This window comes from Ceratotherium simum, chromosome 11 (genome assembly GCF_057802395.1).
Source record: "Ceratotherium simum simum isolate JZ-2026a chromosome 11, ASM5780239v1, whole genome shotgun sequence".
NCBI lineage: Eukaryota > Metazoa > Chordata > Mammalia > Perissodactyla > Rhinocerotidae > Ceratotherium > Ceratotherium simum.
This window is the reverse complement of record NC_141910.1, coordinates 38,004,502-38,075,387: the sequence shown is the minus strand read 5'-3', so window position 1 is coordinate 38,075,387 and position 70,886 is coordinate 38,004,502. Positions and strand designations below refer to the sequence as shown.

The following is a 70,886-nucleotide window of genomic DNA, read 5'->3' as shown; positions in this document are numbered from 1 at the left end:
CAGAATGAGACTGGATTCAGCCGTCAGCTGTCAGTCACTTCTCTCAACCTCTGTTTTCTCATCAGTAAAATGGCGATAATCATAGTACCCACGTCACAGGGTTTTACAAGGATTAAATGAAGCCATATGTACAGAGCTCTAGCCCAGTGCCTTGTATGTAAAAAAAAATTCCATTTGTGTTGGCTACTGTTATCAATAATAAAAATTGAAATTTACAAATGGATACATTTGATAGATGTATACATTAGATACATTTGATAGTATTTGATAGATGTTTGTATTGATGGTGACAACAATGGTGGACCACAGAATTCTTCCCTTCTGTGGGAAAGAGTCTTCCCAAAACCTGGGGGGAAGGAGCTCCTGCTACACTTAAGACCGTATCTATTTTCGGATCACTAAGTATCTAACAGAAAGATTGGAGCTGTGAGATACGGAGAGGTTTCATAAGAAATTAAATAGATTAACTCTGAGAAGATAAGGTGTAACTTAAGGGAGAAGTAGGATTTGCTTTATAAAAATTCCTTTTATGCCCAGCTCCAGGAGCATGTCAGGGAGTTTGTTGAGAGGGACCGTAGGAACACAGGATATCCCACTGTCTGTGCTCTCTCTGAAGGCAATTTTCTCCTGTAAATAATAGTTTGGCAGCAAAAAGCCATACTAATGGGTCCCTTAGGTGGCTTTGATAAATCCTCCCTTCGTTGTGAGGTTGGTGCCCTTCCTGTGTGGAGGGGCTGCCTCCAACCATAGCCCCAAGTGAGAAATGGTCCAAACAGCTGAGTATCTGATTGGGCTCTTTCCTCTGAAGACAGGTCCTCCATACCCCACTCTCCCTGCCTCACATCAGCCCCAGGGAAGATGCCGGGAGGACCCTCCCAATTCCTCCAGAACTCACCGCATGATTCCCTGGGGTGGTACCCTCTTAGTACCCACAGCATGGTGTGTGGCCAGGGCCCAGGGGCCAGTGGAGGTGGGGGGACAGATTTTCTTTTTGGTGCCAGCCAACAAAATGGACTTTAAAGTGGCTGGCAGCCCCTGGGAGAAGGAGGTAGTTATGTTACATGGTTATATATGTTACATGGTTATGTTAGTTAATGGCAGGTAGCCATGTTTGTGTACTTCCTGATCAAGTCTTGCTCACCCCATATAGTCATTGGATCCGGACACCCCACACTGTATAGGGCAGGTGTCACCGGCCCCAGTTCACATATGAGGAGATTAGGGTTATGTGACAGAAGGTGACACAAACTAGTTCAGGATGTGCCATCTCTTGGCCTCCTGCCCACAGGTTTTTTTCACCTCATGGGACCCAGATGCAAAACTAGCTCCTTTCCCATTAAAGGGACCTCTGGCAAGTCTGGGCTGGGATTGTGAAAGGAATTCACATATAGTTCCCACCAGCAGGAAGTTTACAATCCACCAGGTAAAACAGAACACACATATACTAAAGGATAACGGACCGTTATTACACAGCAAATAATAGTAGGGCCTCAGACGAATAGTGTGTGTGACTGGGGACACAGCGGGAGCAGAGCAGGGCCACCGTCTGCCCTCGGGAGCCGAAGTTCTCAATTACATGAAGAAGGCACGTGCTGAAAGCAGGTCAGACCGTGGGCATGACTGGAGTACAGAGGGGGCTTGCACCGGGCGGGGAGGGGGCAGGCTTCAGGAAGCAGAGCAGTTTGAACTGGGCTTTGAAGAACAGCGAGCGGAGTGGAGAGAAGCTTCCAGCAGTAGGTCAGCCTTCTGGGACTGGAAGGTTCTTGTGAGAAAGAAGTGGATGACGTGTGAGGAAAGGTCACCAAGACCAGATGTAGAGGGCCTGGGGGGCAGGTGTGATGTTTGACTGCCGTCCTGCGGGCAGTGAGTGGTCTCTGAAATGTCTGAGCAGGGGCGTGGTGTAGGCGCGGTACTCGGAAGGCGATGGAGGGGGGGACTCAGAGGCGGGGGTTGATGAGTCTAGGAAAAGGAGAGGAGGGATGGAGAGGTGAGTTTACCCTTGATGACGACTAGGAGGGCTCTGCTGTCAGTCGGACCCGGATGGCAACCCAGGGGGTGATCCTTGGCAAGTGTCTGCCTCTCTGGACCTCAGTGACAGTTCTCTAAAATGTAGACAAAAACGTAAATACTAGAGGAGCCTGCCTCCTGCTGGGAAGTTTACCTGGATAAAAAGTGCTTAGGGCGGTGCCTGGCGTATAGGAGGTATTACAATGACAGCGACAACTGCTATTATTATTTTTATTAGTGTAGGGCAAAGGTGAGGGAGGAGTTCATGACAGGAGACTACTATCTATGAACCTGAGAGTAGGAGAGGTGTGGACCAAGATTGACGACAGCCTTAGTAGCCCCGTGGGGAGGCGGAGTAGGGTCAGATGTCCACAGGCTGGAGCCCTCGGGGGCTGCCTCTGCAGAGCAGAAGCCCCACCCCGCCTGCTCAAACCCGCCTTTCTTCTCTCCTGTGTCCCACCTGCCTCCAGCTTCTAGAAATCAGATTTCATTTCCAGAAGGAATGAGCCTGCTGCTTTTTGGGGGGATCTAATTGTACACGGAAAGACTTCACCCTTTCCTTTCTGTCTCTCCATACCAGGCTGGGGGGCAGACAGTGAGGGAGGGCGTCGATGGAACCTGGAAACTCAGCCCTCGACCGGCAGCGTGGCGCTCAGAGGCAGCCGGAGTGCCAGGCCCAGGGCTTTCCCTGTGAGAGTCAGTTTCAAATATGAGGTTGATTTTATTTTCCCCCGTTGCAATTAACTGAGAAAAATATTTCAAAGCTGTATAATTAAAGGCCGGCGTTTTATTAGGGTTTAAAATAGTCGCTATGAAATTTGCTCCTGCCACCAGTAATTACGACGTACATCTTAATATCCCCCTGCTTGCCAGCCCCGAGATAACAGCGCTGTGTGCGCTGCATTTGGCTCTGCAGAGAAGGTAAAATCCTTATCTTATCTCCATCTGCACACAACAACCAGCCTCTCTTCCAATTCAACCCTAATCTTCTTAGTAAATAATACTGATATTTTTCACCATAACAAAATGGAGCTGGTGCCAGATTCTCACTGATAACACTTCTCGTTTACACACCATTCTCTGTCAAAATCGGCCCGATTTTTCTTAATCTCTTCAACTTATCAAAAAAATACTTTTTACATTCGGCCATAGTAAGTTCTTTTCTACCAAATAATAATATTATAAATAAATCCCTTTGCCTACAGCTGACTCATTGAAAAGATACTCGGTCTCCTCATTCTCTTCATGAATGGGAAATTGTTCTGCTCTTCAATTTTCCTCCGAGTTTGGGGTCCACACCGCGTGAATTGTTCCCAGGCAGGCCCTGAGCCATCTTTGTATGTCACAGGGGGTCAGCTTGGTCCAAGACGTGCAAGCTTGCTCTTTATTTTCATTGTCCTGGCCGTGGTGGGCTTCCCCACCCCCACCTCCATCCACCTCCAGCTCAGGGGCCCTGGAAAATGCAGAGACTTCAGGCACATCCTGGCAGGCTCTCCTCCAGCCCACAGACCGCCCCACACTGAATGGCACAGGCCTTGCGCAGAGCCCCATCTTGGCAGAAACTGGGGCCCAACTGCCTGCTCCTGGCGCCTTTCAATGTGAGTCTCAGACTTGTCACACAACCAAGGGAGGCAAAACAGAGAAGTGTTCATCCCACAGTAGGTACTTATTGAGCACTTACTGTTTGCCCACTTCAGGCTTAGCCTACTAGGGATCCCAGAGTCTCGGCCCACCAGGAGCACATAGCGTATGCAGTAGGCTCTCTCGAGGCATGAAGAAAACTTTCAATATAGGAAGACTAGGGTTTAAGAAATTTAAGATGTTATGGGAAAAATAGGGTCGGGCAAGGAGGTTGAGAATGAACCCTTGGAAGCTTTTTAAATATTTGTGTGATCACTAAGATAAAGCAGAAAGAAGAAGATAGTAACAAAGACACTATCAGTAACATTTTACACAGATCAAGTTAATAATAATCGGCACTGTCCTGGGAGATTCCAATTTCCATTTCCAATTTCCTTGTTCACTAGAAACTCTACGATTTCCCTCTCCTGCAGTTTCCATAATATGCTTGTAAATTTGCTTTGCTTTGTTTCAGATACTGCACACCCAAGAGGGGTTTTATTTTCTCTGTCTGTCCTCCCTCCAAATGTCCGGTGCTTTCCCAGTCTACGACTCCCCATCATAGGCAGCCGCCTCTTCTCTCCGGGGCCTTGACTCCTGTATGGGAGTTCTCTTCCCTCCCCCAAGACCCTGATGAATCCAGATGTTTGGGACAGCAAAGGCTGGGTGTGCCCCGTGTTTAGGCATTTCTCAATCCCATGTGGCCCCTAAATACCCAGAACTGTGGGATATGGGCTCTGTCCATGGTACACATCCTGCCAAAGCGCGTGGCACCAGGTCCTCTGTCCCCTGTGTCTGACGCCCTCAAGCCAAGAGAGTGTGGTTCCATAGCTCTGTTTACTCCCCTTATCTTCCTTTATCTTTCCCAAGGTAACATTGAAAACCTTCACGTTTTTTTCTCATCCGTCTGCCTCACATGCCCCTTTTATTCTTGATACCCCATTGCTTCATCATCTAGGAGGCAGGAGAGTATGGTTATTAAGAATCAGAATCAGACCGACCTGGATTTCAGTCCTAGCTCTGCCACTTGCCTGCTGTGTGACTTTGGGCAAGTTACTTAATCTCTCTGGGCTTCAGGTTCCTTACCTGTAAAATGGACATAATAATAAACCTATCTCATAGGACCAATGTATTTTAAAATATGATTTAATAATCTATATATGTACCTGGATCATAGTAAAGGCTCAATATAGGATAGCTATGGTTAATAATAATATTAATTGGAGCTCAAAGAAGAGAGATATCAGTGTGAACATCCTTGGCTGAGAATCTATCCAGAGTCATAGAACATTGTGAGAGCCGATCACAGAAGGCCAGGCAAGTTCTTTAAAGAGGCCTCTTGGTATTTTAGTTTGGAAACATCTTCAGAAGCTCAGTGTTTGCTGGACCCACTGACCTCTTGGGAACAGCGTGAACGGCACAGACAGTTTGATAAACAACTTTGTGCCCTGGTTAATAATAAATAATAAAGACTAAAAAATGTGCAAAATTCGTTTTTTAGAGTAAAATTCTTCCTGATCATGCCAAGAGGTCAATTTAACCCAAATGTTGTCTACAGAGCTCTCCAAGATTTCAGGGCTGCTGGGCCTAGCAAGTAATTTTTGTGCAAAACCACTGAATGGAGAAGGATCTTGGTACCAGACCTGCCCGCTTCTCCATCTTTGAGGGACGCTCATCCTTCAGTGCAGCCACCCTGTTGGTTCACTTCTGTAGCCCTCTCCAGCTGCTCCTCTGAGATTCCTTCCTCATCCGGGTTGTACCCACGTGGTTTAAGCGGGAGATAATCCAGTGTGTCGGTCCCTCACTAACAGTTGTGTTTGGATGTGTGATAAGTGCTTACTATGCTCCAGGTTCTAGGTTCTATGCTGGTCTCTTTACCTGCCCTCTCATTTAATCTTCCAATGACCTTCCTGTTTGACAGGTTTCTTCTCAGCCCCCTACCACCACCAAGTGTGTCCCCTCCAAGTTGATTCAACCCTCTTCTGGTTCCCTAGACATTTTTCTCCATCATTGAAGGCCCTGCCATGTCTGGACTGGAGAAAAGACTTTGAGACCTCCCACCCCCACAGCCTCTCCTTCCCTGACCTCTCATTGCCGCAACATTGTTATTTCATCGGAAGGTGTGTGTTGTGCTTTTTTCCAGCAAGATGCTGAGGCCCGTTGGGGCATAGATCACACCACATAATCATAGACCCCTAGGGCTAGAAGTCGTGTTAGACATCATTATATCCAGCTCCTCATTTTGCAGGTGAGGAAACAGAAGTCTGGAGAGGTGGAATATGTTTTCTTTCATATTCCCCATGGCTTCCTGCATTGGGTGTGTACACAGTAAATGCTCAATAAATGCCAAGGCCATCTGTTTGGATCCAGTGTTTACTATGAAATCTGTCGTACAGCCTTTGTCTACACCTATTTTAATTGACTATGTTCACAATATACACAACCACAGGTATCCCACTGTAAGAAAACCTAATATGCCAACTTCCTGAACCAGATAAACTAACATGAATTATTCATTCTAAAAAGCAGGGTTCTTTTAAATAGCTACTATATTTATGAGAAGATTGGGTTTTAACACTGAATTTAAACTGAACTTTTCAGCCACATGTCAAATTGCAGAGAAGGTCGCGTTGTGCGTCACTTGCCTTACAGACAAAATGGATCTCTGAACAAGCCGATGGTCCAACAGATTTGTCCCTGAATCTGAACCTTAGCAGCAAGATCGAGGCTCAGGCCAAGGATGCTGCCCACTGCCTTCCTTGGCTAGCCATTGGTAATCCCGGTCTCTCCCCTTGGCATGTCCTCTTCCCTCCATATCCCACCCCCCTCTCTCCCATCTCCCTCTCCCTCTCCATGTGAATATGTATGGAGGGGGAAATAGCCAAGTGACAGTGTTAAAAATAGATTTTCTATTATTTGGGAGGTTCTTTAATGTTCATATAAAAAAGGCCCTGGCCCATTTAAGAAGTCAGGAGGTAAACACTGGGAGCTCTTGCAAGCTTGGGTAGAGCAATTCTGAGACGATTAATTGGAAATAAACTGCTGACACAGGGACAGTAAGTGCCTCTATGAATTCCCTGCCCTTCTCAATTATCCACCCTGGAAAAAAGCCTATTCTATTGGGCCCAAGTTACTAGAAATAGACCCCACTGCTGACCTGATTGCTGGAGCCCTTGGGGAAAGCACCAGGCCTGAGGAATAAATCATCCTCCAGAGGCCTCCTGACCCTTACCAGGGACTGCAAATGACCTGGCACCCTCTAGGATCTGAACTGGAGAAGTCTGCCTCTTCTAGGCAGGCTTCATTGCTCAGTGCCATTGCCCTCTGCTCACCTTCTCCCTCTGTGAACTTTCAACATCTCTAATTTAGTCCATGCTGGAATGTTTTGCACTCACTCCCATGCTGTTCCATGATTATTCCCTACTGTTTCATGTGGCTATATGTTATTTACTCAACTAGATCATAAGCTTAGTAATAATAATAATAGCAAACATTTATTCAGTGACTCTTATGGGCCAGACACTGTGCTTAGCACTTGGTATATATAATCTCATTTAATCCTCAAACAATCCCAAAGGTAAATATTATGTTCCCCTTTTACAGACGAGGAAACTGAGGCTTAAAGAAGGTAAATCACCGATGACTACACTATACTTTCGTCCCACTGCCTCTGCAGGAGCTGGGTGCCAGCTCTTCCCTTGCCTCCCACCCAGGGCCCTGCACATCCCACTTACTTGGCAAATGCTGTAACCAGGAGCCGCACAGTGTCTCCATCATCCAGGGGGCTGGGAGCCCAGGTTCACGGGTGTTGAGATGTGTCTTCTCATGGACGTGTTGTGGGAGATGGACCCTCTGCATCTCTCTGCCCTGCTCCTCCTCATGCTTTGGTTCTCTGCAGGTTCCAGGACAGAGAGGATGATAGGGCCATGGGGCGGGGGCCCAGACATGCCTGGAAAGCAGAGTCTGCTTACCTTGAAGAAGCACTTTCCAAAATGAGAGGCTGAAGAAGGGCTGGGGTTGTTGATGCATCCTCTGCGGCAGCCCCAGCCTGGGGATGCTGATCAGGGTGCTGGGGACGCTCTCAAAGTCGAGGGCAGAATCTCCTGAGCGCTGGCTTTCCCTGCCAAGTACGGACCCGCCCTGAGTGTGGCAGCCTTAACTGGGCCCTCATTTATGATTGTAATGAGGATCCCTTTTCTAATGTGCTTTTTCTAGCCCTCATTTGGCTGAACTGTTATTTTTCTCACTTGACTTTTTTTGCCTATGAAATGTTTTGGATAAATATGCAGCTGAAATGGCTTGTTACTGACTGTGTACATTTTTAGTTGAATGAAAAGTAAAGAAATACAGCATTTCGCATATAAAATATTCTGTTAATGTTATATAATTTGGCTGCGGAGTATCATTTTGCTTTTATGAAAGGGTTTAGAGAAACCCTCAGGAATAGCAGATGGCTAACGTGCATAATTATCGGTTACTAAATATCACTTATATCATACTGATCTATTCATACAAGTCCAACCACATTAAATGTATATTTTTTTAAAAAGACAATATGTAATATGAGGGCTTGAAACAACGGCAGGACTTAAGTAAAATGGAGAAACCCGTCTAAGGTGTAAGCGAGTCTAAGGGCCCTGTTTGGGCTGCCGCAGCCCCCCTCCGCATCACAAGTTGCCCTCTGCTCTGGGTTTTCGTGGGGAGGGAGGCTCTGCCGACAAACAGCTGGTCAGGGCAGGACTACGAGGAGGATGTCGTGTAGAGGTCAGCACTGGAGCAGATGTTTTGAATTCTCTGCTCGGAAGCTGGTGTTTAGGACCAGCCGTGACTACCATTCTCGGCATAATTTCTATTTGGCTGTGAGTCAGTGAGGACTCAGACCCCAGGACGGAACCTGAGTTGGTCCAACAATGAAGCACCCAACAGGCTGTGAATCACATGTGAGTCCTCTGCTTGATGCAAGGTCCACAGGCAATTTTCATTCCCCAAACAGCTCCCTTTGAAGCTCACAGACCTTCCAGGTCGCCTGCCCTTCCCTGTCACTCTGTTCCCAGGGAATGAAGACCCCGTCCAGGTAGCTCAAGTAACTACCATGTTGGGAAAACCAATCTGCTGTATACAGTAAGTGCCTAATCAGTGGTGGCTGCCTCACTGGCACAGAGAACGTGCTTCAAAGCTACATCAAAGTGGTTTTGGGTTGCCTGCTGGTTTAGGATTAGCAAAATCTAGGGTGGCAAATAGGTTTCAATTCTGGGACCAATTCTGATCAATCAGGAGGGACTTCTTGGAACACTTTTTTGAGGAATCTGAAGTTGAGTCCCCATCTGAGAAGAGGGGTGCTGTCATCATTTAGTAATATCTGTCAAAGACATGGGCATGAGGGGAGAGCAACATTTTGTTGCATATTTGATAATTCAGCTTATTATAGATGAAATGTTTGTGTCTCCCCAAAATTCATATGTTGAAACTTAACCCTCAATGTGATGGTATTTGGAGGTGAGGCCTTTGGGAGGTGATTAAGTCATGAGAGTAGAGCCCTCAAGAATGGGATTAGTGCTCTTATAAAAGGGGCCCCAGAGAGTTCCCTCTCCCCTTCTGCCATGTGACGACACAGGGAGAGATGACCATCTGTGAACCAAGAACTGCGTCCTCACCAGACACTGGATGTGCCCGCACCTTATCTTGAACTTCCCAGCCTCAAAACTGTGAGAAATAAACTTCTGTTGTTTTTCAACCACCTAGTCTGCGGTACTTTCTTATGGCTTATGGCGGCCCAAACACAGCTCTCCTTATCCTTAGATCTCACCTCATTGTCACCTCCTCAAGAAAGCCTGCCCTGACTTTTCAGCCACATAGCATAGGGCTTGAACATACAGGCTCTGGGGCCCACTTCAGGGTTTGAATTCTGACCGCACTAGTTTCCAGCTTTGTGATCTTGAGCAAATCATTTAACTTCTTTATGCTGCAGTTTCCCCATCTGTAAAATGGGATCAATAATAGCACCCACCTCAGAGCATCATTGTGAATTTTAAATAAGTCGAGACACTGATCTCACCTATAAGTGTCAGACACAGAGTTAAGTCCTCCTTAAGATTTGGCTAGCTATTATTATTTCCAGGCTATCTCAGGTGCCAGTATTACTTAATCGTCCTAATCCAGTTGTGTATTATATGTGAAGTGTGGATATTCGGTTAATGTCTGCTTCTCCTCACATTGTATGCCCAGTAAGTAGTAATGAACGAACTACTGGGCTGGTAGGCTCATCCTGTGTGGGAAAAAGACCTGATGGTTCTGGGGGAACTGGAGCTCTCATCCAGAGGATATGATTTTCTGCTCCAACTTATGGTTGTGCCAACGTTGCTGCAAGAGAAACAGAGAGATGGTGGGGGAAAGGCATGGGAGAAGGAAGAAGGAGGAGGAGGAACAATGTGGAGAAGGGAGAGAAAAAACTAGAGACAGAGAGGAGGGAAAGGGGGAAACTAGAGGGAGCCCATCTTTTAAAATGTGGGAAATAGGGAGAATGAGAAAATCAACTAAGCAAGTGAGGAGAGGAGGGGGAAAGCAGTGGAAGCAAAGCCCAAGCTGAAGGCAGGTGAGCATGTCGAGGGCCCGGGGTTCCAGTCTGGGGGACAGGCAACCAGAAGCCTCAGGCTGTCTGAGAATCCCCTCGGCCTCGGGACGGGGTCTCTGTGGGGACCTGCTTGGAGGCTCAGAGCGTGGTCTCTGGACTTGGCTGCCTGAGTTTGAATCCTGACCCCCCCATACTGCCTGAGTAACCTTGGGCAAGCCACTTCTCTGAGCCCTGGTTTCCACATCTGTAAAACTGGGATAAAAAGTACCCATTTCACAAAATCATCGTATTACAGAGACAACCCATGTAAAATTTTAAAGTTGTTGGCACACAGTAAGCTCTCAATGAATAAGCACAATAGTCATTATTATTAGAGAATGCCGGGTGGATTCCAGGGTCTCTAATCCACCCTCCCGACTCTGTGGTTTATCACTTGCTCGAAACTCACAAGTATTAAGCCTGTAGCACCAGGGGTTAACTCACTTCAGCACCTTTTACTAAGGGTCCCTCTGTTTCAAGCTTTGTGCTGGGCCCTGGGGACGCAGAAAAGGCTTCAGAGGCCTTGATAGGTACCGATGCCCATTCTTAGTACAACCTCCCTGGTGACGTGGGGCCTTCTAGCTCCTAGAGCAAGTCTCTGTCTCCAAAGTGGGAGATGAGGGTCAGAGGCTGTGAACTGACTGTCAGACAGAGGGGGGCAAGGAGAAGGTGGAAATGGGCTCACAATTAGAAAGCCCAGATTCCAGCCCAGCTCCTCTGCAGTACTGCTGTGGGACCCTGAGAGAATCTGCTAACCTCTCTGAGCCCATGTTTTGCACTTTTTTAAGTAGGTGAAATAATGCCAACTGTAACCTATTTCTTAGGATCACAAGAAAGGTTTTGAAAATAGTAGGGTCCACTCAAATGCCCAAGGTTTTTATTTTATTTTTTCAGCTCTATTGCGGTATAATAGACAAATAAAATTGTAAGATATTTAAAGTGTACGATGTGATAATTTGATATACATATACGTTGTGAAAGGACTCCCCCCATCGAGTTAATTAACACATCCGTCACGTCACATATTTACCTTTTATTTTTTGGTGAGAACATTCAAGTTCTATTCCCTTAGCAAATTTCAATTATATAATACAGTGTTATCAATTATAGTCACCAGGTTTTTATCACTCTGATAATTATTTGAGTGCAAAAAGATGATAAAATTTCAAGCCAGGATAGAAAATCCTTCTGGAGGGCTTTTTTTTTTAAGAAATTTAAAAAAGGCTCTAACTAGTACTAGAAAAACAATGACAAGGGGGCTCAGGTGGGTGGAGGGAATAAACTCTCAGGGGAGACGTGCTCAGGGCCAAAGGGTGGCCGGATGGCCTCTAAACGGTGCGACTGGAGTGAACCTTGCCCCTCTCTGAACTTCCTTCTTTAGGGGCTGGACAGGAAGACAAGATCCTGAAATACCGTAAGAATGGTGTTTCTCATTCCTCGCCAGTCCAAACAAGGAAGCCGGGAAATCTTGCAAGGGCACGTTTTAGTTCAAAGGCCTCAAGTCCAAAGAGCAGAGTAAGTTCAGCTGGAGTCAAGAACCAAGGCCTTGAACGCTCAAATGGTCTGGCTCTGGGCCTCTCCGTCTCCCCAGACACCTTAGCTTCTGAGAAGGCTTTGACTGGATCTCCCCTATTAAATCTGGACCACGAATATTTTGGTTGACTTAGGGTCAATCATATCAGAAAGTGGTGGTTGGCTGGCAAATGATTTGTTTCAATATAAAGTTATTTGAATAATTGAAAAAGACTCTTCATTTGTTTGTTCATTCAACATCTATTAATGAATGACACATACTATAGAATTCTAGAGGCTAATCACTGAATGGGAATTAATGGGAATGTTGAGCTCCCCTCAGTGTCTATGCTCATGCGGCCACAGTGGAATCTTTTTCGAAATATGAAACCACAAATGTAGAGGAACTCTTTGGCTACTTTAAATTTATTCCATTTCCAAATCACTTTTCAGAAAGGCAATAATATTTATAATTCAGCACCATAAGAGATACCCTCATGTACCCTCCCAGTCAATACTATCTCCCCACCACCAATAGGTAACTTCTATCACCAAAGATTCGTTTTGCCTGTTCTTGACTTTGATATAAATGGAATCATACATATAGTATGATCTTGTGTATCTGGCTTCTTTCACTCAACAATATGTTGTTTGGTTTATCAGCAGTCTGTTCTTTTTCATTGCTATGTATTATTCCATTGTGTAAATATGCCACAATTTATTTACCCATTCAACTGCTGATGGACATCTGGGTTGTTTCCAATTTGCAACTATTATGAATGAATTTGCTATGAATATTCTCTTAAATGTCTTTTTGATAACATAAATACTCATTTCTGTTACGTATATACTCGCTTATCTTAATTTTACCAAGTTGAAATGGGTCTTTGTGGGCACTGGATTCAAGCAATATCAATATTCCTAAGTGAAAGCAAATATCTTTGGATTCCGCTAGTTCCCGTTAAGTGGCAAAGCCGCCGTCTACTCAAAGACTTTCCATGTTGTCTTCTACTCTCTTCTACATACCTGAAACCACAACCCACTTTTTTTTGGAGGTAATTGTGCCCAGCATACACTCCGGAAAAGCGTACACTGCATCACGCAGTCACATGCAGAATTCTGAGTCTATGTGCTGCATTAGACTCAGAGCAATATAAAATCAGAGTATATGTCGTTTTTTACATCAAGATGCAACCGGCCTAGGGCCGGCCCCGTGGCTTAGCAGTTGGGTTTGCACGCTCCGCTGCTGGTGGCCCTGGTTCGGATCCCGGCCACGCACCGACACATTGCTTCTCCGGCCATGCTGAGGCCGTGTCCCGCGTGCAGCGACTAGAAGGATGTGCAACTATGACGTACAACTATCTACTGGGGCTTTGGGGGAAAAAAAAAAAAAGAGTAGAATAAAATTATCCTTTGCAAAAAAAGAAAAAAAATGCAACCAGCCTAGTATGGGGCCAGTTCAGAATGGGACCCCCAAAACTCAGAGCGGATAAAAAGAGGTCAAATCCGAACAAACTGTTACTAAGTTGATGCGTGAAAAGCCAGGGGGCAAAGGTGAAAGCTAGGGAAACTTTCTACCCCCCTGAAGCAAACCTCTTGTTTCTACCTGCAATTCTGTCCCTATCTTTTATGTTTTATCATTATTAGTTGAACTTATTGTGGCCACTGTCCTAAACAGTTGCCCAAGGGCAGAGGGCTCACAGACAGCTTAATGCACCTGTGTTAGCTTCTCTGAAGTACCCACCATAGGTTGATGTAAAAAATATTTAATTGTTAACGATGGACATGTCATTGTGCTCCTCTCCTCCACTAGTGATATGAGGGAATCTGGACCACGGTTTGAGAGACGAGTAATAGTGGTCGTAGAAGCAACTATCATTTACTGAGCGCTGGTCATTGTGCTAAGCACCTCACACTGCTTATCTCCATTCTGTTAGCCCCATTTTACAGAAGTGGGAACTAAGGCTCAGAAAGGCTGAGGTGCTTGCCTAGGATGGAACGGTTAGTAATTTGCAGCGCCAGGATTCAAAACCAGAGTGCCTGGCTGCAAAACCCAAGCTCTCTCCTCTACCTTATTTGCATTTGTACTTGCATTTATACATTACTTTCCAATTTGCCAGGTGCTTCTTCATACATTTAAGTCATTTAATTTTCATTTCAAGCAGAGCTGTGTGTCACCATTTCGGCTTACCAGTGTCACACAGCTGGTAAGTGGCAGAATCAAGATTTGAACCCAGGTTGCTTGACACCAAGTCCAGTCTCTTTCCACTACCCCACAGCTACCTTCCAGTGGAAGACTTCTCCCCAAGTCCCTAGAACAAGTCTTGTTCAACACCCTGCATTTGATGGCAATTCAAGTTACCTAGAGAGTAAAAAGAGACATTTCTTGCTTTGAGTATAGTGCTTTTAGAAAACTCTGGGCTTTCAGCTGTGTTGAGGGTTGGCGGGTGGTTGTCCCCACTTGGGCCAAGGAGTATAGAGTAGTGACATAACCACAAGGACCAGGCCTGGGAGTAAATGAGGTGATCAACAGAACAGATTTCCCTTCCTCAAGAGAGGTGAGAAACTGGTAAGAAAAAGCCCAGGGTACATGTCTTGCTCCCCACCTACCCCAATCAAAAACTGTTCCTCTGGCGTTCTGTTCTGTTCTCGTTCTTGGAAAGATATTATGTGTTGTTCATCGAAAGGTGCACGCTCTTTGAAAAGTACAATGCTCCATATAAATGCAGGGTGGTGGTGTCGTTATTGTCGTCATGATTATTTCTGCAGGGGAAGAAGAGGAGGGGCCGAGGGGCGGAGGTTCCTTCCCCAGCCCCGTCCCTCCTGCCGCGTCTGCTAACTGATCGGTAGGATGCCTCTGCGAGGTGTCGATAGAAGAGTCAGACCAAAGCATTGTCTGAGGACATCACGAAGAACGCAGGCAGAATGATTCAAAAAGAAATCAATGGTCCTAAAAATAGCAAAGAGACGTTCCCAGAATAAAGTCTTAATGGGAAAAAGGGGGTTGGATGATGTGTTGTATTGTAAAAAGTCAAGTGTTTTTAAAATGTCTATATGGAAAGATGAGTGATCAGCTTATAAAAGGGAGACAAAAGGCCTGGTGACATTCAGGCTGGGAGGCCGCTGTCTCCAGCCCCTGGCAGGGCCCACTGGGAAAGGACTCACCTTTCTCCTGTTAGCTGCAACTTCTTCCTAGTACCTTGGAGGAAAGAGCTGTTGATGAGAAAGGTGACAATCTTCTGATCATAAAAATCACCCAGGAAAGAAGGACCATGCAGTCATGATAACATTCATTTGCACACATACATGTGCACACACGTTTGTGCATGCACACCTGCTCTAGTTTTGGTTGTTGGGTTCCCTTGTGTTGTATTACATTGTGCTGTATTGCATGGTGTGGTTTTGGCTGGATTTGATTAAATTGTGCCGAACTCATAATGTTCTCAGTCTGGGTGTAAAGTAGGTAGATATTCCCAGTTTCAACCAAAGGAGAGGGGTGAGTCTTCAGATAAAAATCGTGAAAGTCAAAGAATTGCCAGCTTGCAAGGGCTCTTCAGAACTCTCTGGCCTTGCTCTCTTGAATAATGACACAGAACCTCAGAAAATGCTGATAGTGGTCCCCAGGAAGAGTGGGGCCCTTAGATTCTGCTGTGCACCCTGCCCCATCATCGCCACCTGCATGGTCTCTGTTGGTTCATGGCAGGATCTGGGTTCAAGTTTAGCTAGGAAAGGCACATTTTTATTGCTGATCATGACCATAAATGATTTTTCCAGCTCTTACTCCTGAAGATAATATTCTTGTTGCCAAGTTTGCTAAAATAATAGACCTTAACTGGCATTAGAAACCTAATGACCAAACAGGATTGGAGTTTTTTATTGGCAAGATGCAGGGTATATGGCTGCTCATGTGGAGAGGCTTTTTAAGGTACAACATGAAAAAAAAAGTCAAACCCATGAAAAAACAGAGAGTAAAATAGTGGTCACCAGGGGATGGGGGGAGGTGAAGGGATAAGATTGATGGTGTTTAAGGGTACAAACTTGTAATAAGTAGTAAATAAGCCATAGACATCTAATATACAGTATAATGAATACAGTCAATAATACTGTACTATAATGGTGTAATGTGATAAATATTACTTCAATGGCAGTCATGTTACAATACATAAACGTATCAAATTATGTATACATAAATTTACAAATTGTAAGATGTCAAATTTATCAAATAAAAAAATTAATTAAGATGCAACATGGAAAATCTCAATCAATTAGGAAGATTTTGGCTTCAAGTAACAGAAGATCTAACAGTAGTTTAGTGATAAGGATGTTTATTGTTTATGTAAAAGAAGTCCAGAGGTTGGTGGTCCAAGAGTTGGTTTAACAATTCAGTACTATCATCAGGGGAACAGACTTTTTGCATTCTTTGTTCCACTATCTTGAGCTTCTTGGCTTTTGTCCTCAAGTTTATTGCCTCATGCTTGCAAGATGGCTGCCACTGCTCCTTAACACAAGAACATGCAAGGAAAGGAGGAGAAGGGGCAAAAGGGTTTCTTCCTTGTGCTGCACTTTTGTCATTAAGGAAAATTTTTCCCTGAAACCTCAGCGGACTTCCCACCAAATCTCAGAGAGACAGGATAGGATAAAAGGTCTTGGGTTCTGGGCTCACACAGGCTCTTCCCTTTACCACCTGTGTGAACCTGGGAAAGTTCTCTGTGTCTTTGTTTCAACACTCATAAAATCATCATAGTAGTAGTGCCTATCTCATAAGGTTTTTACGAGGATTGAATGAATCACTATGTACAAAGTTTATAGAACAGCGAGTAGTACATAGCAAGTATTCAATACACATTAGCTATTATTAGTAACCTTATCATCATCCTTATCATCATTTCCTTGCCAGATCTGGGTCATATGCACTAGAGTGTCTCAACTCAGAGGCTATGAAGGTAGAGTCATCAGCAAGGATTTGAGTCTTTAAGAGACTTATTAACAACCATATAGCACAGGCAAAAAACACCTTAAGCATTTGATACCTTAGTCCAGGAATTTGCTGCTAAATAATGTTCCTAGGTAGCAGCTCACTGGGGACAAGGCAGGAGGGAAAGACATGAGAGAGAAGCCTCTGGGAGGTGTAGGGATCTGAGGACAGGTGAACTGCAGTCAAACCTGGCCAACTTTACAATTTTGACCAGAGTGAAGGAAGCATTCAGAGGACCCACTCTCACCTGACTATGTGACTATCCTCGTCAGAATTACATGTCAGTATAATTCTAACCTTGACATTGATCCAGAAGATCATAGGAGGCAAGGGAGGCCCAAAGACAAGATTTCCTGGATCCTCATCGGCATAAATCTAACTGTGCCAACCAAATCGAGTTCCTTAAAAGCAAAGACCATTGATTTCCCATTCTTCTACCACCCCCTCAGCACCTTAAATAGCACTAGGAACAGAAATAATAGGTTTTCAATATTGACCTGTTGCTCAATGTCCATATTCTTCCAAATAACAGCAGATGTCATGGATTTCTAAGAGGGGTGCCTGATGCATTAGAGGCGGCCAGACAACAATATCTACCAGTTTGGTGCCCATCTTGACCCCTTGGGAGTCCAGAGGGAAGAGATGGTCAAGAAACACCAATATGCCAGACATTGTTCCAGGTCATCTGCTGGCATTGTATGTTCATTCCTCATGATGATCCTGTGAGCCGGGTGTCCTGATCCCCCTTTGTAGAAAAGGAAACTGAGGCTCAGGAAACTAGTTATTTGACCAGGGTTTCAGAGCTGCTAAGTGGCACAGCCAAGATTTAACCTTGGTCTACTTCACTTCAAACACAGACCTTCTCCACGCTGTTTCCTGCAGGTGCTCCTGGGTGGAAATGGAAGGAATCTCAAGTTTGACGTTGGGGTGCTGCACACAAGTAGAAGCCTCTTTTCCTGTGTCCTGAAGCCACGTGTGTTTCAGCCTGGCAGATGGTGGCTAGACGACATGCTGTTCAGGAGCCCCGTGAGCTCTACTTTTGACTCTGCCCCCAGAACTAGCCTCACCCATAAGCATAGGATGGGCGGTCCTGCCCCTGGTGCCCATGTGCACGTCTCCAGTTGTTCAGACCTCAGGGTCAACATGTGGTTAGTGTGCAGGTTGGCTCCCAGGCCTGCAAGATGAAAGCCAGCCATTGTCCCTGAAAGTGAACACTGGGTTGCATTTCCAGCCCCACGCCACCCTCGCCAGTGGGTAGCAGATAAATTGACTGGGTGAAATTGACTCCATCTGAAGCACAAGGAGTTCAGAGAAGAGCAGGCTTGAACCGAGCCCGGATGACTAGTTTGGAGGTGATTCAATCAGAGAGAAACTCAGGACATTTGAGTGGTGATTTTGGGAAGCTACCCTCCCTTTTCCCTGGAGTGAATGAAGAGTATATTGCCTTCATTGCTTCTGCAACCATTTTGTGGTCATGAGGGAAGCCAGCATATGAACCATGCCAACACACAGAGGAGGATAAAGCCAAGAGAAATAGAGTTGATGCCCCAATCAAACTGCATCTGAAGCCCACCCTCTCTGGGCTTTATCTGAAACAATAAATCCAAGTCAATTTGTAGCTAGTTTGATTAGCTTATCTTTTCCATTTGCAACCAAAAGCATCCTAACTGACCTACCCCTGCTATTCTATGCACTCACCTCTTGGTTTCTTCTGAAGGATGAGTTATTTCTAGTTGCCAAAACCAGAGGAAGAAGCATAGCTATTATATGGGAAAGTGGGAAAAGAGGGTGGGCCCTACTCCGAGGGGCGGGAGTGTCTGTTGCTGTGAACTGAAAAGCACGCAGTGTGGGTGAAAGGAGGCGGGATGGAGCCTGTCACCTGGGACAGTCCCAGAGGCCAGGTGTAGGGAACCCAGGCAAGGTGTCTGCGAAGAGGTGCTAATCTTTAGGGTAGGGTGACGTTTCCTTAAGACACTAGGAGGAAGGTGAACAAGAAAGCTATTTTGGCAGTTTTAATTCCTTACTCTTTCTGTGTTTATTCCCCTTTTGTCCTCTTTTCAGATTTACTGAAGTCTCTGGAATGCTCCCGGTGTCTCAGCTATGCTAAGGGATAGAGCATGAAGACATACGGTGAATTGCACTCAGCACCCATTCCTGTTTCTTTCCTCACAAACTGGGGAGGCTGGAAAATAAAAAACTATAGATTTCTTTGCAGTTGGGGTTCTAAGTGTCAATTACATTCCTCCAGTTATATGCGCTCTCATGAGATTTGGAAGATGAAGTGGGGAGGGGGGCATCTTCCTTCCTTTGCCTGTTGCTTCTGGCAAATACAATCAGAGAAACGTCAGGCTTTTCTGCAGCAGATCCCCAGCATCCAGTCGTGGAGCTGAGAAGCAGGTGCGTTAGAGGGTGCTCCCTGATTCCTGGCTTGCCCTCGATGATGTGTTTTGGACTGATTCCAGTACTGCCCTCCTGATTCTGCACCTCCTTGGTGGTGGCAGAAGCAGCAGCTCCCGGGAGGGTCAGTTCTATGGTGGTGTCTGGGAGTCGTTCCTGGAGCCAGGCTAGAACCAGCTCCTGCCGCTCTTCTAATGGTGTCGTAAGCACCCTCTGTTAAAGACCTTTCTGCTTGAAATCTATAAAGTGGCTCATGTCTCCTGCAACTTAACTCAGTCTGATAGAGGAGACAAAGCTGGACATACCGTTCCCGCTGAGCACAGAGCATGAAAGGGCAGAAGCATTCCTTGGAGCCTCCATGGAATCAGTGGGACAGAGTTACTGTTGCAAGGTCAGCTGGCAGATTCTCCCTCCTGGACTAAATCATTGAAGGTCTGGACTTTATTCACTAAGCAAAACCACTACATCCTCTTACGGAGAATATTGGCATTACGTTGTTCACTTAATTGTTTGTGTGGCACTTCCTCCATGTCCTCAATAGGTCATCATATCCTGCAGCTCTGACAGGAGTAAGAAGTGATCCTGATGTTATAATCCTCATTTTCCCAATTAGGACACCAGTGTTCAGAGAGTATGATCCAAGGGACCCTGACAAATATCTCACCAGGGTTCCAAAATGTCAGATCTTTCAGTACCTGCAAATCCACCCTTAGAGACTCGTTCTTCTTGGATTAAGCACCGAACTCTACAGGTTCTCCTTTTAAAATCAAATTATCTAGGATCGAGGGCCATACACCGAGTTCTTAATATGCCGCCATGAATGAGTTCCTGATCTTGATGCGGCATCGCAGAAGCCCTCGATGCCTACAGGGTGGAGAGTGGGGGATGAGTTTCAGAAGGCACTGGGTGGGAGAAGAACCAACCAATGTCAATGTTATTTTTCTTGGACATCAGAACGTTTCTAATGGCCACCTCTGCCATCACACATCTTTTCAGGATGGGAGAAGGTCACAGATCTGCTGTAGGGCTAGCCATTGCAGCTGGAGGGGAGAAGGGTGGATTTGAGAGCGTGAAACTGGCGCAGGAGCCAGCCTCCTTCCTTTGCCAGGAAGCTTGGCAGGATCGGGCTCCTAGGAAACCCTGTGTGGTCCGGGCCCTGCCAGGGACCCTGACGCTGGAGTGGCAAAATTACCAGACTAGGTAAAGAGGCGACAGCTAGGGATTTTGTCAGCAGTTTACTGGATGATTTCCCCATGCTCAGACAAGGGTATCAATAGGAGCAGGCTTGCACGTCTCCAGCAGGCCTCACCCTTCCTGTGAACTGCAAACGAGTGGTGTTTGCTGTCGGCACCGATGTCCTGTCCCCTATCTGAGTGGCTGACAAAGAGAACTCACAGGAGACAGCCCAGAGCCAACCAGGAGACGCTAACCCAGGAAGATGGAACTGCGGAACGCATCACCAGGTTCAAGCCAGCCGAAGCTTCATTTCCCCCCTTTATTAATGTTTTCCAAAGGAGGCGCCGGACTCAGGGGTGGCTCACAAAAGAATCTGATAGGAAGATGTGACACCTCATCTTAAATTCCTTCACCGTATTTCTGAAGTTGACGGGAGCGTCGGGAAGTGAGGCTGATAAAGTCCGCTGTCTCCTCCAAGCGGACTAATCAGACGTGAAGTCTTGGCAAGAGATAACCAGGTTAGAGGAGAGCCAAAATGACATCACATCAACTCCGTTGCAGATCCTGTACACACCAGTGCCTATCACTGCTCCAGGTGGCTGGCATCCTCCACACACAAGAGGTATTTTCAGATCAGGACGTCTGTCCCCCCTTTACCCTGTAGCTGTCACTCTGGGGGTATTCTGGGAACACATTTGTCACTATGTGTAAAGCCACACACCTTAAGGGGCGGCCACTCTGGACGTGAAGCTGGCTTTGTCCTGCCCTCCTCCCCTGACCCAGCATTTGTAACAGAAAAGACCTTACCTTGGGCATTCGGGACCAAGACCAGGGGTGTGCCTTCCTGAACCCACCCCCAGGGAATCAGATAGGGCTTTCCATCAGAAGAGTTGTTCCCATCAGTAATGAATTCCAAATAATTTATTCACTTCTGGGGTAAGTGGCTGGCATACAATCCTTACCACTGGTTTGTGGAGATAATTGATTTCATGTAGTTTAAAGATGGGGAGAAGAAACAACTCAGGCTGGCTTGGAGGCAATTGTGAACACTGTATCAGTTTAATTATAACTCCATCTTTAGCTGACACAGATTCTTTCCTCTTCAAATTAAAATATCCAAGCAACTTGAAATGTAACAGTGATGAATTCTTCCTCTTCTGCTCCCTACCTTGCATCCTGGCTCAGGGCACCGTTACAAGCACACTTCGAGCTTTTTTCAATAGATAGTTAACGCGACATGCAAGAGTCGCCTGCGTGACACAGATAACTCAGGGGAACAGCACAAAGTAAATGAGATGCATTAGTGCCTGGATGGGAACTGAAGATAGAAGTTCTCAGAACTTCCTGTTTAATTTATAGAAACAGATTTCCCGCTTGTGCTTAGGATTTCAAAATAGTAATCATATTCTGAAGAGGAGATGTTCCCACTCCAGGTACTAATATCAATATGTAAAAGAAAATCATTAACTAGCGGTACCTCTCAGCAGCACCTATTATATGTCAACAAGCTAACCGAGGTGATAAAACAAACTGTTAGTGGAAATTTAATTACTAGCCATTGAGATTTGGGCCAGGACTGGGGATTCTAGACTTGTTACTCTGGCACACGAGGCTGCTGGAAGCAACCATCCGCCTGGAACGAACATTTTTAATAGGTGTTTTCCTTCCCTCTAGAAAATCAGAACACCAAAGGCCAGTGGGAAACTTTTCAAATTCAGTTTCCCAGGGACAGCAAGGGTGAGGCAGAGCGGAGGGCTGAGCAAAAGGAAGACGAAAGTCTGTTTCCGAACACGTCTGGTCAACTTCAGGGATGAATGGGCCCGCAAGGTCATTTTGTAAGTGATTTCTGCACATTTAATTATGTCAGATTCCTGGCCAATGGCCACTTTTCAAGCTGGCATGATTTGTCATTTACAATATGATATAGAACAGGGTCCTGCCCTCTGTAAAGCTAGCTAAGCTTGTTTCCCTTCTCCAGACACCCCTTCGGTGCCCGTGCAAAAGCCCCACCCCAATGAACCCCTTAGCAGGGCTTTCTCTGCGGTAACTTCCAGCTCCCCTTCTGCCCATACCCACCACCTTCAGTCACCCCTGTGTGAGCCCTGGCACAGTGTCTAGCAAATCAAAAGTGTCCAATAAAAGGTTTAGTGGATGATGGATGCCAGTAGGACTCAGATGTCACCTGGGAGCCACCTTGCTCCAAGGTCTAGGTAAAAAAGGCATCAAACCACACCAACTCCACCAGGTCCCAAGCCCTCTCACAGAATGTGTGCGAATTCTTGGAAGGCTTATCATCTCAAGAGACTTGCCGATATCCCATACTATTTCAACCCTGGAATGAAACCCAGCCATCTTTTCAGTTTTCCAAAGAAAAGAGTTACTCATGTCAATTATTTTTGAATGGGTGAACTTTCATGAAATTAGGTGGTCATGAAATTAGACCTTGGGGGTATGGGAGGCACCAGCCCTCTACCAACTTGCTTCCTCACTCCCCTGGCTACTTCCTCCGCCCCCGCACCCCCAACCCTGAATGCCAGGGGAAGCGAAAAATTTCCCTCCTTCCATTATGCAGAAGAACTGAGCCAACCTGGGTTGGGGCAGGAGACAGTAGGGTGACCAATCTTCCTGGTTTGGCTGGGACTGAGAGGTTTCCTGGGAGGCGGGAGTTTTGGTGCTAAACCTAGGACAACAGACTGGATGGTTGGTCACCTTAGTGGAAATGACTGTCCCAGCACAGACAGTGCAAGCTCTCGAGGAAGTGACACTTTCTCCTCTTTGCTATATTAGTGTCCTCCTTGCTTGCTCACCTGGGATGGCCCCTCATAGATCATTGTTCTCAACCTTAGTTGCACTTTAGAATCATCTGTGGAGATTTAAAACTTCTCAGTGTCCAGGCCATGTCCCAGAATAACTGAATCAGGACCTCTGGGGTTAGGACCTAGGCAGCAGTGCTTTTAAACTTCTCCAGATGACTTCAATGTGTAACCAAGACTAAGAACCAGTGCATAGGAGAAGGATCTCTTAAGATTGGGCTCCCTTTGGCTATGTCTATTCAGCAGCCTGAACTATCTTGGAAGCCTCAAAAGGACTCCATGTTTTGGTAAAATGAATGATATCCAAATGTGTTGTGTTTCTATCTGAATCTACTGACTGCAATTTTTTCTGCCTCATTAAAACAGCTAAACTGGTTTTATCACTCCCTTTCTCCTCCCCCCCTTAAAGAAAGTCTTAAGCTTGCAACCTTCTTGGCAGGTGGCTGGAACTGATTGGCATCTTATGCAATCCAGATGTAAATGACGTGAAACTCCAAGGCGCTGCCACCTGGGACCTTTGTAAAGGGAGATGATGGATGCACTAAAAATAAGTCTTTAGCTACCTAGGTGACCTTGACAAGCCCAGGTAACTCTCTGGCCTGGTTATCCAGCTGCAAACCAAGGCTAAATAATCTTATCAGTCCCTTCCTGCACAGAATTTCTAAGTTCTGGGTCTGTATGTTTTCTTCAGGAAATTCCACTTAGATCTTAAGATTCAAGATCCCTGGCTAGGACTTTTTAAGCAGAGAGAAATCTCTACTTTTGTGGCCATCTCTGAAAACTTGATTGATGCTTCTGCTGCTGCTGTGGATATAGGTATCAAGAGAAGTTTCCAATCGAGTCAGGTGAGTCTGGGTAGAGACTGCAAATCTCTCAAACTCTCTGTGCCTCTGTTTCTTCACCTGATACAGTAGGATGCTAATAATGACCCTGCCCACATGGAGGTAGGGGGTGGGAAGACGGTTGTGATGGGGATAAAGCTGTCTTGCACATGTTAATTCCACAAATATTTATTGCACCCTTAGTATGTGGACAAACACGAGTAAGAAATGGTCCTTGCCTTCAAGGGGCTTACAGTCTAGTAGATGTCCAGTAAGAGCTATCAAAGGGCTCTGTCCAGTGTAGCATACTATACAGGGTTAAAAGATAGTGGTGTCATGGAAAGGATTCCTTAGGAAGCTGATGTTCTCATGTGGCAACTAGTGCAATTGAATTTAATCCAACTGAGCGGAATAGAGTAGCTCACCATTTAGCTGTCTTGGTAACATCATTTAAAGCAAGAAATATTTAATATCCACTAAGTGTCTAAAGAATTTGCAACTCTGTGCTGGTGTGGTTGGATAACATGTGTCAAACACTTCACACCTCTTCACTCTGGTCTCCAGTTGAAAGTGTCTATAACAGTGACTGACGCGAGTGTGTCCATTTCATAGATGGGCGATCTGTGACCAGGAGTAAAGAAAAGGTGGTAGCCTGAGAAGAGAGCTCCAGAGGGAAGTTCTAACTTGCCAGACCAGCATCCTTGTGCTTCACAAGAGAACTTCCTCTTCCTCAGCCTCCTTTTTCTATCCTGAGAGAGCACAAGGCCCATAGTACTATTGATTCACTATTAATGTGCCTTTGCTCTTCCTTCTTCCTTCACTATTCTGCCTCTTCTTGACAGTCAAGCAGCTTCTTGATATTCAGGTCTCAGCTCAGAGGTCACCTGCTCAGAGAGCTCTTTCCAGGCTCAGTTAGCCTCCCTGGTTCCTCGCTATTGAATCATTTTCTTTTATTGTCTTCGTAGCACATACTACTGTCTGAAATTGTCTTGTTCATTTATTTGTGTATCGTCTTCTTCTCCTATTAAATGGAACATCCATGAGTATAGGACGTTGTCTCATTCACTGCTGTGTCCATTATGCCAAGAACAGTGGCTGGCACATAGTAGGTACTCAATAAAAACGTGTCAAATTAATTAATATGTTTGCATTCTCTCTGAGATCCTGACAAGGGGAAGGCCGGCACAAAGAGAATGGACTGTGTGCCCCAGCTCTTACAGCAAGGCAGGTCAGCTGCCGTCTCTGTGCTTCAGCTTTCCTGCCTATAAAATCGGACAGCTACACTCACCAGAGGATCTGAGAATAGAGGTGCTGTGGACCAAGCGAGAAAATGGTGGTGAAAACGTTTTGACGCGTGAAAATGCGAGTTAAGTGGGAGATGTTATTATCTTCCTCCATCTGCTTTACTTTAATCTTTTTTCCTCAGTAAGCGGACCTATTGATTGCAGCTTGCTGGAGGAAGCTCTCACTGTCTAATTACTGCCCCAGCTCAGCCTGTCACTATGTCCTCCGCAGTCAGCACGTCCTGACACTGACCCCTGATACCACAGCCCTTTGCAGATCAGGCGGTTCTGGCGCTCGGGGCCCAGCACAGAAGAGTAGGTCTCCTCTGCTGGGGTGTGGGAGGGCTGCTCTCCTCTCCCGGGAGCTGAAGCCCCCGGGAGGTAGGCAGCCCAGCTGGGGGAGGCAAGGACACAGGTGCTGAGGCAGCCCACGGTGGTGGGAATGCGTTTCTTCCCTGGAGCCAGGGGCCTGCAGCCAGTGATGTGCCTCATCATTATATACAGTTTTGAGCATTCTCAGATCCTGGCTTCCAAGAGAATGTTCCCTGCACATCTTTTCTGGCCTGGATATTATTAGTGGGGCTTGGGGAGGGGGTATGGTGAGAATAAATCATTTCTAATGCTGGGCAATAATAATTCCTTTCCCTTAGATTGTCACAAGTTTCAAAACGTCCAGGGTGTTTTCACATGCATTACCTCGCTTGACCCTTACAACGCTCCTGTGATTGGCATTCCTTTTTTATAGGGATGGGATGTGTGGTCTTTAGAACCAAGGGGTGTGATTTTCCCAAATTCAAACAGCCAAGTAGTGGAGAAGGGAATTAGAACCCAGGTTCTCTAACTCTCATCTAGACTGACAGCCTAGCCCCTCACAGGGCCGGCCCTGGCTGTAGACAAATAACTTGAGTTGAAAACAGTCTTTAAGAGAAATTCCAAAAAGATATCAGGACTTTAAACTTGCTGTTAAAGAAACAAATATTTTTTTGGCCAGCAAAGCAAATGGAGATGTGCATGTCAGTTTTATGTCTACCATTCAGAAGAAAGAAAAAGGACATATAAGGAAACAGCACAGAATTTTTTATTTTTAAATAAACCACAATGTTGTCTTGGGTTCATCACCTCAGGAAATAACTGAATCAGGTAACTCTCACTCTAGGACAGTGTCATATAGAAGGTGCTTGGCAAATGCTTGTTGAATGAATAGAAGAATATTGACCTGGATTATAAATAGCCTGTGCTAACTTTCTTCATTCATCTTTCTTCAAATAGATTCTCTGCCACTTTGTCTCTCTCTTCTCCTTCTGGGACACCTATAATACGGACGTTAGTGTGCTTGATGTTGTCCCAGAGGTCCCTTAGCCTGCCCTCGTTCTTTTTAATTCTTTTTTCTTTTATCTGTTCAACTTGGGTGATTTCCTCTAGTCTTTCGTCCAGTTCATTGATCCATTCTTCTGTATCATCTACTCTGCTATTGAGTCCCTCTAGTGAATTTTTCATTTCCATTATTGTATTCTTCATTTCAGATTGGTTCTCTTATATATTTTCCAATTCTTTGTTGAAGTTCTCACTGAGTTCATCCACTCTTCTCCCAAGATCAGTGAACATCCTTGTGACTATTAGTTTGTACTCTTTCTCAGGTTGATTGTTTATCTCTGTTTCATTTAGTTCTTTTTCTGAGGATTTGTCCTGTTCCCTGATTTGGAACGTATTCCTTTGTCTCCTCATTTTGCCTCTTTGTCTGTGCCAGTATCTGTGTATTAGTTAGATCAGCTATGTCTCCCGATCTTGGAGAGGTGGCCTTATGTAAGAGATGCCTTATGAGGCCCAGCAGTGTGCTTCCCTCTCATCACCTCCTCACTCATCTTAATGAAAAAGAAATTATTCTTATCAGACACAGATTCATAAAATGCTCTAATATTGGTACACTGCTTTACTTTTTAGTTTAAAAGATCTTTCTTGTACAATATCTCATTTGATCCTCAAATAACCCTTGGAAATAGATGATGTCATAGATGAGGAGACTGAGCTTCAGACAGATCAATTGTTTGCCCAGGATCAGAAAGATAGTAGGTGGCCATGTCCATTTCTTACAATTCCGTGGACTAGACACTCTGATCAACCTTCCCGGTCAAAACAACTATAAATTCTAAATAAAATAAAAAGATCATTTTTAATGTACTAATGAATTAGAAAGAAATTAAGGAATATTCAGTCTAAAAACTAGGTAAAAGTGAAAATTCAGAGAAATAAGTGGGGCACTGAAGTTGGCTTTGGCCTTGAGAGCATTTGCCAAATCATGTAAACTCTGGTTTCAGTTTTCACAGCCCCACAGGGGGAAAAGAGAAAAAGCCTAGTGCTTACCTAAGGTGGGGAATATAGTAGAGATCCCGTATGCATAAAACTGAGACTCCAAATTACTGCACCATCAGTGTAAAGATGAATGAGAAATAACCTAGACTCTATTCCCACCACAGAGACTACAAGGAAAATTACATGTATCCAACTTTGACCCTGAATAGAGGGAGAGAATTATTCTGAGAATTTTAAACCATAAGCCAGCCCTTCCATGGGTTTGCACGTCAAATTCGTACTCTCTGGGTAGTCCAAGAAGTCTCAAGTTAAAAATTTGAGGAAGTAAATCTAAATTAGTAGTGGTCTCAGGCACCTAGGAAATAAGGTGCTACCTCTCAGAAGGAAGTTTAATCTAAACCTCAAAGAATTCCCATAGATAAAATGTCAAAGATATAAACTCATAGTCAAAAATCATAAAGCATTCAAGGAAGCAAAGAACAACGAGCAAAAATCAGCAAACAGTAGAATTGAACCCACAAAGACATCAGATATTAAATGATCAGATACAAATATAAAGTACTGCTATATTTAATACATTTAAAGAAATAAAGGAAAGGGTTAAAAGTATGAGTAGCAGGACCAGCCTGGGGGTGTAGTGGTTAAGTTCAAGTGTTCTGCTTCGGTGGCCTGGGGTTTGCGGGTTCAGATCCTGGGTGCAGACCTATGCGCTGCTCATCAAGCCATGCTGTGGTGGCGTCCCACATACAAAATAGAGGAAGATTGGCACAGATGTTAGCTCAGGGACAATCTCCCTCAAGCAAAAAGAGGAAGATTGGCAACAGATGTTAGCTCAGGGACAATCTTCCTCACCAAAAAAAATAAATTAATTGAAAGTATGACTAGAAGTAAGAGGCTATAGAAATGCCCAAGGAGGCTGGAAAAGAATTCAAACAGAACTTTTATCAATAAAAAACATAAAATTGTTGAAATTAAAAACTTAATAGATGGCTTCAATAGAAGATCAGACACACTGAAAAGAGAATGAACTAGAATATAGATCAGAAAAAACTTTCTAGAATGCAGCTCGGAAAGACAAAGAGAAGAATAATGTCAAAGAAATGTTAGGAGACACGTAGGATTGAGTGAACATGTTTTACATACATCTCAAAAAATTACGGAGGAAAGGAGAGGAAGAATAGGGCAGAAATTTTTTCAATATTTGAAAAAATAAGAATTTTCCACAGATTCTGAGTCAAAAAAATGCCAAGAAGGATAAATAAAAGACAAAATTATATAGAGTGGGCCCAATATCTAGTATGGCTTATAGAGATATTTGGGTCCCCCACCTTTGTTCTAGTTTTATGTGACAGGTTTAAGACCAACCTGAGAATGAGTAATGAGGATTGTGTTCATGCACAAGCATACTGTATTACATTCATGCCTTGCTTAATGACGGAGATAAGTTCTGAGAAATACCTCATTAGGTGATTTTGTCATCGTGCAAACATCATAGAGGGTACTTACACAAACCTGGATGGTATAGCCTACTACAAACCTAGGCTATATGGTACTAATCTTATGGGACCACGCTCATATATGCAGTCTGTCATTGACTGAAACGTTGTTATATGGTGCATGACTGTATACTATACTGAACTTTGTAGTCATACTGCATATGGTATAACACCAAGATTGTACGTGAGATAGATCTAGGAAGAGAAAGATATTTTTCCAGAAAGCCTGCTGTGACTCTCAGTCACTTAGAAATCACCATCTACAACAATGTACTCCTTTGTGAAAACTGGGGTCCAGATTTTATATCTCTGTCTCTCTCTGCTGTGTATTCTCACTGCACTGATTTCCATCTGTATTTTTTAGATGAGCAAACCTCATCTGAATTATCCAGATCTATGTCTGATTTTTCCATCAGCCTGAACCTACTACTGAAATTTACCAATACAGTTCAATACAGTGGCCATGCACACACCCATATACATCACACTGCAATTGCAGAACACAAAAGACAAAGAGAAAATCTTAAAAGCATCCAGAGAGGAAAAATGTTATTTTCAAAGGAATGATAATTGGAGTAGTAACTGGCTTCTCAATCGCAACAAGGGAAGCCAGAAGACAGTGGAAAAAATATCTTTAACGTGCTGAAAGAAAATAGAACTTAGCAACCTACAAGTCTATATAGTCATGTGCTACATAATGACATTTCGGTCAACGATGGACCACATATACAACAGTGGTCTCGTAAGATTAGTGACATATAGTCTAGGTGTGTAGTAGGCTATACCATCTACGTTTGTGTAAGTACACTCTATGATGTTCGCACTACGATGAAATTGCCTAACAACGCATTCCACAGGACATATCTCTGTCATTAAGCGACACATGACTGTACTTAGAAAAAAATACATTTCAAGGCAATTTCAGACAAACTGATTTTTCTGCCAAGAGATCCTCACTAAGAAAAAATAGAAAATACTGAAAGATAAAATACTACATTTTGAAAATTGTGGGAAGCAGTTAAAGCAGTTCTTAGGAGGAAATTTTTAAATGATGATATTGGAAATGAGGAATTAAAGGCTAAAAACTAAGGAGCTAAACATCTGACTTAAGAAAATAGGCAAAGCCAGGGATCCAACCTCAGTCCAACCCCTTGCCACAATCTGAGGTAACGACATCACAGAGTGAATTGCATCTAAGAGCACTTAGAGAGGTCCAAACACAAGTAGTGATGAAATTATTGAAGGCCATACGGTCATAAATGACCCTGTATTTTCATGTTCCCTGAGATTTTGGTTCTGGGAATTGGGGTGACAAGCACGGATGTAAGGGGAGCCTGGAGCTGGAGAGTGGGAGCAGGAGCAGAACCATCCCTCCTTGCCTTTCCTTCAGGGGGAGGAGCCCTTAGATTCTGCCTGCGTCCTGGTCTCTGTGAGCCCAGTTGCCCACTCTGCTGCAGCCAGCAGAGGCCCGTGAGAACAGAGGGAGAAGGATTCAGAAAAGTACATTCAATGCAGGAGACAAACATCTCTCCACTCCCCAGGAAAGCTTTTATCTCTGGTCCTCTCTAAATAAGTGTGTACCTTTGCTGTCTGCCCTTGGACGGTATCCACCAGTGGATGGGAACCATCCTGACATGATTCACAAAGTCTGGGGGCCGGAGTTGACAGGCACATGCTGTTTGTCAGACACCCATCCCCTGGGTATCTCAGTCTTGTGTCTGACACTGATGGGCTGTGTGATCTTGAAACAAACTGTAGCACTTCCCTGGGACTCCCAGTCTCAATCTGGCTGATGTTGTGACTATAATTGAGCTGGAAATGTGCTTTGGTGAGAAGATGTTATAAAATACAAGATGTTGATTGTCACCAAAGTCTAGCCTCCTTTAGGAAGCCTGGTAGAAAGCCCCAGAACTCTACTGGCATCCTGCAAACGTTCCTTCTTATTAGAGCCAATGGTCTCATCCAATAATTTGGGTAAGGAGTGAATTTAGGAAAATTTAATTCCGTGAGACCTTAGATAATTCACATCTCTCTGACTCTCTGAGTTGTCATTGTTTTGCTTATTTGTTTGTTTGCTTTAAAATTTTTGTTGCACGTCTGCTTGTTTTTTGTTTTTCTCCACAAAATAAAGGGTTTGGATCAGAGGAATGAATCCTAACCTTGACTTCATTTAGAATCAGCTGGAGAGGCATTAAAACACACTGCTGCCTGGGTCCCTGCAAGGCTGGTTAAATCAGAATCTGGCTCTAGCATTTTTTATAAGCTCCTCAAGGCATTCTGATGCACAGCGAAGGCTTGAACCCCCAGACCGGGCGGTGTCTGCAGTCTTTTCCAGTTCTCTGATTCTGTGACCCATGCATCTATAAGGCTGCAGCCTGTAGCCCCCGGGGATGTAGCACAGACGAGTTGTCTGAGTCACATCACAATATCCTGAGCACAATCCTTGACCTTGGTCAATGCTCTCAGGGTCATTACTTCAGACTCATCCAATCTCTAAAAAACCGCCCTCTGGTGCCCCAAATTGGAATCAGAATCCTAGGCTATAGGGCCATTCTGATTCTGGTACATTAAAGCATAGAAAACCCAGATGTAAACTAATAACAGAACAACTACCATGTACCAGGCACACCCATACATAATTGCTAATCCTCACAACCACTTTTCAGTGCAGGATGCATTGTTTCCATTTTAAAAAGGAAACTAGAGGCTCAGGGAAGTAAAGTTGACTTGACTAAAGTGATAGCTGGTGAGTTGGTGGGGCTGAGATTGAAGCTCAAGTTCATCTGGATCTAAACCCCACATTCTTTCCATTGCACATACTCAGCCAAAGATGAGACCATGCCCAGGGCCAGGAGGGGATGGGGTTACCTAAGGCAGAACCACTGGGGTTCGTCTGGGTCCTCGGCTGTCAGAGGTCCCAAGAGAAGACCCTCAGTCAGCAGGGAGCTGAGTCCCATGGTCCGCTCAGCTCCAGGCTTTCCTGTACGGGGAGACAGTGCTCTTGACTAACACACATCAGGCTGCCAGCCTCAGTTTGTATTTTTACAGTCCACTAATTAGGCCATTTTAACTAATTTGTTTGCATTTTGTATGAGCAAGTTGGGCTTTTGGATTGACTAATGTAATTGCAGCTGGTTTCTGCCAAATACAAATTACTCAGTCTAGTGTGGGCTAGAGAGAAAAGCAAATATTTAATAGACATCAATACCCTTGTAGCTTTTTAGTGGAGCCTTTTTTTCCCCCATGGAAAGTTGAAATAATTTCTCCAGCATCTGATTGAACTTTCATGTTAGGGAATTACTTCTTAATCATTTTTTTAAAAAATAATGAGGCAAATGCTTTAGTGGCTCTGTTGAGGTTTATCTCCGATCCATTTACCCCTAAGCTCAGGAAACTTACGGGACATTTCTATTTCCAGACTGGTTTTCCACAATCCCTTTCTGCTTAGGCCACTCCAGTGACCACCAACCAATCCACATGACAGCTTGTCATGGCTAGAAGAGGCCTGAGAGAGTATCTAGGCCAGTGGTTCTCAAGGTATGTTCCTGGACCAGCGTCACCTGGGAACTTATTAGGAAGACAAATTCTCAGGCCTACTGAGTCAGGAATTCTGGGGCTAAAGCCAAGCAAGCTGCGGTTTAACAAGCCCTCCAGGTAATTCGGATGCATGCTCACTTTGAGAACCATTTATCTGGTCCAACTATCTCATTTTACAGATGAGGAAACTGAGGCCTGGAAGGAGCCTGTGCTTCAGGGACTGTGTCTGTTTCACTCACTGTGCATCCTCTGAGTTTAGCCTAGTGCCTGGCTTTTGGTAAGCACTCAGTAAATGTTTGCTGAATGAATGAATGATGGAATGAATGAGCTAGAACTAGAAACAAAGTCTCAATTCTATTTTACTCCACCTGTGCTGTCTCTTGCTCTGAGGAAGGATAGAGAACAGAGAGAGGCACTGCTTCTCAGTTCTCCTGTGTGAGAGGGGCAACAATTGAAGCTTGAAACATTGTAGCCCATGGCCTGGCTCTTAGGGAGATGGCAGTCCTACTCCACAGCCTTGCTCCCAAGCCATGGGACAACCTGGCATTGGTTTGACCAGGTTGGTCCAGCAGATTGACCAGGCCCAAACCCTGCGAGGAATTGTTTCTGTCACTTTCATAGACCCTGACATTGTCTGAGGCAGAACTAAGCCTCCTGTCTGGGCGTTTGATTCCAATAACCTCAGCTCAGCTAGTGACCAGGGAGAATGAAGCTGAGATCTGATTCATGAAAAAGGGGGTTTCTAAGGAGAGGACACTAGGAAGATGGGTCCTTCAGATTAAATTACTGGGTCTTGTGACACCAGAAAAAAAAGTCCCAGTCCTAGAAGCTTCTGATTGGAGCCCTGTTGCCTAGATCTAAACGAAATACCCTCCGCTGTCTTGATCCCTCACTCTTGGCCTGCTGACCTTCTAGGAAATGAGCAAGGGAAGACAAACAGTGTCCATGAGTTTTCAAACAGACAAACAAGGGACTCCCCCAGGGCCGTGAGAAACAGGCCTTCAGAGAGGGTGCCTGGGTCCTCAATTCTATTAAATTCTTCTATGAACTCTCTGAGCAACTAAAAGTACCAAGCCATGTGAATTCAGTCACTTAAGGGGCTTCTGTTCTTCTAACCTCAAGTTCAAATGTCTCTCATGACATACACCTGCCCCAATCCCTTGCCTCTGCCCGTCTGCATGCCTTGTGGAACCCTCGGAAGGATAGCGCCATCTTTTCAACCCACATAGCATCCTCCCTACCCTCCGCTGAGCATTCAATGCCTTCCTAGTTATTTCCACACTTCCCTGAGACCTGTCCTCAGAAAAGAACCTGATAAACTCATTCACTTCTAGATGGTAGCAACTAATAAGAGCTGCCATCTGCACCCCACAAAAGATTTAAGCTAAAACCTCCATACCCCAGGAACCACTAGGTCCTAATTTGTTGTAGACTATCTAACCCACAACTTCTCTTCTGAGAACAGGTCCCTACCCACATAGGGATCAGTCCTCTGGATCAACTTCTGACCCAATAGGCCAAACAGGCTCTCCCTCCAGGGAGTTTGGAGTTGGCCAATAGAGAAGTGAGTAGGTGTCTGCTAGTCACCTGCAAGGGCCTGCAGGGGCCGTGGTCCACCATGCACACAAAGAAGCAGAGAACGTCCGTCAGCAGAGAGGCATGAACTAAGCTGGAGCAAGAGTGAGCGAGGGTGAGAGTGAGGGAGAGAATGGCCACCTCTCTCTTGGTCCCTCTTCCACTTCTGGCCCCAGACCTTTCTGAGCCAACTACTCCTCTCACCCATACCTGATGGCTGCAAATGAACTGCCTGGGGCGCTAGTTCAGCGTACAGAGTTCAGACTCAGCCCTGGTCATTCTGATTTAGTCTACGGTTGGGCACCGTGGATTTGTATTTTTGTGATGCTCCCTAGGGCTTCCTGGTGGAGGACTGAAAGTTCCCGGTCATCCCTGTAGATAGAGTCTTACCTCGTGTGTTCTTGAGTGAAAGAGTTCTATTGTAAATGCTAATCTTATTAACAAATAATTATCGGGCATGTACTAGGAGCAAGGTAGAGTTCTAGATGCTAAGGATCTAGCAGTGAAGAAGACAGATGAGGGCCCTGCTTCCATGGGCTTACATTCTAGAACAAGGAAATGGAAAGTAAACAAGTTAACAAATAAATGAAGAAGATCATTTCTAAGGGTGAGAAGTGCAATGAAGACAATAAAACAGGGTGATGTGAGAGAGTGACTTCAGAAGCCAAGTGAGATGGTTCCTCAGGGAAAGGCTCTCTAAGAAGATACCATTTGAATGATTCGCAGGAAGGAGCCAACTACGGAGGTGTGAGGGAAGAGGGCTCCAGGCAGAGAAAGGAGACAATGCAAAGGCAGTAAGGTGTGGGGTGGGGGTGGCGGGGGACGGCATGAGGGGGTGCGGGTGGAAGAGGGCTTGGTATGTTCAATAACAGACAGAAGGCCTGTGTGGCTGGCATGTACACATCCTTGAGAAGAGCAATCTTAGTGGAGGGGTGGAGGCAGGAGACAGACTGGACAACATCCTTATCTTTTTGGCAACATCCTTATCATTGTTTTATGTCCAAGAGAAGCAGGTAAGTGGGGTGGTGACTGGACGGGACATCAGATTCAAGGGAGGAGTGTGTGATGGTGGCGTTTGGTTCATTTGTTTTTGCTGAAGCAAATTGGATGTTGATGGGAACGATCAGCACGAGCTCCTGTGTGAGTGCTCCCCCCACCAGACCCTACCACCCTCCGGAAAGGTCATGCAATAGGCCAAGACCCTCACGGTATTTATTGCTCCCCTTCATCCCTGCATGTTGCCTGAGATGGCAGACCCCCTAGACTGCACACCATCTTGAGCTGCAGTAGATGTTGGGGTCATCTGGGGACCCTACTCCCTCCTGCCCACCTTCTGCAGAAAGACTTTCACAGCTGAACCCCATTATGTCTACAAATCCTGGCCAATTTTATCCTTCCCAGAAGTTCAAGCCTCCCAGTCTACCTCCCAGACCTTACCCAATGCAGCTCTGTACACCCTAACCTGACTCAGGCTCCTTCCCACTCCTCCCCCCTCCAAAGCCCTTCCAGCACAGCTCCTGTCTCTTCAATAACTTCCCTGAATGCTTTTCTCCTCTTCTTACCTTAACTGAAGCCCACTCTCCCTGAGGCCTTACCTTGCAGCCCTCTCAGGCAGAGCTGTTTTATCTCCCACAGGCCATAACATAGAAGGTGAGAGGGAGTCCGTCTTGTTCCATAGCTACTTGTGGACCACCCTCCTCTCCTTCAAACCCCCTGCTGCTTTGACAGTGTTGCCATTACACTATGTCCCCTTGTTGCTTTCTTCTTAGTCACCCCCACCACATTGCCTGTCCCCGATTTGGGTAACTGTAGGTGGCCTCTCAGGGACTTGACCTCCCTAACTCTCTCACTTATCTCAGCCTCCCTCTCCCATGGTGATATCCCAGACCCTGCCATCACCAGGAACCGCTCCACCTCTGGAATCTGGACAACAAGCTCTCTACTCTCTGACCTCTTATCCTTCCAGCTCTCTTATTCTCCAAAAAAGCTTTGTCCTCATTGAGACTTCCAATCCATTGATTGACCCCTCCACTTTTTCCACTGTCCTTCACCTTCCTCATTCCTTCTCACCAATTTAGATTCCACAACCCACCATTATCATTACTCTTCCCATTGCATTAAAGTCCATTGCCCGTCTCTACGTCCATCATACTTGCCTGGCAAAACCCTTACCTTGATTAAACCCAACCATCTACCTACTTTATGCTTTCCCTAGAGCCAGTGAACATTGATGGAGAATATCGTACTACCGTGCTCACTGCCTTCACTTTAAATTCGTGGCCAAACACCGCCTAGGCATCCTAATAAAAAGCCCTCATAAGCTCATTTCCCCACTCTCTACAATTTCTCCTTTGTCTGTAAGTTTCTATCACCCCCTAAACTTCCAGCTGGTGACCTTGCTTCACATTTCATTAAGACAGAGCTAATAGAGGCAATTGGTGGTAACACCCTCGTGGTGCCATCTGCCTGCACCTGTCCTCATCCTCTGCCTTCTTGCCTGCTTCAGTGGATGAACTGTCCTCACTCTTGTCAAAACCCAATCCTTCACTTGGGCTCTGGAACTCATTGCCTGTTCTCTTCTCCAGGATTTTGTTCCTACAATCCCTCCACTCCCCAGCTCTAGATGGTACCTCATCTTTACTGGATCTTTCTCATCCACATACAAATGTCCTCTATAAACTAGAACAGGGATCGACACACTCTTTCTGTAAAAGGCCAGATAGTAAATATTTTGGGCCTTATGGGCCATATGGTCTCTGTCACGACCACTGGCTTTACTGCTGCAGCAGGAAAGCAGCCATAGACAGTATGTAAAGCAATGGGTGTGGTGGTGCTCCAATATGGCTTTATTTACAAAAACAGGTGGTACGCACATTTGGCCTGTGCGCCATAGTTGGCCTGCTCAAGAATAGTATGTAGCCTCTTACGGGGTAAACAACAGTCTGCTCTGTCAATAGAATTATGATGGGACTTCATATCTGAGACAGAGAGTCATGTTGGTAGGCAGGCAGCAGAAAATAAAAAGTAAAATATGAACCAAAGGGGAGAGTCAGGGTGAAGAAGAGTCTAGAAGATGGAGGCATAGGAGAGAGATACAGCCAAAGAGTGTGTGAGATGCTATGTGACCTGCATCAGACTTGGGGTCCAGCTGCTTGCTGGGAGCATGTGCTCCCTGGGCAGAGACAGAAGAAGGGTGGTATGGGGGAAATTGAAGAAAAGAAAAATTTCCTGGAGATCTCAGGAGAGAAGGACCTGGCCAGGAAAGGCCTGGGATTAGGACAATAAGATTCAGGTTAAACTCATGTCCCTGTACTGAACACACTTGGGCTCTGCCTGCCCCCTCTGTCTCTGTCATTTCCAAACAAGTACTCTGCACCCTTTCCTGTCCTTCCACTCAGGAAGTGTGGCAGATTTGCTCAGTGAATACTATCAAACCTACTATACAGCCACTGCTAAGACGTGGCCCCTGGCCACAAAAAGCTTATCATCTGGTGGCAAAGAGGTCACAGAACACTAACTAAGGACTTGATAGAGGGAGGTGTTGCAGGATGCGGGGATAAGGAAGGGATTCCTGGAGGAGATTATGCCTGTGGGAGTTTGAAGGACAAGGCATTGGAAGCAGGGGCCAGAGGGAAAGAAGTAGAAAGTTTCTGGCACAGAAACCAGAATAAGCAAAGGCCAGGAGGTGTGCAGATGTCCAAAAAAGGTACTTTACAGCCCCCTCTGCAGGAGGATGCATAGAGAGGTCCTGGATGGAGAATGTACACCCCAGCCTTAGCCCAGGAGACACCACTGGAGGGTGACAAGGGGCAGCAAACAGGGCTCCATTCATAGTGGACATGGTTTCACCTCGCAGAAAATGTACCCGACCAAAGGGACGTCAGCAGAGCTCTTCCTAATCTGTGCTCTGAAATGGTTAAATAAAAGGAGGAATATCTAGAATTTATGAGAATGTCTAAAAAAGCAACCTCGTATTAATTACTACATGCAGACTATAATTATGGATTAAAATGAGGGTTGTTGTATTTGTCGGATAAGAAAACTGGATGCCAAGCATCCTTACAGTTTCTTGGGTTCTGAAAGGCGCCCCCCTCATCTTCACTCCCCACACTTCCAGAGTTCACCCCCAACATGTCCACACATTCACACACACATACACACACTCACACTCACACTTATACACACACATGCGCACACACTATAGCTTATCCCAGTGTACCCAGTAGTCACAGACGTCATCTGAGGGTCAACACTCCAACCCAGGTGTTGTTTTGATCATGAAATGAGAGACAATGTAATCTCCACAGATTTTGGAAAGAACCACTCAAGCATTTTTTATTTTTTTAGAAATAATGGAAAAATTGAACAGCCAACAATGAAAATAGGATGTGGCTATCTCCTACATTTTTTTTCTCTATATCCAAAACAGCATACAGGAATACACAAAACAGCCATGCAAATAAAGACATAACCATTGCCTTCAAAAATCACCAACCCTGTACTTGGTTTTTTAGTGGATTCCAAAACTATGAAGCATTTTCTCCCCTCAGCTATCTAGTTTGATTGTGTGCCCTGCTCAAGTTACATGGACAATTGACACATCTTTTCCTCTTCTGTGATATGCCTTGGCTTGCTAGGAGTGATCAGACCAGGTGTACCAGGGCCTAAGTCAGTCCAGTATCCATGCTGTCCCCAGGTAGCTACCTGGGATCCTCTGCCCTCCCTGGGCAGGCATGTAGCAGGGTTCTACACTCCTTCTGCCCTCCTAGGCCTGGCCACTGGGGGAACAACTGATTTTCCTTCCTCATCCTAACTAAGATGTGAGAAAAGGCAAAATTCTTAGCCCAGTTCTGGTGTAACTAGATTTTGAAAAGAACTGAAAACTGAGACACAATAAACACAAAAATGTATAAATGGAGGCATTTGCAGATTTTAGGTTGTTAGACTCTTAGACTTGTACTTCTTGGAGGGGTCCCCGAGGTCTAGGAGCCAGAGGGGACAGTTACTCAACCCAAGAGACAAGAGGCCACACCTAAGCGAAAAGAAAAGCCAAGGACGATATTAGGGAAAAACCAGGAGAGCCTGGGAGGTGCCCAAACCAAGGAGTCTAGAAGCAGATATCAAGATTAGAGCTTGGGTGGGACTTAAAGGGCCAAGAGTAAAACCAAAACATCCCAATCTTTAGCATCTGACCAGAGATGAAGTTGGCTGGCACAGTTTTGGGTGGTACCAATTCTTTTCCTTGGCTTCAGGTTACCCCTTTTCCCAACTCCTCTGACCTTCAACCATTGATTGACAAACCAATGTTAATTGATGATGGTGCTCTCATTGGAACACATCTCAAACATGCGCAGATCAGCAAATTCTCCCCTGACTACAGTGGGCAAGGGCTGATTCCCCCTGAAGCACACTCCAGGGAATAGAGACCACTTGAAAAGGTAGAACCCGTGTGAGCAAGCCATGTTCAGGGGTGAGTGAGTGCCTGCTGGCTGCTCCCCTGAGAGTGGCATGTAGGTGGTAGACAGGCATGCAGATGGGGAGGGGGTGGAATGGTAGGCTTTTTAGGTGGTGACGTGAAGCTCTCAGCCATCTGGAAGGATGGCCTTGCACTCTGAAAAGGGACAGCTAGGGAGACAGGAGAAAGGACTCTTCTAGCCAAACATCTCAGATACCTCTGAACTACCCCATTACCACCAACATTTAGGGGCAAGATTTATGATTCAGAATCAGGATTTTGTAGGGAGAATTCCTAGTAATTTTGAGTCTTGGAGGAGAAGAGTAAAGCTATTAGGAGAAGGCTGAGTGTACAAGTGGATTACAAGTCTGCATGGGGGGTTGGGGGGCTGCCACCCACTCAATTAGAGTAACAGATTGCTCATACCTGGCATACCTCTGAGTAGGAAAGCAAGTAGCAAAAAAGAAATGAGAATAATAAAAAAGAATTAGCTAATATCAGATGTTGTCTCCTTGGTCTCTGCTTGCCCAGGTCTGGCTGGTGTAGCTTATAATTAGCCTCGGCTTGCAGATACATGGTTCCAAAGACTTGTGGATTAAGGAGAAACTCTAGAATTTCTCAGTACCTGACAAGTTGTAACATGAAGAGCTACACTTAGTCCATTAAAGATTTTTCACAGTGACATTTGAGTGCAGCTTGAGAAATATGCCACCTTGCCATTTATCATTTTCAGGGCATGGGTGTTGGAAAGGAGGTTGCTATGAAGAACAAAACAAAATGGATTGTGTGTGTAGAGGTGAGCTGGCGAATACTGATAAATGTACTTCACTGAATGTCAGCAAATGTCACTTGAGAAGCCATTTGCAGCTACCATAACCGCCTCCCAAACCCAACAAAGAGTAGCAAAAACAGGCAAAATGAACTGGGCGTCTTGCTTCCGCATGAATAAGCAATCAGTCCTCTCAGAAGTTACACCAGAAAGTTGTTAAACTTGATAGAAGAAGCTTTTCCACCCATCCTGACGCATACTATAGATGGCTGCAGACAGCTGGAGACCTTCTGAGGACATCAGCGCTGTGGCTCAGGGAAGGACTTAATAACCCCTTCTGTCCCAGGTGGGTGCCTTCCTTTTGTGTGTGGAGAGACTGGCTGTCTCCAAGGCATGCTTTCTGGGTTCTTCCTGCCCCCTCCTCTTGCTGCTTTTGCTGGTTCTACAGATCCCTCCCCTGCTCCTCATCTACCCTCCCTTGCAGTGTGATCCAGGAGCGGCTGAAGATATGATTTGGGTACCAGGACTCAAGGATGCAGCCCTCACACGCCACATCAAGAGAAGACCTAACAAACCACCCTTGAGCCAGGTTTTCAGTCTCTCACTCAAGAAAAGGCTTTTCAATATGTCCTTTGGTTAATTTAAAATTTTGATTAATGGATACAGCTTCTGTTTTATTCTTGGTGACTGGGCCAAAACTTTGCCTCCATGTGATATAGGATTTCTGGAAGCTGGAGCCCAGTTTTCTTCAGAATTCAGCTTAGGTTGAGATGGTCCTCTTTTCCTCCTCAGCTTGGTGAGTCTCCATACTTTGCTGCAGAGAAGTAAATGGGAAAGAAGATCACATTTTCAGAAAAGCTCTCCAGGGAAATGTGAGACTAATTAAAAGAAAATTCCAGCCCTTCTTCATTTCCTCCTCAACACATACACCCAGGGTCACCCAATACTTTTTTCCTCCTTTATACTTACAAGATAAGTATAAAGAGACTTAGAGAGTAGCTTGATTCATCTGGCCTTGTAAATACACCCCCCACACACGCACAAGCACATTGCCCATACAGATCGAGGTCAGTTCAGCTTTCACTGGAGAGATGCTGTGGTATAGGGCTCCCATATAAGAAGCCCTTTGTTGAATGTACATCGCAGACTCTGCCCCTGAATGTGCTAACGGACAGACTTCCCTCTTCACACTGTTCTGCCACATGTTTAGCTTGCGTAAGGTGGAGCTGAACCAGGAATTTTACAACCAGGAAAAGATGGGGTCTTGGGAAGGCAAGCTTCCCTCAGATGAACTGGGAGGGATGGTACGTGGAGGAGGGGTGGGAGGCTGGCTCCTCTTCAGCCACATTCATTGCAGAATCCTTCATAATCCTTGGTGTTTCCTCCTTTTGAATTAGGTGCTTCCCGTGGAAGGGCCTTTATTTGGGTCTTGGGAACTCAAAAGACGTCTGTTTATTATTGAAATTGAATTGCCCTCAACTTGTTGACTTTCAAGCTTAGTTTAGGAAGAAACAGTGATTTGTTTTATTGTTTTTCAAAAAAGAAGAAGAAAAGAGGAAGAAGCCAGATTTCTGGAGCAGAGGTGGAGGTGAGGGCCAAGTGGAAGCGATCCTGCAGAGAGAATGGAGATGCAGGATGTCCTGTTGGGGGCAGGATGCATGATACAGCCTGGCACTGCTTTACTCAGCTAAGGCACCATCTGAAGAACAAATCTCTGCTGTGTCCTAAGTGGACTGCTTGTCCCAGGCCAAAAGACCTACTAGAGCATAAAAACGCATTCTGAACAAAAGGCAACATGGGTGTAGATTTCTCATCTTGCCAGTATTGTGTATTTGCCGTATTGTTATAATTTTAAAATTTGTATCTTAAAGCTCAAACTGATAACCATCTGTTCGGGGTGGGAGGGTGGTTTATAATTAATATCACCCCAATCCTGGAATTGCTGGAGGCCGGAGCTCTGTAGAAACCTACCTTCCTATTGTTTTGTCTTAAAAGAACAAAAACAAAAGCCTTGTCATACAGACGAGAGTAGCCAATATTGTCTCTGTCTCTCAGATGAGAAAAAGTGAAGCTGGGGTGGGCAAGCCACTTTCCCCACCGCCCACTAATTAGTGGCACCACCAGGTCTCCTTGTTCCTAATCCAGAGGGCATTTTCAGTGGACTGTTCTCTGCATTGTGTCTAAAAACCTAACAAGCCCCCTTTCATCATTTTGCATTCCAGGATGTTTCAAACAAAACATTAAATTTGTACCATAGAGGAAGGTTTGTTAAAAATTCGAAACTCCTTAGAATTGCGGTAATCCCCTCATTCTTGCAAGAATGTAAACAGGACATCAATACAGGGAACATTTGCCAGTGGAGAGGTCTCCTCTGAGTAAGAATCTTCACCTGCTTCTGGCGCCAATAGGTATCATTTTGTCAGCCAGACATCATCAGTAACCTCACACCAAGCTCCCTCAGCCTTATTGAGGGAAATATACAACATTAAAGGGGGAGAGAAATAAGGGAATTTCAGGTGAACCTAGCAGGCAGGACATCCTGAGGAGAAATGTTCAGAAGAATTTTATCAGGCTTCTAAATACTTTCATTCATTTAAATAAGCACTTGAAAATGTCTGCCTTATGTCAGATCTGTCACTGGACCTTAACTGGATACCAATTTTGCTTACATGTCGTTCTCCTCACCCTGTCAGATCATATTCAACCTTCAAGGCTCAGCTCAAACCCCACCTCTTCCAGGAAGCCTTCTGAGATTTCTCCCACTTCTCCCCTGTATGCTCCCGGCCAGGACACCCACAGAACAGTGCTGCCCTGACCTGTGTACATTCCTCTCCCCCAACAAATATCAGCTTTCTGAGAAAAGGGTCTCCATTTTACTTATCTTTGCATCATGGAGATGGTCTCCCCTAGTCTGCTCTTTGAAATGGGATTTAGGGCAAGTGAAAGCAGAGTCATCTTTCACTCACATTAACCTTGGTTTAAATCTATGGGAAACAGCCTTCTCCTCCTTGGCTATTGGTAATATTCAGCATTCATTGAAGGGGAAAGATGCAGATGAGGGAGAGGCAAGTAGGTGCCCTGACTAGACACGGGCACTCAGCGGTGGAGGCAAAATCAGACTGGTTAATTTGGGGTGAGCTGAATTATCCAAATAATTGTATAAATCTGGCCTTTGCTAGCAAATGTCACCCTTTATGATACACTTAAGTATTTAAAGCAATTTTCCTCACCTCTGTATCAAATATGCTTTAGATACTTGGTGGTTGACCCTTCGTCCAGATATAAAGGGATAGAAATGGAGAGAGCTCACATTTATCTTTCTAGAACTGCTGGCATTGAGGTACACAAGGTTCTTGCCTCATACGCTGGCTTTTGCTATTTCCCCACAGGAAAAGTTTGGAGTGTAGGAATCATTACACTTTCCCTCCTTTGTCTCTGTCCAGGTAGTCACAGGAGAGAGAATACTTACCCCTACCAATACACACAGTGAATTTTACTAGTGAAAACCAAGATTTTTGGCAGGGTTTGCACATGTTAAAGACTTTTGACGGAGAGATTTCTCCTTGTCAGGAATTCAAGAATTCCCTTCCTTCCTTCTGATATCTGTTGTTTTTAAATAGGCCTTTCAGGGAAGCATCTTAGAAATTTTCAGTCCTTTTAATGCAAAAAGTTTCCCAAAACAGGCAGAATGCGTTGTGTCTGAGTTGAACCTCAGGCCAGAAGAACCTGTGCTTTGAGTGGCTTGGTAAATGCACAGAGTTTAACAAGCTCGTATAACTGTTATTTTTTTCCTGTTGGGCACTTTAAAAAATCCTGACAAAATTCAAAATAACCCTTTATTATCATTTCAAATATTTCAGTTCCTGTAATGTTTACTGTTTCCTTACCCAATTAGGAAAATTTTGCCTCGATTTTAAGAAGGAAAAGATCTTTAAAGTTTCTACTAAATATAAAATGGTTGAGAAGTTTTTTCCCTCTCAAATTGGCATTCAGAAAAATATATTTATATATTCATTTACTTCTGGCATGAGAGCAGAATTGCCAATTTTGCTCAAAGGGAAAGTGTTTTGAAACGACACAAATCTATACGTTCGTGTTTCTAGAATTAATACGCTTGTATTGGCTGTCGTGGTGGGATTTCCTACTAGGGGAATCCGCAACCGGAGAAGTACCTGTCTAGGGAGCATTTAAGGAAATTTTAATATCCAAGCAAAAGCAGTATTACCGTTGCTATCCTCTCCCTCCCCAAGAGGAGGAACAATTAAGAATTTGCATATGCTCAAACACAAATTAAAGACAAAGGGCCCTTCACAGGCTGTGGTTACCACGCAGCCCTCACCATGCTGCAGCCCCAACCCAGCACTGTTTTTGCTTCCAAATGAATAGCATTAAGCTTGATAACTAAAAATAGTGTTTCTGGGCCCTCTGGCCCATTCCCACTGTAAAACTGTGTTTCCCCAATCAGAAACATCTCCCCATCTCTTCATGAGCTTCTAGGCAAAAAGAACGTATAGTTCCAAGGGAAAAAAAATATGTATATACTTTGCCCTTTTTATTTTAATGGCCAAACATTGTAATGTTAGCTAAATAGAAATTCTTGTCTGTTAATAGGTTCCCTTAGTTTGTAATAAATAGGAATGCTAATGACTAAAATTTGGTATTTGGTATGCATTAGCTTTTGTGAGCTTTTCTTTACAGTCCTCATTGACATGCAATATGGCAAGCTTCCTTTGAAACATATTTATAAAATAACTACAGTATAATTAAACCAACAAAGCCATCTTTTAAGTAAGCTTAATAGCTCATTTTTTTTTACCTCGGTAAAAATTTATTTTAAAAAGAAAAATAGTTATGCCTCAATCCCACTGTATATTTTATTCTGTGCATCTAATATTTCCTTTGCATCTGCAATCTATGCATATCTAATTCTTTTTGACAACTATGATTATTAATAAAGTGTTCATGAAAGATATGCTTCATAGCTTCTTCAACAAGAATAATGTTTTTTTGTTAATGGAAATTGTAACACATCTTGACAGATAGAATATATAAGATGTGCTTTTTTCTTAATTGTTAATATTGCTGTGCTGAATACACAAGGAGCAGATCAACAGATATGGCAGGTAATAATCAGAATGGATGCTATTTTACACAATGTAACTAAAAATATTTTAATGACATAAAAGCAATAGATAAATAAAAGCAATTATGTTTAATTTTGCTTTCGGTGTGCGAACAATTTTTGGTTGTTGTTGCTGCTGTTGCCTGTGTGTTTAACAGAGGAGGAAGCTCGGAGCGCAGAGTGATCGGTACAGAGGCTGCTCTGCCTTCTTGCAGCCGAAGAGTCCTGCAAGCCGCCCTTTCTTTGCTGTCAGCGGCTTCAGCGTCCCAGGGGCGCAGGGCCCGGCTGAATGCAAATTCGCAATACACAGTGGCTCAAGTTCACCAAGTTTTCCTCAATTTTGCAAACGCTTCCTCTCTCCCCACGCCTCCGATTTAAGACCACGCGATTTCCCAAAATGAAAAACTCAAAAGACACCGGGCGCCGGACGGGAGCAACTGGAGCGGGTTCTGGCTGCTTCTCCGCCTTCCGGACCCCTGCCCGCTCCGCTCTGCCCCACGCGCCTGGTTCCTTTCTCTCCAAACTTCCTCTTCTTCGCCGAGGGGCTGCCAGGCCCCCAACCCACCCCCCGCGCCGAGAATAAACACAGTTGACATCAGTATTATAATCTTTATTTAAAACTGTTTCCAAGGTTACAAATTACCGTGCCTCGTATGCAACAGGTTCCTCCGAAGCTGTATCATTACAGATTAACTGTAATGTGTAGGATTAGAATAAAAGCATAAGGGATTAGGTAAAAGGGGGAACGCTCGAGAAATAACGCCCGAGCGCATCTCGACTGCGAGTCAGCGGGTGGAAACCGCGTAGACGCTCGCCGGGCGTCGCGGCGCGCGGAGCTGGACCCCGCTTCTCCGCTCCCAGCCTCGGAGCGGTCAGCGCGGCGGCGCCGGAAGGGCTAGCGCGGCCGAAGGCTGCGGGGCGAGGCTCCCTGGGCGCCAGGGACTAGGGACGGGGCCCCCGGGCTCGGAAAGGCGAGGGGCCGGGAGGCCGCAGGGGCGGAAGGGCGCGGGCAGGCCTACGGCCCGGCTGGGGGCCGCGGCGAGCACCGCGCCCAGCGCCGGAATGCGGCGAAGGGGACAGCACGCCCACACGGGGTCACCGGGTTTATCCGTGTTGCTGACACCGCATTCAAGGTCCAGGCCTGCTGGGGCCCCTCACGGCGTCCTCGTCTAGCCCCACACCGCCGCCCCTCTCCTGGCGGCTCGGGCTGGGGGCCGGGCCCCTCCGGCAGCGGGGCGAGCAGCGGCGCGGGCCGCCAGCGCCCTTCGGAGCCCGGGACTGGGGTCTTCGCCGCCCGCGGAGGCCCTGCGGCCACCTTTCCGGCCCGGCCGGCCCCTGGCCCAGAACTCGAGGGAGGCCCCACAGCTCCTTCGCCCCTCACTCCGCTTCTTGCGGGGCCAGGGCTCGCCGCGCCGGCCCCGCGGGACTCGAGCCTGCCTTGGGCCACGGCCTCGGGCCGCTGACGCAGCCCCGAGGGCTGTTTGCGTGCCGAGGTGGAGGGCGCGGGGCTGGGAAAACAAACAGGGCGGCGTGGAGGCTCGGGGTGGGGGCCGCCGGGGGCTGGGAGGAAGTGTGCAGTGTGGCAAGAGCGCTAAACAAAGCCCTCTCGGGAGCCCCGTCACCCCGCGGTGACCCGGGCCCGCCCCGCTGAGCCGCCGAGCCCCGGGCCCTAGCCTCGGAGCAGGCCGCGCCGCTCGGCCTGCGCACGCCAGGGCTCCGGGCCGCCGCCGCCCGGGCTCTCCTTGGGCCTCGCAGGACGAGCCCGCGGCCCGCCCTGAGGGCGCGAAGGACAGCGCGGCCGCAGTGAAGCCTCACCCCGCCACCAAAGCCAAAAGAGCCGGGCTGGGGGGGTGACTCATTGCTGATGTCCTCTGTCAGGAAAGGCGGTGACTCCGGGGCACGCTGGAGCCACAGCTCTGCCAGCAGCCCCGAGGGGCCCAGCGGGCTCCCAAGTGGACGCAAGTGGGCGACCAACTTCGCCGCGACTCCCGCTTCCAAGGGAAGGGCCCGGGCTGAGGAGGCGGCGGGAGGGGACTGTTGCAAACAGCTGTTCCTCATACATATTTCATTACACAATCAGATAATGCGTCCCACCACCTTCTCAATTATTCACAGATAAACATTTTCAAGACGTTTTGACATCTGTCTTAGTGCCTGCTATTAATTTAGTAATCACTGTAGTTAAAAATGTATGGGATTTTTGCCGTCGGAGCACCTCCTTTCGGGCGCGCGGGCCCGGTGTTGGGCTGTGGCTGGAAGCCTGGGCCCTCCGGGGGTGAAGACACCTATGGAGGTGAGACGGCCTCTCTAGCACATTGACACCGTTAATGGAAGGGATTAAAAGGGTATCTGGTTATTTTATTTTATTGTTGAAGGTGATGGTTGTCCCCTCCCCCACCCGCATACCACCCCCCACCCTTTCCCGCCCCAGCCCTGGACGGGATAACAATGTTCAGCCTTTTGCCCGGGGCAGCGGAAATGGTTAGCTTCTATCTATGCGGCGGGTTTCTGCTGAGGAAGACGCAGGCAACTCCAGCCGGCTCATTTTGGGCCGAAAAAAAAAAAAAGGAAAACACGCAATCGCTGAGAATTCCCCGCAACAAAAAAGCTAACACAGTGCGCCCCACTCAAAAGGTCACAAACCTTCCCTGTTTTGCCCTGAGCCCTGTGGCTCGGGCAGAGGTGACAAGGGCGCTTAGGAAACAGAGAGAAAAATAAATTGCTCCAGTGACTGTACACGGGCGTTTGGGGCTATGAGAAAACGAGCTGCTTTTCTGCTTGAGTGATAAATGTTGCAATGAGCTTAGCTATGTACATGCAGTTTTAGAAATCAGGCGGAGTTTGAAGAATCTTGTAGAATTAATTGATAATAGCAAACATCTCCAACTGTAAAATGCTGATTGTCATTTATTATTGGAAAGGCTGTAAATAAACTACCTTGAGAGAGGAGAAATGTCCCCAAGGTAAAGGAGTTTGTCTTTTTTGTGTGTCCTGAATCTCAGCTGCAGGGGATGGAAGTTACACTTCGGGTTTGGGAGTGATGGTCTCCTGATTCATTTCTCTCGTCCTGTTGCACCTCTTTGTGCATCAGCAGGTGGACTCTTAGTGGGGAATAAGGAAAAACAAACCTAGGGAAAGAAAAAGGTCTGGAAGAAACTGCCCTTCCAAGGAATATTAATTGATTCTAAACTGATTTTCACTTTTTATTGTTCAAAACAACTACAAGAACAAACTTTTGCTAAAATTAAGGAATTAAGTGTATATTGGGGGGGGAGAAAAGGATACAGTGTTTGCCCCTAAGAGGAAGAAATTCTTCCCTACTCATACCCCCACACCCCCTCCGTTTCTAGGGCAACTACATCTACTTAACCACGTCCTCCTGCAGTGTTTTCTGGATGGTTCATCTCTTCTTCACAGGACAGACCTGCCTCTGCCCCTTGGAGGGTGGTCATCCGACTTGCTAGCTCAGTAAGTCCTCTTTTTTTGTTTAAAAGAATCTTCCCAAACTTACTCTCTACTTTTAGAGAGAGAGTTGGGGAGGAGGCCAAGTGGAAGGGAGGGCACCATTGCATCCAGTGTGCCTGACTTTTGCAGGAAAACTGTGGTGGCTACTGTCTGGAAGGTTCACCGGGTCTGGGCGGGCACACGGAGCTGAAACTAAAAACAAGTCTGTGCATTTGCTGAGGGCTTTTGGGAGAGCCACTCTGGGAATCCCTCTTTGCAACTCCCCAGCTTGGTCAGGATAGTAAGCTCTGCCTGGGATGGGGGAGCAGGGGGTAACAACTTCCCAATATCTCACAAAGAAAATTAGTTCAGTAAACCAAATAATTCAGTTTGCTTTGGAGTGTTCTTTTCCAGACTTATTTGCTATAAAGGGAAGTGAGATGGAAGCGAGGGCAGGAGGGTGTGGAGCTGAGCTAAGATTCTTTTAACGGTTAAATTTAGGATAAGAGGAGTGAAAGGGGCAAAATAAGGACCCTCCAGCTTCTGGAACCCTGGTTAGAGCTGAACGTTCCTGTTAAGAATCAGGAATCTCCTGGCATTGAGTGAGGGCATCTATGCTCTACACCCCATCCCCCTTAGGAATGCAATCTCCTAAACCAATAATAATAACAAATAAATCACGGTCAAAATGAATCTTTCCTGGATTGCCCTCCTGTGGGTGTCTCCAGCCCAGCTGAGAGGAAGGCAAATGGGTCAGCTTTAGGGTGGATGAGGTGCTCTTTCTAACCTCCAGGACTTGACCTGAAACCTTTTACCCTGTAGGCTCAACAAAGCTTCTCCTTCGAGATCCAAAGTCCCTCTAGCAGGAAGCCCTTGGCCTGGCGGCCTGCATTCTCCGTCGACCCACTCTCCCCGTGCGTGGCTTCCTGTACATTTGCCCGTGTGGCTGGGGTCACTCCGCGAAGGCACTGGACAACTGGGTGCGCACCCACGCATTCTAATAATTCTGTCTGTGGACACTTTTTCCCTCAATTCTGCTGTTAGCGTTCCTCAAATTCTCCCGTGTGTATTCGAGTACAATTGCGTGTACGTTCCTTGTGCAGTCAGGTGACTCAGCTTAAGCCCAAGCTCCGACGTGTGCGACCTCCCGGGTCTGCACCGGGAGGAAGAGGTGTGCAAATTCGGGGCTTTGGGTGGGTTGCAAGGTCAATACAGCTTCCCGGCCCCAGGACCCTCTAGGCCGCTCTTACACCTTCATCTGCCCGACTTCATAACCTTCCAGGAGGAGGGAGGCTCTTCGACCATCCAGCGCCTCGCTCTCTTCCAGGAGGGTGGAAACAGCCTCCGGGACTTCTGGTGGATTTCGGCCAGGCCGGGCCAAAGTGGGGGCGGGGTCGCGAGGTGGCCTCGCGGCTCGCGACCGCATCCCCCACCCAGACCACCAAATGGCCGAGTGCACCCCGGGATCCTGGGGAAGGTGCAGGACCCGACAGTGAAGTCATGGCGCCTCGGGGAGAGGGATATGCGTGTTTAGGGGCGAAAGTCTCCTACTCGGCCTCCCGGGAGCAGCTGTATTTGTAATTGGGAACTGGCCTGGGCCCGCCCCCTCGGCCCCTCCTCCCGCCCCCACTTCGGCGCTCAGACCTCAGCTAGCTGTCGGAGCACGGGTTCCGGCTATCCCCACGCACCCTGGGGCCACGCCATCCCTTAGAGCCCTTGGGAGTGACCTAGGCGACTGGAGCGGGAAGGAAGTGTACCAAGAAGGGTGGCCAGGGTCGTCCTGGGGCGCTCTTGCGATGTACCCCTCCTCCCGGAGTCGCAGTGTGGAGCCGCGCGCCGTCTAGTCTCCCAGGCCCGCGGGAGCGCTGGCCTGTGGCGTGCGGGGGCGGGGATGGGGGAGTGAATTTGCTGGCGGGCGGCTGGAAGCGGTTCTCCGAGGGATCGTGCGGGGACTTGTGCGTTCCTGGAATCCTGTAGATGTGTTTTTTCGTGAGTGTGAGAAAGATGTGGACCTGCAGCTAACTTCAGGTCAGTTTGTTCGTAAAAGGCCATCGCCAGTCCGTCGGTCGGTCGGTCTGTCTTTCCTGCGCATTCGCACAAAGTGAGGCCACCTCTCCCCCACCCTCCATGAAGCCTCCCAGGCCTAGTCAAAGGGCCAAGGCCTGGGGGGGCCCTGAGGCCTGGCGGGATGAGGCCCGTGATGTGCGCCCCCGTGTTCTGATCCTAATGCCCAAGCTGCCCAGGTGCCCACTCAGAGTCAAGCTAGAAAACTACGTGGGAAAGGAGGACTCGGAGTGCTACCCCCATCCAGAGCAGGGTGAAGTCCCAACCTCGGCGCGTCGGATCTACAGACCTTGCATCTCATTGCCGACCCAGCCCGGGATCCGGATTGGCGGCGGCTGGGGAGGGAGGGATAGTGGGGTTGGGTTGGTACATGATGGAGGTAGAGATGGAAAGAGGGGAAAAAAAGAAACGAGTGGGTGGGGATGTTGGGTGGGGATGGAGTTGGGGCAGCCTCGCATAGCTCCAGCTTTTCGCCCTGCTTTGGGGTAGGGTGTCGGGCTGCGCCGTTACTACCCCCCCCACACACACACCCACCGGAAAATAAAGCTAATGATGTAGTAATTTAGGAGGGGGTGAGGGGCTGGGCGAGAAGAGGGAGGGAGGATGGGGAACGCGAGCCCCAAGAGCGAAGGCAAACAGCTGTGGAGGCGCTGCCCGCGGCTCAGGCTTCCCAACAGGTTAGCTAGACCGGGATCCACCCGGCATTTCGCAGGAAAGGGGGGGGGAGCCTGAGCGAGAGGGGGAGAGAGCCTCAGAAGAGGACAGAGGGAGGGAGGGAGAGATAGGAGCCAGAGCGCGCGCCGCGCGGTTTAAAAGGAGACACTTACACTTCCTAATGAATATTTATCCGCCGCTGCTTTCTGCTCCCGGCCTCCCTTACCTTTCCGCAGGTAAGATCCTCCCTGCGCCCCAGCCCTGGGGCCCTCCCAGCTTCCCCAGTCATTCTCGGGGCACCGGGGGCCTGGCAGTAGGGCTCCTGGCAGCCGGGGAGGGAGGGAGTAGGAGGGCGGCTCCGCTCCGGTCTCTCCTTGGGCGAGGGGGCTTGCGACCCTGCACTGCCAAGGACTGCGTGCGTGGGCTACCTGGGTGGAGTGGGTGTGAGGGCGTGTGTAAGAGTGTGTGTTTGAGAGAGAGGGTATGTGCGTCCGTGAGCGCGCGCGCCTCTGTTTCCTGCGCGCTCTGAGGACATTTTCCGACTTTTCACTCGGACGCCCCGATGTCTTGCCTTTGCCTTTTTCTGCTTCCCCCTCCTCCCTTCTCTCGCCTCCTCCACCTCCTCAACCTATCCCCACCCTATCCCCACCCCCGGCTGCTGAGACGCTCTTGTGCGGGTTATTGTATAGCTGGCGCGGGCTCCCCCGGGCGGGCCGGATCCCGGGTCTCCCATAAAAAAGAGTGTATAGTTGGGTTTCTGCCGTAAACCCCTACACAAAGGCCGCCTGTCCACAGGGTCCCCCGCGCCCTTCCTCCCGGCTACACTCTGGAGGTGCTGCGACGCGTTCCCCCCTACCGCCCCCCCAAGACACCGTGGGGCACCAGGGCCCACAACTAAGAGTGATCCTGACCCGGGGGTACTGGGTGGAGCTTCGCGAGGGCCGCCCGCCAGCCGTCCTGGGCTGGAACTGGGAGCCTGACGACCCCCAGGGACAGGGCGCCGCTCACCCCCCAACTTCCTCCTCCCTCCCGCGGGAGGAGCACAGGGAATTCGGGGCGGCCAGGGGGGCAACTGGGAGGGGAAAGGGAAGGGGGCTGGGGAGGGGCTGAAGATATAACCAGAATTCTTAAATGGACTTACCCCGCCACCTGTTGAGAATCCATTGGGGGTTGGCCAGCTCCAGAGCTGTGCGAGGTGGATACGCAAAACCAAAAGCCGAAGTTGGAAAAAGAAAATTCCTTCTCTGGCCATGCTCCGCGCGGCCCGTCAGGCTCGCAGCTCTGCTCTAGGGTCAGGTGGCTGTAGAGCCAAAAGCAACTTTGCCAGGTCCCGCGCCACCCCAGTGCCCCGCTCATCCCACGCCACCTAGGCTCCAAGGCCGGGAGCTCGGAGCCCGAGGACTCGGTGCTGATGGCCCAGCTCCGGCAGTTGGGCTTAAGCCAGGGCAGGCTTTCTAAGCCCTGCTCAGAAGTCAAGAGCAGCAGCGCCGCCGCCTCCGCGCGGCCTTTCATGACGCGGTCGCTCCTTATTCTTGTGCCTCGGCCTCTCTGGTCGCCCCCGGACAAAGCCCCTGGAGCCCGGCCTCTCCCTTCCCGCTAAATCCCCTTCGGGGTCAATGCGCTACCAGCACCGGGCCCCGCGCTTCTCCTGCCAGCCGTGTGGCTCTTAAAGAGCCGCACCCCCCCTCCGCCCTGCGCGCTCCCCCGACCCCCGCCTCCCCGCCCCTCTCTTCTGGATCTAGCCCCCCACGCCGACGCCTGAGGTCCCTGCTGCCCCGACCGAAGCCCGCGGACTCATAGCCCCCTCCCCTCGCCTCCTCCCCTGAGCAGTTGGTGGGCTTGGCCTTGGGGCCACAGAGCTGAGTTTTACCCTCCGCCTCAGGTCCCCTTTCTCTCCAACAGCGTCCACCCCTCGCTTCCCAGCTCCTACCTTTGCCCTTCGGATGGATCAAGGCCGGGCCACTCTATCTTGCCCAGCGCAGACATGATCCCTCAAGATCGTCAGTTTGGGTTCGAATTAGGGGTCATGGGATGGGAAATGGGGCGGGGCATGCCGGTTAAGCTGAGGGAGAGAAAGAGGAGAGAGGCAAACCAGATAGACTTAGAAAGCTCTGCTATCTCAGGGCCTATCTGGCCTTTGGCAGAGGGTAAGGGCTGGTTGGGTGCCACTCATTCCTAGAGGTGGCCGCCCTGGAATGGGGTCCTGAGGTTACCAACCTAGCTAGCTTGCTGTGTCTGAGGGATTGTGGGCATGTGGATGGGGACACCTCCAGAAGGCCCAGAGTGTGGATCTGAGAGCAGCCTGCTTCCCAAGCCCAGTGCATTAATCCCCCCCAAAAGTAACCCTTAAAAGCCCAAGAGCTGGGTAAGTAAGGAGGGACCTTGAGTGACAGCTGTCCAGGGAAAAAGGCATCGGAGGAGGGCAGAGAGGGAAGGAAGTCTACACCTCTTTGAGAGGACTGAAGCACAACTTCTAATAGAGTTCCTTATATTTGCTGGCCAACCATGTCACCTGCCCCACGGAGAAAAGGGGAAGTAGATGGTAGCTTTGGTCCCCTTTCCTTCCGGAGCACTCCCTCTCTTCCTCTCCCTCAGACTTGTTTTAGTCCCAGTCTCATCCTAGCAGCCAGTCAGTCCTGGACAGGGTGGCCCTGCCTAAAGCACTTTCTTCCTAAGACTGGAAGCATGATTAAAGAGAGATCAAGAGATGACTTCCTTGGGGGGGGGGGGGTGGACAAGGTAAGCTGTGATACCTTCCTTGCCTTCCCTAGTGCCAAATGCTATCACCTTTGACTATTTGGGGTCTGTGCTTGGTGGGGCAATGATGGTTTGAGGAGTTGGGCATGCCCACCCCTTCTCAAATCCAAGCCCTATCACACCAGCTCTGGCTTTCATAAGGGGATCCCGGCAAAGAAGTAGGGGGCTTCCTGGGCAGTGGAGACCAAAGGAACTTGGGGAGGAAGGAGGATGGAAAGCTGGCCCTCCCCTGGGCATCTGCCCTCTGCCACCCCAACATTAGTCCAGATGCATCTTTAAGGTAACTAATTGAGAATTGGCCCTCTTGGGAGGGGTTGGCAGTGCACTCCCTGGGCTAGAATCTGAGGCCGCAAAACCCCCCCCCCCAACCTGTTTGGCTCACATCCCACAAGTCTCCCACCCCTCTCTCTTGGGGCTGGGTCACCACTGCCAGCTAGGCCCAGTTTGTGCCCACTCTCCTGGGCCTGGCAGTGGGAGATGCGGTGGCCCAAGACAGAGCCAGACTTCTCTTGTTTGAGGATGTGGGGGCGGAGGGGCCTTCAGCGGGTGGTGGGGCTCATTAGGCAGAGCGGGGTGCCGAGAGGTGCGCGCCGCCGGCTACGGAGGCCGCCTTTGAGCGGTCGGGGCGGCTTCATTAAGCGGCGCTAACAAGGCATACAAATGCCGTGCCCAGCAGCTTTCTTGCAATGCCGGGGCCTTAGCAGGGCGCCAGGCTAATGAGGGTCACTCAAAGGGGCTGATCAAATATTCAAATTTCCCCGCACGCCGGGAACTTTTATGTGCGGAGAAAGTTGAGGCAACTGAGCTGTGTTTACTGTCCCGGGCGACAATTGCTCGGAGCGCGGGTCCCCGGAGGCTAAGGCGGAGGGCGGGGGCGCAGGGAGGGAGCAGTTGTTGTTGTTGTTGTTTTTCATTCAAAGGAAAGTAATCGGGGTCCTTGAAGGGCTTCGCGGCCTCCCCGCCTGCGTGCTGCGCTCCCCTGCGCCCTCTTCGGCCGCCCGCGCCAAGCGCCTCATTTTGCAGCTTACAGGGAGGCCCAGACTGCGGGCTCCCGGGCCAGCCCCCGCCTCCCGGCGTCCTGGGTGCCGGAAGGGGCGTTGCCCCCCAGGACAAACCGGCCGTACTGAGCTGAGCAAGGCCGAGTGGGTGCAGCTGCCCCAGCCCTCGAGTCCTCCTCCCTCAGAGGCTTGCAGACACCTTGGCTTTCCCGGTAACCCCAAACAATGAGGGATTGGGAGTCTCTCAGACACCTCTGCTGGTAAATAAGTGCCCAGTATGTCCTGGTACGAGAAGGACAGTCTCCAGCCCAAACGCCCTTTCTCCACGCACACCTGTACACTGTCCTTCCTGTTGCCTGGGCCGGGATAGAAAAAGGGACGATGATGGCAATCTTGTGACTTCGGCCTATAACGGTGCCAAGTCCCAGATCCTGGAGTCTGAACGGCCAGAGGGCGGGGGAGACCTAGAGGCCCTATCTATCCCGATGTCCCCATTCTGGGAGACCCAGGATGCAGGGTCCCCCTGCGCGCCACCTCCTCCAGGCATCCCCAGGCTCACCTCCCAGCCCTCGAGCTGCCTAACGCCTCGGGCCCCCAGAGCAGCGAGGGAAGCGGCCTCGGCCCCAGAACCCGAGGTCCTTCTGCCTCTACTCTCCTCCCCAACGCCCAGCGCCTCGGAATTTAGGAGGGGAAGCTCTGGGGCTCCACAGCCTCCTCCCCGCCACACGCACGGTCAGCACTCCTAAACCAAGACCCTGCGGAGTCTGCGCTCCCAGCTCCACCGGGAGCCAGCACAGCCATCCACGCCGAGGACCGGCCGCCCCGCCTCCCTCCCCGCTCTCGGGACTCCCAACTTACTGGCTCCGGGCGGCGGGCATGGTGCTTCGGGACAGAGCGGAGAGGCGCTGGCGGCAGCGGGGCCGCGAGTGGGGCTCGGTGGGCGGCGCGGAGCTCGGCTCTGCGGGGAGGCTCTGACTGCCCGGGGCTGCCCGCCGCGCTCGGCCGGGGCCCGGCGCACAAAGCTGCGCGCCTTGCCGCCTCCCTGCGCCCGGCTTTGCACTCCCAAACCGCGGCCGCCACCCGGGCAGGCGGGGTGCGGCGGGTGGGCAGAGGTGTCGCCGAGCTGAGTCTCAGCCCCAATTCTCCTTGAGTGGCGACGGTTTTCGATTTCAGCGCTTTCGGCAGAGCCCGCGGCACCTGCCCAGCCTCCCTCCCGGCTGGCCCGGCAGCGGCGGGGAGAGGCCAGGTCGCCCCCACCCGGAGGAGGGGATTGCGGGGACGGGGAGGGGACTGGCTGGGTTCACCCGCCCGCCCGGCGCCTGGGTCCTCGGCTCCAGGGGATGCAGTTTCGGGGTCACGAGCTGCTTTCAAAAAGTTGAACACAATATTCGGAAACCCACCCGCAGGAATTCTCCCCCCCACACGCGGCACAATACCCACTCCCCTACCTTTTTTCATTCCTTCCTCCCCCGCTTCCTCCTTCTGCCCCTTCCCCCTCCCACCCCTCAGCCTATAATCCTTCCTCTACGAGAGAAAGGGATTGGGAAGAAAAGATGAAGTGTGTTTTTGTGTCCCAACCTTAGGGCTCTTTCTGGGCCCACAGTGAGCGACCGCCCAGAGCTTCGCAGCTGAGCAGCAAAGGACTCAGGACCGGGAGGAAGATACATGGAGGGGAGAGATGCCCGGAAGTGGAGCTTGGCGGGTCTCCCCTCTGGGCGAATATTTCCCTGCCTCAGTCCGCGGGTTTAGGACCGGCGACCCTCGGCTGCCTCGGGCTGAGTGGGCCGGAATGGGCCCCCTCGCCCAGCCCAGAGCCTCCCTGCCGCTGTGGGGCCTCCAATGCAGCTCGCGCTTCTCGGCCCAGGAGGCCGGGCGCTGCAGGAGTCAAGGCCTAAGCAGGGCCCGAGCTCGGGGGGGTTCGGGGCTGAGACACTCGCAGCCTCAGTCACGTTAGGTTTCCCATTTAAATTCTCTCTCAATCTCTCTTTCTCTCCTCCCTCATTGAGATCTCCAAAGTGGTGTGGACTCGATGCCTCGCCCCCAGATCTGCATCGGAATGTAGAAAAGATCTTGTTTTAAAAAAAGTTTTGAATTCCTCAATGATTTTTCTTCTGGAAAGGCAGCTTAGGATAATTATTTCAGCTTTATTGAGGGCAGATTAGTTGAAGTCTGGACGCTGCGTTTCAATACGCGTTGTACACGGGCCGACAATGTGGCCATTGTTGGCTACTGTGTGTGAACTCATTCAAAATATACACTTTTTAACACCAAACCGAGTCCTGTCTAAATATACACTGCTCAGGGGAAAGACGTCTCTGACCCTGACAAATCTGCGTAAATCACACTTCCATAGTCACACAGAAACCTCACAAAGGGAGGCCCGGCTCAAGACGCTGATTACATCTTCTTAAAAGCAACCTACCTTAGAATAAATACCCATGCCAGGCCTGGGGGCTGCAGTGGCCAGAGGGAGGGAGGGCCCTCTCCATTTTATGGGCCTTTTGGGGTCTGTTTTAGGTTTGTAATGTTACTTTCCTTAGAGAAATTAGACAGTTTCATTATTTTTTCTTTACGATATGAGCAAACAAACAATTTTCAGGCCTATCCGCTTCTTTGGGATGGCCTCCAAAGTTTGAGTGCCCTTCTGGGGCTGGTAGGCAGGCCCAGAGCTCCTCCGAGGGATGGAGGTAGTGGGCATCTGGGGGGGCTCCAGAAGGCTCCCAGGCTTCTGGACTCTGGAACATCCTCCACAGCTTCTAGAGGAGGCAGCTGAACTCTGAGGGGAAACAAAGAGGAGGGTTGCTTTTTAAGAGGAAAGCTGTGTACTGTTATTTCTACTGCTATTTTAAAATATAGGGCAATAGGAGAAATCGAGGCTCCTTGACTGGGGGCAGGGTAAAGAGGAACTGGATCCAATGAAGAGGAAGTTGGGGTAAATGTGGCTGATGATCGCAGACGGGGGAGACCAGAGCGGCTTTCAGCACCCTGGGTCCTGAGCTCGGGCTCCCAGGCACCAGATGACCCCCGAAATCCGGGACCCCGGGCGCAGCATCCCGCCGGGCCATGGTCAGCGCGCGGTGGGCCCCATGATCTCATCTCGCCTTTCTTCTTCACCACTATTAGTGCTCACATAGGCAGAAAGAGGAGGCTCGACGTGCACATCATGTGCAAACCAGTCCAGTTCGGCTGGCCCTCGGCCTCTCTTTGCAGGCTGGCCCTCGGCCTTCACGCGGTGTAGGGAGCCTCTCACCTCCCCCACAAAATCCCCCCTTTAATTGCTCATCCCATTTAACAACTCTATGCCCATGGCTTTTTAAATTTCTGGATCAACTTCTTTGGGGAAGAGGGAAGAAGGGAGCTCAGAGACGGCGAGAAAAGCTGAGAGAGAAAAAGAGAGAGAGAAGAAGGGGAAGCGGCGAGATTAAGAGTTGCGAAGATTAAAAAAAAATTCTCTTTCTCCCCCTTCTCTCTCTTTCCCTCCTCTCCCCCTCCCCCCCCCCCACTCTGGCTAAGTGGTAAAACCGTCCTTACGTTCTCGGTATTGATTGGCAGGGCTGACAGTGATTGGCAGCGGTTGCCGTGGCAACGCCACAACGACACGCCGCAGACCAATAGAAAAGCGAAACAAAATGTTTCAATGCTGCACTCACTGTGGATTTAGGGGAGATATTATGAGGCTGTTGTCATTAGGGCGATTGCTGTGGAATCGCTGAATCTTGACTCGGCGGTGGTTGGCTCTCGCTTTCCTCTCTCTCTCCCTCTCTGTCTCGGGTTCTCTCTCTGCGCGCGCGCACCGGGCCGCTCTCCTTCCTCCCTCTCTATGTGGCTGCGCGGGTGTGTGTGTGTGTGGATGTGTGTGGGGTGTGGGTGTCCCTTACGCCCTTCCTCCTCCCCCTCCTCCTCCTTCTGCTCCCCCCTCCTTTCCTTCTCCTCCTCCCCCCTCTCCTCTCCCTCCTCCTGGTCCTCATCGCCCCTCTCCTCCTCTTCCTCCCCTCTCTCTTCCTCTCCCTGAATTTTCTCCTCTCCTCTCAGGTCAGTCCATGGTATTCCGCTCCCCCCTAGACCTCTATTCCTCCCACTTCTTGTTGCCAAACTTCGCCGATTCTCACCACCGCTCCCTACTTCTGGCGACTAGCGGCGGTGGGAACCGTGCGGGAGGCGGCGGCGGCGGCGCGGGAGGCGGCGGCGGCGGCGGGAACTGTGCGGGAGGCGGCGGTGCTGGCGGAGCAGGCGGCGGCGGCAGCGGCGGCGGCTCCAGGGCCCCCCCGGAAGAGTTGTCCATGTTCCAGCTGCCCACCCTCAACTTCTCGCCGGAGCAGGTGGCCAGCGTCTGCGAGACGCTGGAGGAGACGGGCGACATCGAGCGGCTGGGCCGCTTTCTCTGGTCGCTGCCCGTGGCCCCCGGGGCGTGCGAGGCCATCAACAAGCACGAGTCGATCCTGCGCGCGCGCGCCGTGGTCGCCTTCCACACTGGCAACTTCCGCGACCTCTACCACATCCTAGAGAACCACAAGTTCACCAAGGAGTCTCACGGCAAGCTGCAGGCCATGTGGCTCGAGGCGCACTACCAGGAGGCCGAGAAGCTGCGCGGCCGCCCGCTCGGCCCGGTGGACAAGTACCGCGTGCGCAAGAAGTTCCCGCTGCCGCGCACCATCTGGGACGGCGAGCAGAAGACGCATTGCTTCAAGGAGCGGACTCGGAGCCTGCTGCGGGAGTGGTACCTGCAGGACCCCTACCCCAACCCCAGCAAGAAACGCGAACTGGCGCAGGCCACCGGCCTCACTCCTACGCAAGTAGGCAACTGGTTTAAGAACCGGAGGCAGCGCGACCGCGCCGCGGCGGCCAAGAACAGGTCAGTGGCGGGGCCGCGGCCTGGCTACGGTCTCCGGGGCCTGGGAGGGAGAGAGGGATTGAAATGGGGGCGGGCGGGGCAGAGTTTGAGCGGCTGCTGAAGCACACGAGAAGCCACGACCCCCTGGCCAGTTGGAGAAAGTTTCGGCTTGCCCAAGCCCGCAGAAAGAGGGGCAGGCTGTGGGTTTATTGATTGCTTTGCCCGAGAAGGGCTTTCATCAGGGTGGAGAGTGTGTGTGAGGTCCTGCGTGCCCACAGCCCCTGGTCCCTGCCCCTGGGAGCCTTACCCCTGTGCAGCACCTGCGCCACCTCCTCAGCCCGGTCCCCAGCTCAGCGCTCCTCTGGAGCTTACAGACAGGGAAGGAAGGAAAGCCGTCCTTGCCATCTGGTTCTTATTTCAATGCATTGCAAAAACCCGGGGAGGAATCCACGGATGTCAGGGAGAGGAAACTGAACCTGGGTCCCTGTCACAAAGGGAAAAAGGTTGTTGGCCACCTGCAGCGGGCCTCCTTCCCTCAGCATTGCAAGTTGCCTGACTGGGAGCAGGAGAACCAGGCTAGGAGTGGAGAGGCCTTGGGTGGGTGGGTGTGTGTGTGTGTGTGCGCGCGCGCGCGCCCGCGAGTGCGCACTAGCCCTCCTGCCCCAGTCAGGGAGCATCCTCTCTGTCCACTAAAGTGGGAAGCCAGCAGGAGCAGCCTTGCTGCCGGCAAGTTGGCCACAAAGTCACAAAGTTGTACTGGGCTTGACCGGTCAGTAGACTTGGGCCTGGGGGAAGCAGAGAGAAAAATAGGTAGAGGGAGAGGGGGAAAGGGGAAAGGAGTGGGGAGGGAAGAGGGAAGGGAGGCAGTTGTAGAAAGCCCTGATCGGGAGCCTGTGTCTCTACCCAGCTGGAGAAGGTGCTGGGCCTGGTGTACCCGAGGGAGCAGGGCCCAGCTGCTGACAGCTGCGGGGGCTGGAGGCTGGGTGTGAGTTTCTGGAGTGAGCAAGTATGTCCAGGTTTAAATGCCCAGGTCTGAGCCCTCAGCCCTCTCACACTTGCCTGGGGAGCCAACTTTTCGCTGGACGGGAGAAGCGCCCAGGACCAGGTGAAGGCCTCCTTGTGGGGAGAACTCAGAAACTAGGCTCTGGCAGCCGCAGCCTGGCCCAGGAAAGGGGCAGCGCGAGACTGCTCTGCGCTCTCCTCCTGTCCTCTCCCCCTGTCTCTCTCCCTCCTTTTCCCCACTTTCCCGCTCCCAGCTTCCCTGTTTTCTCTTTCCCCCGCTCCTGCGCTCTGCGCAGGGATCCAGAGAGCAAAGCCAGCGGGTCCTACTCGGGAGAGGCAGCGGGTGAGCAACCCGCAGCTCTGGGGGGGTGTTTGGAGGAGCTGGAGCAGGAGGCACTGCGGGGACCCGACCGCTCCTGGGGCAGCCGGCTCAGCTGAAGAGTCGCAGGGACTGAGGAGGAAGAAGCACTCTGTTCCTCCCGGACTTCTGCTTCTTCGGGGCTCGGCCTCCATAGCTGTGTGAGCCCAGGCCTCCCCAGGTGGCCGGCCTCAACTTCTCCCTCTCCTCCGAGGCCCGCCCGCTGTGGGAAGCCTTGGGAAGCTCTGGAGAGCCCCGAGGAGGGGAGACGAGAGCTAAGACCCGCGCTGGGGAGGCTCTGCGGCGTTCGAGGAGCAGCCAGGTGCCTGGAGGAGGGGATGAACGCAGAGAGCGGAGTCGGGGGCGGTGGCGAAGGGCGCGGGGTGCGGGAGGCCTGGGAGCACTGGCTGCGGCCCCGCTCCCGGCGGCGCGGGCGGGGGTAAGCGGTCTGGCCGAGCCAGGTGGCGGGGCCGCTGTGTCAGGGCGGGCGCCGCTCTCTCTCTCCCGCAGGCTCCAGCACCAGGCCATCGGACCGAGCGGCATGCGCTCGCTGGCCGAGCCCGGCTGCCCCACGCACGGCTCGGCAGAGTCGCCGTCCACGGCGGCCAGCCCTACCACCAGCGTGTCCAGCCTGACGGAGCGCGCGGACACCGGCACCTCCATCCTCTCGGTAACCTCCAGCGACTCGGAATGTGATGTATGATAGCCAAGGCCGCCCTCCACCTCCTTCCCCTCCTCCTTCCCCTCCTCCTCAGCCTCCTCCTCTTCCTCCTCCACCCCCAGAACAAACCGAAATCAGGATACACAATCACACACACACACGTACACACACACTCCCACCCCAGCCAAAAATCTATAAAAACCAAGAAAAATAAATTAAACGCAAACCATCAACAACCCCCAGCCACCATCTACCACCACGGCCACCCCAAAGGACCGCGACGCCAACAGACAGTCACAAACGCTGATGTTGCGGGCAGAAAACATAAAAGAGGTGACAATTGTATACTTTCTAGGACAAGCACGGCTTCTCCTTTCGGTTCCCACGGACCCGGCACCCCACCTGCATGACGATTTATTTGTATCTGGGAAAATATTCTCTCTAGTTTAAAACGATTTAAAAAGAGTCGACTATACAAAAACCGACCACCACCACGACGACGAGACGACAAAAGCAAAACAGACAAAAAGAGAAAAAAAAAACCGCCATCTCCGTTCTCGGAATTTGTTTTAAAAAAAACTCCTCGAGAGGGAAATAGCAAATGTTTCTGCCTTTTGTTGCTCTGTCTCTTTTTTCCTCTCTCGATCTCTTTCTTTCTCTCTGTTTTTAAGTCCAAGTATTGGTCAAACAAGAGGCAATCTTCTGTTTTTTTGTTCAGCAGACAATCATTTTCTTCGTAAGCACCTTTTTCTCTCCACTCTGTCACTGCCTGTGTGGGTACTGGTTATAAATGTGGAAAAAGAATAGTTATGACTGTAACAGATTTTTATTTTTATTTCAAAATTTTATATGAATTATGTATATCTTAATGATCGGTCATTTTCCCAGTTTGTAATATATGTGTAGAAATTGCCTGTATATGATATTGCTTTTTCTCCTCTCCTTTTCTCTTTCTTTCTTCTCCCTCCTTTTGCCTCCCTCCCTGCTCATCTGTCTCCTTCCTTTTTGGGGTTCTCCTCCCACTCGGTGTTCCTGGCGTCGACCTGGCAGTCAAGGCGTGGCGTAGCGGGCTGGGTTAGGAAGAGGGACCCCGTCGCTAGCGAAAGCGGAGAGTGAGACCGTAGTATTCTTATGCAAAAGCTATTTCAAGTATTTCTTAGCTGCTTGGAGATCTCTCTCACTCCCCGTAGGGCGCTTTTACTGTTATCTTAACTGCGTGTTTATCTATATGTAAAAACTTTCTAAAGCAAATACAGTATTCTCCATTTTCTTATCACTCTCGGAGACTGGTGTTTTTGTCCGCCCCTGTGCCGCAGCCCCGGGGTGCAGCGGCCCTGCCTTCGCTTCCACTCCTGCTACGCGGCCCGAGCTGGGCCAGAATTTTGCGGCTGGGTCTGAGCTTTCTCCCGGGGGTGGGAGGGTGAGCAGACGGGAAAAGGCCCTTCGGAAAAGAACCAAAGCGAAATCCTGAGCGAAAAGGCAGAGAGGGCGCAGGGGGAGGGGGCTACGGCCCGTTTCTGCAGCGCGAGATGCCAGGCCGAGATCCCTAGGAACTGTAGCCTGCCGAGGCCCTTGTGAGTCTTTGGGGTGTGTTTGGCGTCTTTCGGTTGTTGTTGTTGTTGTTGTTTTCTTTCTTTAAGGGGAAACACACAATGTCACCAAACCCAAGCATCCATCCAGAGCGGAGCTGACAGGTTTTGTCTTCTTTTTGGGGGGTGGGGGAGGGGAGACAACTAGCTGGGGTGAGGAGGGTAGAGAGAGCGGGGGAGGAGGTAGTTTGAGGAGTTCAGGGCCTAGAATCAGGATGGACCCCCACCTCAACACCCGTGTGCGCGTCTGTGTGACTGTATGACTTGCCTTATGGCTCTCATCTGTCTCCTTGAAATTTCTTCCCGTCTTTTGGGATCACCTGGAGACTGTCGAGCCCCTAAGATATTTCAGAGTTAGTTTATACTTTAAAATGAAAACCAAAAAAACCACCGCTTTTTGCTAACCAGGTATCCACTGGCCCCAGGCCTTCCCACCCCCGGCGGAGCCCCGCACAGTTCCCTGCTATGGCATGGCTGGTGGCGGCTCCACAGCTCTGAGCCAGGCTGGCTTGCCCCTGAGGAGGAGCCCAAGAGGTAATTTCAGAAAACTTGCCTTCACTTGAAAGTCCAATTTCCAAAGCGAGGAGGATTAGGGAGAAACGTGCCTGGAATTTCGCGCCCGTTTCCAATCTAATTTTGACTTCCAATTTCCTTTTGTCCCCATCCGCGGCAGCACCACAGGGTTTATGCAGGCCAGGCTGGGCAGAAAGGCGGCCAGGCTGGGCAGAAAGGCAGCCAGGCCCAGAGGTGCCCCCGGTGCACAAGTGGGGCCCTGTGTGCCCAAGGAGTGTGCTTGCGTGGAAGGAAAGATTCCCTTGTGCCTCCTTACAATCAGGGCATCCAGATGACCTCGAGCACTTCCAAGTTCTGTGGCCTGGCACGCAGTGTCAGAATCTCTGCATGTGTTCCCTGCCCTAGAAGATGTTCCTCATGATGCCACATTTCAGGCAGTATTGGCCCAGGAGGTAGGAATTTGGGGAAGGGGCTGCCTGGGTTCTACCCAGCTAGAGCCTCTGTTCTGGTGCACAAAATGATGTCTGGAATGAGGGGCTCTGTCCCCTATCCTCAGTTTTGAATAGCCTGTCGCATACTTGACCCAGAGCTTGGGCCTAGAAACCCAAAGAACTGACTGCCTCAGACAGTGTGGAGAGTCTGGATGGACCCTACCCAACTGACTAACCAGAGCTGATGGGTGGAAGGAAAGGGGTGTCACTGCTGGATAATGACTCCTGGAAGGGCCTTGGCTGGTGACACTAGGAAGCAGATGCCTTCTTGTATGAGGACAGGGGCCAAATCTGTGGCGTTAAAATACTTCCTTCTCTCAACATACACGAGAGAGAAAACAAGTTTGGGGGCATCCAGTGCCCATTCCTCCTTCTCCTCTCCAGAAAACAGGCTATCACGATCCACAGCAGCCTTCACCATTGGGAGCCTAGGCCCTTTTGGATATCACCAGCCTGCTATCTGTCTGTCTTGCTATCTGTCATTCATCACTCTCTCTCGTCTCCTCTGTTTCTACCCAGCTCTGTACAAATACCAATACTGTACTCTGCACCTTCTGACCTTACCTACAGATTTCCCAAAGGAGAGGCATGAGTGCTTGCCGTGAGTGGTGTACATGTGTGCGGTTCTGAATGCTGGGCTTCCACTGTGCGATCAAGGTCTGCATAGAAAGGGATGTGTGTGTGTGAAGTTTGATATAAATGAGTGTACAGTGCATCAGTGTGTGCCCAGTATGTGTTTTCATGTATATTGCCTATAGTGTAGGTATTTGCACGTGGCTTGGGCGGTTTATCTGTACCTGGTTCTGCAAGGAGTGGCTCCAGGATGCCTACAGGATGCTGTGTGTGAAGGGCCTTTCTGTCTAGTGGACATGTATCTTGTGGGTCTCCACTCTGGTGTGGATATGTGTGGGTTCCCCTGTTCTAGTCAACCCACAGATATGACCGCCAGGCTGCCCACCCCAAACCGACCTTCCTCTCCCTTTAAGGAAAGGGGGAGAGGTATTCTTTGACCCGAGGGCAGGCTCTTTGGCTTCCCCAGTTTGCCCTTTACCCTGATAGACTGCGGATAATTCTATTACGTTGGTTTTGGCCCCTGTCCCTTTAAACATCGGAGTGAGGGAAAGGAGGTCCCTTTCTGGCCAGATCTCTTCTTTTACCAGCTGCCTGGCCATTCTCTTTCTGGGTCTCTCAAAGCCACGGCCAAGGCAGTCAACGTCCCAGAGGCTGCCGGGGCAGAGCTGGAGGGCTAGGCCTGACTGAAACTCTGCTGGTGCAAAAGCCATCTCAGCTGCTGTGTACAGCCTCCACCGCCTGGGAATGTTGCGGATTGTGCCTTGGTGGGGGGAGTGTGTGCACTGGTGTGTGCTCTCCAGTGGCCTTCGTGGGCTTTGTCAGGCTGGATAAGCAGGCCTCAACGTTAACTGTCTATCCCCTCTGTCTGCGCCCCATGGCAGCTCATGGGCCAGCTCCTCTCCTTCTGGCATGCCAGAGTGTTGGCACACACTACCCTGTGCGCACCCCTGCCCTGTGCACAGAGCACTTCCGCCTGGCACCCCAGTGAGCGCACTCTGCTTCGGAGCCTTCTCTACGTGCATAGGCCTGTGTACCGAGGCAGGCTTCGAGAGGGTCTAAGGGGCTTGAAGAATAACAGCCAATTTGGGGATATTCTCCTGGTTCCTGCCCGCCTCAAAGACAAACAACAGCAATCCGGAATTTGCACCAGAAACCCGACCTGGCAGAATGGGATGCGAAACTGGGAAAATCTATAATATCAAAGTCATTGAGCTCTAGAAGCCATCTGCCGAAAGGAAGATAGGCCAATCTACCCCTTCCAGCCTGCTTACCTCTCCCTCCTCGCCCTCCCCACCCAAGCTCTGGCCCTGAACCCCCACCCGGCCCCTTTTCTTGCCCTCCTTGAATCCTGCAGAATGGACTGCCCAGCACCATGGTAGTTGATTATCCCCAGTGAGACGTACAGCTGATTAAAATGAAATGACCTGGAAGCTGCCACGACACGGGGTGGGATGCTGATCAATAGTGGGATTGGAAGCACAGGAGCCTAGCAGTCCGGGCTGGGATTGGGGTTGAAGGCTGCAGGACCAGCCAGGGATGGCCAGACTTTGGACATGGGAAGGGCTCCATGAGGCGCTAGGAGGGCCAGGCCCAGGTTTAGGTGGATCGAGTCGGGGTGGAACTGGAACTCTAGTGTGGGCTGTGGTGGTGGAGTGGCTCCCTCAGCTTCTTCTGAAAGGAATACAGGCCAGCCTGGCACATTCTGGACCCAGCCCATCACTCAGGTCCCAGCTCGCAACCTGGTCTCAGGCCTGTGGTGCATTGGGAGCACTTGTCCGCCCTGAGTAGGGGACATCCCAGTCTCTTCTCCCTCTCTCTGTCTTCCTCTGCCTCTGTGGGTCTCCGTCCCTACCTAGGTCTTTGTGTGGCTGTCACCTGGAGCACCAGTTGCTGCCTCAGGGGCTTTCCCCGGGCCCTCCACTATCCCCCACCCCCAAGCGCTGGGGCTGAGATGCCCAGCCCACCTGGACTCGCTCCCCAAGTTCTCGCACTCAGGCGGCTCAACTTTCCACCACCTGGGCCCCTTCCGGCCCCAGCTGAGTTGAGCTGCCTCTGCCCCAGTGCGAGGGCCTCAGTGCACAGGCTGGGCCGTCTGGCTCAAGGGAGGGCAGAAGGAGCCAGGGAGGAGGGGAGCAGTGCTAGCCGGGCTCTGATTTCTCCGGTCAGCTGAGCACATCTTTCCATTCAAGTGTATTCATGCAGTGGCTGATTGAGCTCCACTGTGTCGGGCTGGGCTCGGCAGGAGCAGGCAGGCACAGCCAGGCTGACAGAGGCTATACCGCACACACACACATACACACACACACACACTCAATTATCTGCACAAATATACCCTCCAACTCACAGAGGTTATGCACACACCTCACCCCTGAGCCATCTCACCATAAACCCAGTATACACTTTCCCTTATACGCCACCTGCCCCCAGAGCAGTTTCCCAACACCCATGGACCTCCTCTACACAACATATGGCCTGCCTTTCTGATTTCCTCTTTACAGATTATATGTCAGTCCTCAAACACAATGCAAGCACCCTTCATCCTCCTTCTCCCCTGCAGGCACACTCTCCGGGGCACAAACACTCCAAACCGCACAGATGCGCACACAAACATGCCCAATCTCACAATCACACCCTCCTACAGAGCTATCCACCGCTATCCACACCGCAAAAGAAACACATCTGCATAAAACAGCATTGGCACCAATAAACATTTAGTGCACAGCCTGTTATATACAGTGGGCTGGGGCTCACCAAAAGTTCACATACAAGAAAGGGAGCAGGTGAGCAACAAATACAGTCAGAGAACACAGCCAGTACACATCCACCAAAACAAACACGCCCAGGGTACCCAGAGGAAACCTTCAGGCCCACAACATACATAGGTGCCAACCCAAAGACAAAGTAGAAATGCTACCCAGAGGCACTTCAACTCTCAAACCACATGGCCTGACTCTAGGCATTCAGAGGCCACCCTGTGCCAACCTCACCCACTCCCAGTACACACCCACCCACACCCACACACACCCCAGAACCAGGCTAGGGCCCCAAAGAAGATACGCAGAGAACTAGATAAGCACCCTCAGAGAAACATGCCTAGTCTTGGGAGTAGTCATGCAAACAGGGTATCCATTTTATAATCCACCCCCAAATGCCCAGGGGCATTCGTTTTGCAGAGCAAGAAGGGAAGGGAGAATGAAGAAGAGGGAGAGCAATTATAGAGAGGGGAGAAAAGCAAAAGGAGAAGGCAGAGACAGAGGAGAGGAGAGGTGAAACAGAAAGTGGGGAGGGACAGGAGCAGCAAGGACTAGGAGAAAATGGGGAGCAGCTACTTCCCGGGCTCCAGGCAGGGGGAGGGCCGAGCCTGGTCAGGGAGAGGGTGCCACTGTGAGCACAGGAATTCAATCTCCAAGAAGGTGCCCAGGGGAGAACACTGACTTGTGGCTGGTTGGACCTGGGAAGTGAACTGAGTACAGTTTGACGATGGGGATAACGATGTTCTGAGAAATGCATCATTAGGCGATTTCATCATTGTGTGAGCATCATAAAGTGTGCTTACACGAACCTAGATGGAATAGCCTACCACACACCTAGGCTATATGGTACTAATCTTATGGGACCTCTGTCGTATATGCAGTCTGTCGTTGACCAGTTATGTGGTCATGTGGTCACACATGACTATACTGCAAGTGTGCAAGGCAGCCAGGGGCCCCAAAGTGCCCATTCCCCTTGTGGGCTGGGGAGTTCAGGTGGCTTCCTCTGCCCAGAAGGAGTCCACCCATGAAAGCACCCTTCTTCACATCCACTCTTCTCTGCTCTCAGCAGCAGCCTCTCCTCTCACAGTGCACACCCTCTTGAAGACCCCCACATGTGACTTCATTCACACAACAGGGCCACCCCCTGCACCTATGCACGTACACACACACACACACAGCCTCCCACAGGAGGCACTGGATCACCACCGTCTCCTGCAGAGAACAGAAGCACATCTCCACTCCTAGCAATACCTCCCCACTTTTTACAAGTAAGCCCATGACTCTCACGGATTTACACATACTCTTTTTTGGAGAAAGAAAGAGCCCTAACCTGCAGGGGTCTAACCCTTCAGATACTGAGGACGTGTCAGAATGTGCGGGCAAGAGAAGTCATATACCATGTATGCATCTCCGCAGACCGTTCATTGCCATTGCCGGGCTCAGGGGAGAGCCTCCCTGCGGGAGGATGGATATGGCTATGGGGCTGGAGTCGCTACAGACCAGAAAAGCACAGGCTGTTCTCCTCCCCTTCGAAAAGGTGGGGCTTAGGGCCGGGGGTGAGTTCTCTGACCCCTGGAGGTGAAGGCCAGAGAGTGTGTGTGGTCTAGGAACCTAAACAGATCTGAGAGGCCGAGGCAAGGCCCAGAGGTGGGGGGAGGCCGGCGGTGTGTGTGGGAGGCAGTCCCCTGGGGGTGGCGGGCGTCTGGGAGGAGGCCCACTCAGCTCTGTGGGTGTGCGCTCCCCTCGGTCCCCCTCCGCCTCCCGGCCTCCGCGACGCGCTCACGCGCTGGGCCTTTGTCCCCGCATCTCCGGCTCGACTGCGTCTTTCTCCTTTCGGGCCGCTGGGAGGCGCTGTGGCCGAAGCCCCAGCCTCTCCCGGCCCGATGCCCTGCTCCCCTAGCTGCGCCTCCTTCTCCCGCGCCGGGTCCCCGCGGGGCTGGGGGGGGGCGGCCTGGAGCCCTTCCAGGCCAGCAATGGCTTTAGTGTGTTGGATTTTGAGATGACTATTTACCATCATAACTAATTTGCCACCATTATTAAAGAGAAATTCTTAGCAGGGCCCCTTAATGACTGAACGCGCTGCTAATTAGGGGCGTGCGCGCCTCTGGCTCTGCAGCCCGGGCCAGGCGACGCCGCCTCCTGCCTGTCCCCACCTCGTCCGGGACGCACTGGCGCGGCCGGGCCAGGCTGGACTGGGAGAGAGGACGGACCGACAGACACATGTACCACCACAGCCTTTTCCTGAAGTCTCTGAGCTGGAAGCGGATCTGATGACACGAGAATGGGAAACCGAAGCTCAGAGAGTGCCATGACTTGGCCACTGTCACACAGCCCGCCTGTACCTTAACCCCGCCACACCTGTGCATCCGGTGCGCCTCTCCAGTCTTCCTCGCCCGTGCGCTCCCTGTAGCCGAGTAAATACTTTCCTAAGACCCTTCTTTGAGTGCGCAAAATGAAGCAAATGCGGGGGGGGGGGGGGGGGGGAGGGCAAGAGCAGCCGGCCCCAGGCCCTGCCCATCTGGGCGCACCTTCTCTCAGGCTCCTGCACTGGGACCTTTCAGGGATGTAGCCCCGACCAAAACGTGCCTCCTACAGGGACGGGAGGTGAGAGGAGCCGGCAAGGGGCTTCGTGCTGGCAGTCCTATGAGGCCCAGAGAAGGAGGGGATTTCAGTGGGCTCTTCTTCCAGATTGGACTGGGCTCTGCTTGAACCACAAGTAC

The 70,886-nt window shown here is 49.6% G+C and overlaps 1 protein-coding gene and 1 long non-coding RNA gene across 2 annotated transcripts; one reads left to right on the top strand and one right to left on the bottom strand.

Moving 5' to 3' along the window:
* Nucleotides 1–51,821: 51,821 nt before the first annotated feature.
* On the top strand, nt 51,822–62,712 carry SIX3 (SIX homeobox 3). Its single transcript, XM_087436419.1, has 4 exons — nt 51,822–51,876; nt 59,428–60,247; nt 62,097–62,256; nt 62,603–62,712. Exons 1-4 carry the CDS (start codon nt 51,822–51,824, stop codon nt 62,690–62,692), a joined length of 1,125 nt encoding a protein of 374 aa, XP_087292545.1. The 3' UTR covers nt 62,693–62,712.
* On the bottom strand, nt 51,839–56,521 carry LOC147915976 (uncharacterized). The gene is made up of 4 exons (XR_015553572.1): nt 56,254–56,521; nt 53,571–53,702; nt 52,782–52,940; nt 51,839–52,068 (listed from the first exon to the last, which is right to left on the bottom strand). It is a non-coding gene; the product is annotated as an uncharacterized LOC147915976 (long non-coding RNA).
* Nucleotides 62,713–70,886: the final 8,174 nt, after the last annotated feature.

Excerpts from the sequence above, each read along its gene's own strand:
- SIX3 (XM_087436419.1), top strand. The coding sequence starts at position 51,822 with ATGAATATTTATCCGCCGCTGCTTTCTGCTCCCGGCCTCCCTTACCTT. Across the intron at positions 51,877-59,427 it reads CCTCCCTTACCTTTCCGCAG|GTCAGTCCATGGTATTCCGC; the intron begins GTAAGATCCTCC and ends CTCTCCTCTCAG. Across the intron at positions 62,257-62,602 it reads CCGGCACCTCCATCCTCTCG|GACAAGCACGGCTTCTCCTT; the intron begins GTAACCTCCAGC and ends TATACTTTCTAG.